Raw genomic sequence first — 60,948 nt, 5'->3', positions numbered from 1 at the left:
ACTGTATGCTGCGCTCCACGTTGCCTGGACAGAAGCCTTTTACAAAGAACGAAAAGCATAGATGAAAATTAGATATTTTTTTTTAACCTACATAATAAATAAACAAATCTCTGAGTAATAAAAAGCAAGGACTCGGCAGGAAGATACAAAATATGCTAGCAATCTACTACAGTTGTACAACTACTCAGTTATTGTCAGGGCCCTAACTTTTAAACGCATGACACTATGCAACAGAACTGATTGGAAGTTTTGCGATACCTTATATGGAGTGACTTTCGCTAGAAAAATAGGTCAAAACAAGTCAGTAAGAATGATTTCCACAAGAGGGAGTCTAAGCGGAAAATGATCTGACTATTTTGATGCAGTTACAGTCTGGTTTACTGTCTTCAAAAAATACAGTTCCTGTAAGCACTTGGTATTTCCCCAAATACTACTCTGTTAACACAGACACTGTAACAGTTGCTTAACAGGTTTTAAAATTCAGAATTATTAAAACACCACACAGAAATCCATTGATTGTTTTTCTATCTATGGTTTAGTCCTAGTAGAGTTAGTCAAATGGTGTTAGCTTCCCTGTTTTTACAATATGGAATTCATGACGAGTAATCATCACTGTTGTCTGTGATGCCCTGGAGAGATCAACAGCCTGCAAAGGGTGTAAGGGTTGTGGGGTTTTTGGGGGGGGTGGTGTCCAAGTGTGTCTTCTTTTCCAGTGAAAATTCCAAGGAGTCCTGGCCCTTGCACTTGGCAGGCACACACATTGCAGCAGGCTTTCCTGTAGGGTTAGTAGCCCAGTCCCCCCGTTCCGAACTGCTTCCCAAATACAGAGGCAGAACACTGAACCTCTTCAGTGATGCTAACAGAACAGTGCTTTTCCCTGCCAGTGGCCACAGATACATCTTCAGGATTACTCAAAAGTTCTGAAAATCACTTTAATCTGAAGTCTGGGTTGTGGAGAACTTATTTCAGTTCTGAACAGAAATGAAAAGCAGTTTGGGAATATAATTACTGTTATTTATATACAAAGAAAATTAGAAGCCATTACCTGAGTAAGATTGGTCTTTTAAATCTGAAACTCCCAAATATGTTTTATGTAAAACATTCTTCATTTGTCAGATGAGGCAAAAGGCAATACAGATTTGCTTTAAAGGTTCTGGTTCTGAATTGGTTTGTATGCTTTTGTGAAATACTCCTATAAGGTTTAAAGTACAAAAAAGATGTGAGCAAGACAGAAGATTGAGTAAGGGCATCTGTAGTTCTTCTTTGATTCTTTTATTCTTGTGAGTGCTTGAAAGCCTGCAGCAGTTTTTTCAACAACAGTTATTGAGAAAAGGCTGACTTCAGCCTATTCATTCTGAACATCTGGACAGAACCTAACAACAGTAATTAAAACCCACTAAATTGGTAACAATACCAAATTGCTAGAGATGGGATACTGCCCATCGTCCCACCCTTCTTTGTGGATTCCTGCTAGGTCAATACAGCCTGCTCTTGAAAAGCCTTTTCTACGTGTCTCTTTCTGAAGTTTCTGTCAAGAAAGAACTGCATCCAAATTTTCTGGTCACATGAGCATTGCTCTTGGATTTATTTTTTTACCACAAACCCCAGGAAAAGTAAAGACTCAGAGTTAATACAGTTGATAGAAGGTTTGAAGATTCTGTTCTTTTCAAATAAATTACATACAATGATCTATAATATCTGCTTCCTTGTTTTAGAATGCATCCTTGTAAAATACTGTTTAAATAATGATTAAATGACACATCAGCATTCATGAAGAATGTGCAATTGAACGGTATGGAAAGTTACAGTCATTTTTTTATCCAAAACACTTTCTTTTTACTGAGGACAGCAATAAAGAGGCTTGCTTTAACCACTCAACTTGGACAGAGACACCTCCAGGCTGGGAAGTTTTGGTCCTCCCTCAGTCTCTCAGCCAAGGTCTGCTGTCAGTGGCCTCGCTACAATCCTGCTACCCCCAAAGTCACTGGGGGCAAAATACAGCTCTCTGGATTCCTGGCCCGGGAAATGCAGAGCAGAGGCGTATCACACAGCTTGCTTAGCAGACATATTTCTGAGACTGGAGGAAAAGAGTCGCCATACGTTTCTTGAGGATTCTAACACTCCTTTTTAACATAGTTCAGCCCAAGGACCAACAGACAATAACAAATTAAGGAAGCAGGTTGTAAGCCTTCAGAGCAGAAGGGGACTAATAACTGCTCTCCTAGGAGAAACACTCAGTGACTACTTTGCAACAAGCTGCTTTAAAATAAACAACCAATTTCTTTCTGCAAGACTCTCACATTTCGTATCCTTACTGGTAAAGACTTTCAACACTATTATCTTAATCCTACAACAGGTTCCTTTCCTAGTATTGTCCCCGACATTCTCTGAAAACATAATATTACTACTTATATTTTCAAAATTCTCTCTCTGATAAAATAAAATGTATTGGATCTACCTAATACACTACACTTAACAGTTTTACCAGTAATAGGTTTTATTATTACATAACTCTAAGTAAGTGCTTTCAACACAAAACATAATCCTCACAACATTCCTGCAAAGGGAGGTCTAATCCCCATGCTACAAATACAAAAACTGGAGAACAGTGTGGTTGAGGGCCCTGTCCTAGGGCACAAACACACCAAAAAGAAACAAGACCAGGCTTTCTGACTTGTAAATCCCAGCTCAAATCATGGCTAAGGCATGCTTTGGTGGGACTGTTGCTGTAAACAAATCATTGCATCTCAGTCAATTTTTAGTTTCCTTATTCAAGTAGATTTTCACAAAGAAAATGGCAAAAAAAATCAGGAAAAATCTCACAAATATCTATAACGTTGTTTGCACAAGAAGCTTGAGAAACTCCATGATAAATATCTTTTAATGCCTGATGAAGTGGTTAATTTACTCAGTTACTTCATGGATATAGGGACCCACAATTCTTTCACAGCTCAAAGTGCACACACACACAGAACAGCAGGGCTCTGTCAAACTAGTAAACATTGTCTTTCCATTGGAACCCTGACATTTTCACACACTCATCAGCATCTGAAAACACTAAGAGGTGACAACAACACAGAAGAGCCGAAAACAAGTGTAGAAAAATCCATTTGGAATCACAGAGGAAGTAGGCCTTCTGCTGTTCTGTATGCATGGAAAAAAACTAGGGAACATGGTGCACAGCAAAGCTCAGCAACTTAAAGGAAATGTTAGACAGTTGGTCACTAGCTCCTTATTTGCAGTCTTAACAGCTGCTGTGAAATCATAACAGGTAATACCGCTATCACTAACACAAGTTTGTGTGTTCTACGGAAATACTGCTTCATCAAGTGCAGGAGAAACCTTATTATAACAGAAATGATCCATGAAGTGCGGCTACAGAAAACAACCACTTACAGTGCAACATGGAAGCAGTAATTAGCAACACTCAGGAAAATCTGTTACCCAGCAGCAACCATGACCAGCTCATCAGAATTTAAACTGTCACATGACAAACAGTCAATAAAAAGGTAGCTAAAGTAAGGAATGCCTGTTCAGACTTGGTTTGTTTGTCCTTCTTCTTCCCCTGAACCCAGCTTCTTTTTCTGGCTTTGTTCAAGTTTATGTAAGCAAACACAGAAGGAAGCTGCATGGGATTTTTCAGGAATTATTTTGAAATATACTTCTGTGGGAGCTGATCACCCACCATTGGATTGGTCTGAAATGACTAACTGGTTTTAACTTGTATTTTAATTCGAAGCTGCTAGGTTCTTCTTTTATATCTTACCACTTCAGTTCTGTGGTGTCTGTAGAAATATCCCTGTGGTCATTTTTTTGTTTTTAATTCCTTCTTTATGTTTTTTCAGTTCCTTCATCTCTTGTAAAATTGGTAGCCCCAAAACATGTCTGCATTGGCACTTACACAATCTCAAGCTTCAAATGGAACTTCTTAATATTGTAAGAAAATTTGGGCCAACAGTAATTCTGGTGTAAGTAGATGCAGATTAGCTGGATTCTCTTTGTTAATGTTGTCATTGAAGGCACGGAATGGAAGTAAAAAAGGAAGTATACCTTTGCCTGCCTGCCTTTGAACAGGCGTGTTGTTCAATCATGGCTCTCGAGTACATATAGCAATGACTCCAGTTGACAGAGTAAGTGCTCAGCATGACTCCTTTTATCCAGACTAAAGATTAAGCTGAGCTTCATTGGCTTTATTTGAGTTATTTTGGAGATCACATTACAACTCTGATGGCTGGTTAACTTCTCCTCTAGCTTAATCCTCAATGCTGTATGCAAGCTTGGATGTGTCATTTAGCAAGTAGCTTATATCTTAGTGGTTGGCCATCTGTCCCGTTGTGTGTCGTGTCGTCACCCCCCAAGACTGTTACAGCAGTAGAACTGTCTGTGAAATACCAGCATCAGCCTTTCAAAGACATGCAAGTTGTGTGGTTTTCCTGGTTAATATGACAACATAACCATAGACCAAACCTTAAAAGTGGTGAAAGAACGTCTGAGTCAATTGTCTTGCACAAGTCAAGATTAGACCCATGCAGAGCTTCTCACGAACAGAAAGCAATGATTAAATTTTTAGATATTTGTGCACAATTTCAAGGTATTTTCTCACTGAAGGACAACTATGTAGCAGTACTTTGCAAGTGTAGAATGTAAGGCTGGCACAACACAAGTTTGCCTCAGAATGTTTCTGCCCTTCTTATTCGCAGTGACTCCTGAGGCTCTTCCTGACATCAATACACTATCTTGAGTCTACTATAGATACAGATTTAATTCCATATCCCACTCTCTCTGCAGTGAGAGAGGTTTCTTCCTGAAAATCAACTCTCTCATGTCTTTCAGCGTGCCAAGCTCACTTTTTTTATATGGTCAACACCACAGCGGTGGCTGCATTTCCAGTTTAATAAGTTAGTTGTGGAAACTGGGACCTAAAATTTCCATGGGAACATTACAATTTCATCAATATTTTAAAAATAAATAAATAAATTGAACACTGTATTTTTAAAAGGTTGAATCATTTTAGATTAATCATATTTGACAGGTAAAAGAATTTTTGGTTTAGCTGTGTAATGATTATGTTAAATGCAATTCATATTATGCATTATGCCTCTATTTTTAATTAAGAACATAATTAAACTTTTGCATTTGGAATGGAACAACAACTTGAAAAAGCAGAATTTCCCATAGTTATTAGCTCTAATTAGGAGCCTGGCCCTTTGTAACTCTAAACAGTACCTTTACTTGATATGAACATGATGCACAACATCAAGTAGATAAGTTACGAAACCAAAATTCATGTGACTGTGTTACACTGTTAGTACCTCTTTGTAATGTATGTTCCTCATTTAATGAAAGGCTTACTATTCCCCTGGTTCTGCACAGCTCCCCCAGACAGTAGAGTCAAAATGGCAGACAGTTTTTAGCCCCTCTAAAATAGTCTGGAAAATAATGTTGTCATAAACCAAAAGGATAACAGCAGTCTTCTTCAGTTACAGCGATGACAGGGGAGAAATAGTGACCATTGCCTTTTATCATTAACCATGTCATTGTTACATTTCTATGCAATTCCAGCAGCAACTGGAGGCATTGTTGATGGCATAGAAACATTTTTGTAAAAAACCATACCGGGGTGGCACTGTCTTGGTACAATGCTTCTCTTGAGAACACAAAACAGTTCTCTGATTACATGATGTAGAGAGAAAGAAAAACAACAGCCGTCTGTGGCCTGCCTGCCTGTCTGATTCACCACAACTTGCTTGTAGTATCTAGGAAAAACTACATTAAAAAAATGCAAGAAGTTAGAAATTTCAGTTGTTTCTGAGTAATGTTGAAAATATATTACTAGCTCTCAGATATATTGCCCCATACAGTGTTTCACAAAAAATGGGTAATGGTAAATCGATTTTAAGGATCATGTTCCTTTCTAGAGCTTCAAATGTAACCACAGGAGGAATTAATCTGCTCAGTGTGATATATATACTGAATACATGAGCCATGAAGTCCATGTCTTCGTGTGTGTACTGTTATAACTCATCTGCTGCTGATAGACTTTGGAAATTAAAAGTTATGTTGAATTTCTTAGGAGCTTAAATGGGTTATTTAATCAATAATTATAACTTCTGTTACCCATGTCACCACAATTTGTTTACCAGGCTCATGTACGTATTATTGCCCGGGGGGCACTGACTTTTGCAAAGAAGATGTTCTGAGGAACGTTGCAGCTAACAAGCATCAAAAACTATCTACACATGGCTCAGGGCCAAAAAGCCACCTCTGTGCACACAGACATACCTGTGCACGCATACGCGCTCCATCGTAAGTAAGAGAGCGGGGCTGGAGGGACCGGGTTTCCACGAATAGGTGGCAGGAAGGCAGCGGCTGCTGGCTCTCCAGGCAATCGCAGTGCTGGCCCCAGCAGCCCTGCTCACCCCTCTCGCCGCGGCAGACAGCAGGAGCATGTCCCAGACCGCACCACTGGTTTATTATGATGTTCTACACTGTGTTGTAGAATGATGTTTAATTAGTGACTATAATCTATAAGGAGACTGTACTACAGGCTTCTTGGGCATATGCTTGTGTATGGACATACCAATACTTGCATGGAAGCGTATGAAATCAAACAAGAAAACTCACAGAAGAATTTAAATCCTTAATATCTGGGATTTTAGGAAGATGTGACAGAAGCAAATTTGTTCATAACAGCTGAGAGTTTGAGGGAAATATTTGCCAGTCAGTGCAAAGTTTTCCACACCACAAGGAAAACCCCAGCTAAACGGCAAAAGCAATCGATCCGAGCTGGGTGTCTTTCCCAAGAGAGGGATAAAGCCAGGAAAAAGCCCGTAACATCCAGAGCGGAGAGCAAACCCCTGCGTATCTTAACGTGCTGGAGTCACAGGTGTGCAGCAGCCGCGGCGCGGGATGAGGCGGGAGGTGCCGGCGGGAGCGAACCCGCGCTGAGCCCTGCCGCCCCCCGCCCGGGCACCGCAGCCAGGCTCGGGGTGGCCCCGCGGAGTCCCCCGCCTGCTATGCCTCGTCTCCTGCAGTGCCGCCCGGTTTCGCGACGCGAAGCCTTACGGCGCCGCTGGGGCGCCCGGGCCGCCCGCGTACAGCCACGGGGGGCGGCTGCCTTCGCTCGGGCGTTCCGTGGGGAGCGGAGGAAGCGCAGGGCGGCCGGCCGGCCCGCGGGGGGAGCAGGGGGCTCGGGGGCACCCAGCTCTGCCGGTGGGGTGCTGAGCCTTCCCCCAGCCGGGCCGGCCCGCCTTGGCGCCCAGCCTGCCCGCGCCGCGCCGCCGGGCTGCCCGCGGCCTGTGGGAAACGAAGGGCCGCTGCCCCGCGGGGGCTCCGCGGCGGCGGGGGAGGCCGGGCCGCGCGCGGGCTGAGGGAACACGCGCCACAAAATGGTGGCCGAGGGGCCCGGGCAGGCCGAGGCACGCACCGGCGCCGGGGAGGCCACCGGCGGCGCCCCCATCCTTTCGGGCTTCGCCGCTACGGGTGGCCCCGTGCCCAGGGGCGGGCCAGGCCGCCCCGCCGGCCGTTACCGGCCGCTACCGACCGCTACCGGCGGCCGCGCCCTGTGGTGGCGGGGCGGGGGCGCGGCGCGTCCCGCCCCCGGGGCTGCCCTGCCCCGCCCGGCCCGGCCCGGCCCCGCTCCCGGCAGCTGCTCCTGCCCCGCGAACACCGGCACCAGGTAGGGCCGGGCCGCGGCGCTGAGGGGGAGCCGCCGCCCCGGGACCCCCGGCAGCCGCCCGCCCGGGCCGAGGGAACGCCGCCAGGTGCCGGGCGAGGGGCGGGGGGCACGGCGGGGGCGGGGGGGGTCGGCGGGGCGTTGGTGTGAGGGCGGCCGGGCTGCGGGGCCCGCGCCTGGCAGCAGCGCGGCGCCTCGGGCGGGGCCGCTGGTGTCCCCGGGCGGGCCGAGGGGCCGCGGAGCCGCCGGGCCGGGCCCCGGGAGCCCCAGGGGGACTGGCGGTCGGGGCCCCCCGCTCCCCCCGGCCCGGCAGCGTAAAACTGCTCCTGGCAAAACTCGTGCCAGCCCCGCCCGCGATGGGGACAGCGGGGGTTTTGTTGGCTTTGTTCTTTGCCTGGGGGAAGAATGTTTGCAAGCTCTGTTTGAAGAGAAATTCAAAAACTGTGGACACTTAAAACGTATTTAAAATGTTTCCTAGGAAGAGTGTTTTAAAAAAAAAAAAGTTATGGGGATGACTTGTTTCAAGGAGGCCTCATTAGTAAGTAGATCCTCTTTGAATAAAACTGCTTTGAATGTTATTTGCTTTTGGATGTAAAAAATCCGCCTTTGCTAACAAGGACGGTACTAGCATTGTTTCCCCTTAAGTCTCTTATTTTTCTTACTGATTGTTACAATTTCTGTTTTCCACTACCAACTTTCTGCATGATGCAAGTTTATCAGCAAAAAAATTTCCTCTGCTGGGGTATGGCATGGCTCAGCTCAGGGCACCCACTCGGCAGTCAGATGGGGAGGGCATTCCTTTAACATCTCTCGTCCTTTAGGTTTCTCAAACTGTTTTACAGAATACTGTCTAACATCCGTCTGGGCAAGCGAAGCGAAACCCAGGTACCAGGGAATAGGTCTGGTGCAGCCTTGGCTATTGCAACTGGTTTCTCTTATCTTGTCCGTGAGCCAGTTTATTCCGTAGTTGCTACTACAGAGGTGAGAGATGGAGGTTTAACCCACACCACTAGCAGAGCGCAGCAGGAGTTGGCCCTGTTTAACCTCTGCGCCATGGGATGGCTGCTGCCGCGTCTTAGCCCCCTGCCCACCCCACTGTGTGCCCGGTGTCTGGCTCTGGGTTGAACTTGGCTGCTCCCCTCCCAAGCAGGTAATGAGAACGCTGGCCTCTGTGCTTATGCACCAGCCCTGGGTGTCAGCATTATTTTATCTATATCATCGACGGGCCCCATCGCAGGACTGACTTGCTGGAGTGGTGAGAAGTCCAGTTCCATGGATTTCACCAGAATTCAGCCTGAAGACAGGGCAGGAATTGTAGTTACACCTCATCAGTGACATAGGTGGATGGTGAACTTGAATGTTAAGTGTTTAAATACAGGGAAGGATTTTCCAGAGGTTGCCTGAGTGTTTAGATAACTGTTTTAGTGAGAGCAGAGTACCAGCAGTATCCTCAGGAGAATGTCTCCTGCTCTCAGAAGAGCGGAGGCTTTCTCCATCTGGATGAAATTCCAGTGCTATAGGGAAAACACTGGGGAAATTGAACAGCGATCAGTCTTTGGCTGCTTCTGAATGTCTAAAGGGTGACAAGGCAAAAATGCTACTGCTAGTTTCAGCTTTGATTTTACAGGCACAAATCCAGCATGTTTGTGAATTTGTACCTTTCATCACCAAAGCAGGGATGTGAGATAGTGTTCCACAGTCAAGCTTCATGGTTCTGATAACGTTGCCAATTGCTGCCAGCTCTAGGAAGTCTGGCTGCCTGACATGTTCCGTTACAAGGCTGTTAGTGTACTTTTGTGAGTGCTTCAACCACTTATAGAATGCAGAGTGTGGTCAGCAGTGTCACTGAGTGCCTCTTCTGTGGAAGAGGTAAGACCCTTCCCACAGGACAAGAAGCAGCAGCTAGCAGTTTTTAAAGACCCATACTGAGCCAGCGCTTCTCCCCACCCCAAGTTTGGTTAAAATAACTTTTTGTTGTAGGCTGGGTGTTTTACTGAGTCCTGGTGGGAACTAAACCATTCTTAAAATAGCACGGTGGCGTATTTTATTACTCAGGATTTGTATCTGTTTTCAACTCACTTCGCAAATACAAGCTTTCCATTTTAATTCCAGCCTCCGACATCAGTGTTGCTACTGCCTAGCCTGTATGCTACAGAGGGTGTTGGACAGGAATAGGCAGCTTCACAAACAGTTTCCCCGTTTTGCTTTGGAATCCTGACATCAAAAGAAACAGGTTTTTTTCTTTTTTTTTTTTTTTTTTTAAATGAGCTGAAGTGATCAAGTTGCAGATTGGTTGTTGTAAAGCGGAACGTGGTTAAAGACAGATATAAAGTCGCTTGAGTACAGTAACTACTCTCTGGGAAGAAGCAGTTGCTCTTGTTCTTTGTTCGCTTTCACAGCACTTAGGAATTGCCACGTGAATAAGTTGGTTCTGAATAAGTCTCTGCCTGATTGTTATCAAATGCTTTTCATGAGAACGCAGAAGATTCAGAAGATTCTGACACGGGCAATTTGTCGGTAACAAGTTGTGTATTGTTTCTGTTGATTAGTGGTTGTCTGATTCTCCAAACCAGGTATTTGATATCCCTTCTAAAAAATTAAACTGAAAAGAAAATTGTATATATGGTTATTTTATATGTCCACTTGTAATCTCTTTTGAATCCTTTTAAACTCAAGACTCAAAAAGCGTCTTGTGCAGTGGCTTTCACAGGTCACTGCAGTTTTATGTTAACAAGAAAACCTCAAGTTATCTTCTTTTTGTGCAGCTTATCTCTTTGTGTACCTCTGTCAAGTCATTTGTTCTGCTTCTCACAGCATTAGTTCGAGTCCTTGTCTTTTCAGTCTTTTAATCACTTCAGACACTAAGATGACTAAGGGAATTGGAAAGAAATGTTCTGGATGATTATTTCTTTTCCCATAAAGGTGATAAACTTGCTGGAGTTTGCAGCTACGAGCCACGATGGAACTATTTTTCCCGTATCAGGCACAAGCTCCCTAGGTGGAGATAGTGCACAGCTATTGAGCCTAAAACTGTGTTGTGTCAGTTTGTGAAGTATTTTTCTGTGGGAGGCTCCACAAAACAGTAGTAGTGTGCAAAGGCGATGCAGGCAGATACAGTCCACTGGGCACAAGAGCAGAGAAGCTGTCATGCTGGTTCATCAGTATCTTGTCTCTGACCGTAGCTCACAGCAGATGTTTAGACAGAGGAGGAGAATGGAAAAATACACGGTCAGTTTTCTCAGGTCTATCCTGGTGATTTCTGGCAGTCAAGAACTGTTGTGATTAGGGATTTCCTGAAGTGAAGGTTGCTTTCAGATGTTTTTAAAGGAAGGAGAATAAAAGTAAATTAACTGGTGATAAGGAGTGTCTGAACAGACTTTATATGCACCAGGCCTGGACTTTAGAGATACATTTATGCTTCTGCCTCATCTTGGCTTCCCAAGAAGTCACAGATGTTGGCAAATTTCCAATATTTACATTACGTCCTACAGTCTTCAGCTTCCTGATAGTAAAAGTACACTGATTGCCAGAGCAGATTCATCAGGCCTCTTATTAGCTGTTTGGCACGCTGCTAGGTGACTTTTTCTGTACACGTACCATTATGTTCATACCCTCCAGACACAGCCACGCTGCTGGTACGTGCTGCTGGTAACAGTGAACGCTGCTTTTGCTGTAGCACAAGTCCTGTGATGTCCATCACTGGACAGAGGTGCTCAGAGTATCGTCTGCTGATCCAGGTGTGTGTCCAGGGCACTGGAAGAGAGCTGCCTGATAATATGTCAGCATCAAATCCCACCATAGAGGAAATCAGATCAGACAGTGTTCATAAGATGTCAACTTCTAGTATTTCACGCTTGTTCGGTGAAGGAAAGCATGGTCAGAAAAGTTAGGAAAGGAGGCCTTTCACAGTAAGCCTCTGACTCTGCAGGATTGCCAGGTGTTTATCTCTGATTATCCACTGATGATGCATTGGCAAGGTTAAGGAGAGCTCTGACATTAATGGAGTTAAATAGAGCTGTAGCAGCTTTTTCCTGGGGTGCTTTGCCTGCTTGGCAAACTGAAAATGCCAGATCGCTGACAGCTGAGGGAGCGTGGTGGTGCCGCTGACGTTGGAGTGGTTGATTTGGTTGGTATTCTGGAGACTCCTGCCTGTTCACACTTCCCTCTGGAGAATGACCTGTATTTTAGTTTGTCTGCTTTTCCCCACTTTGGGATGGACTGGAACTTAGCGAGTAACTGCATCCTTAGTCAGGATATTCAAAGCAGGTTGTCCGTTTTTTTTTTAATCAAAATTTGGGATGTGATGATGACTGGGTGGAAGGGTTGGATGGTGTGGAAGGTTATGGTTTTTTACCCCTTTTACCTGTTTCACAGTGTTCTTTTCTGACTACAGGCTGTGTTTATGGTCTTTCCCTTCCTTTTCTCATCTTTTGTACCTCATTCACCTCCCACAGAGAACCTGAAGAGCTGGAACTGATCTCAGCTGATGTCCCGGTACAACTGGGAGAGGGAGAAACAACTGTCTGTATCAGGAGCTAGTCAGTCAGTGGGATGCCATCCAAAAACAAAGTTTAAACATATGTTATTTACTGAATGTTTCCACACACAGTAAAAATACAACTACAATTCAAAAAAGTGTCTTTAAGGAGGAGATGAATCATCCTGGGATCCTTTGGGGCAGAGAGAGGCTGCTTCGGTGAGAGGTAGCACCGTTAGGACTTCCCCTCCTTTCAGGCTGTCTTGCTTTGAGAATGCTTGGCGTTCCTCAACACTGAAGCCTGAATCCTACTAAAAAGAAAAGACCCCCCCTCTGTTAATGGCTTTGCTATGAGGAAGAAGGGTGTGAATTTGGCATGTGTTTATGGCATTGCCCTCGTGGCTGTGTGCCCTGTGGGTGCAAGCCGGGTGCTCCTGCCAGGGCTGTGGGGTTCTGGAGCTGAAAACAGCCTTCCTGCAAAGTTGTGTCCCTTCAAGCCAGAGCCGTTAACACGGTGGCCACCCCTGCGTATGTGAGGAGAACTGACAGCAAGGTGGGCAGGGGAGCTCTAGTAAGTCTGCATGTCTCCACATTGATGTGTTTGGAAGCAGGTGTTTGTGAAGAAAACCACTTCGTGTGAAATGGGGGAGTCCTGTCTCCTCCTAGTGCTGCTGAGGAGGAGGATGGTGGAGACGTGCAGAAGCTGCCCGCACTTGTGCGTGCCGGCTGCGCGGCTGGAGGGAGCTTTTGATCGTAGCAGCAGGTCTGTCTGTTTTGCTTGTCAGCAGGTAGGCGCAGGTACCGAAAACCTACAGCGGCTGTAACTCTCAGCCATGCCTCGTGTTCTGATCGTTGTCCCTGATCTGGAAGCAGCACTTTGCTTTTGAATGTGTATTAAGTGAACTAATTTCTGTTAATTCTGAGTTGTCCCATGTGGAGGTTTTTGAGACAGAAAGGTAACTTCTCTGTGGAATTGGTCTGGAGGGCAGGGGCTCCCTGGGGTGGTTTCGGTGCAGTGACCCTGGGCTCCTGCTGCCACAGCAGCGGAGCGAGCCCCGGGCGGCAGTGGGCTTGCTGGAGGACTTGACCATGCTGTGCTGCATCAGTGCGGTGTACCGCCACATTTCATCTACGTGCTTTCATATCTTTTATGCTCAACCCTAATATTTGCATGTACTTGCATCGGACATGTAGCAGTGGCTTATTGTAAGTCCTTTCACCCAGTCTCCCATGTCTGATGCTATGCTTACAGTGCAAGACCATGTTTCACGCTTCCCTTTTAGATTTGTTTTAGGCCATCTCTTCTGGTTTCCGCCTCTTCTCTGGTAATAGTGTATTACTCTGTTCTTCTTTGGGTTATGGATAAAGGATTGAACAGGCTTCTGTACTAGGGAGGGCTGTGTTGGCTAATTCTCAGAGGATTGCTCTGAGGGTTTGCATAAAGTTGCAGATGATTTCCCCTGCACACAGTCAGGACCTGGTGACTGGAGGAAGAACATCTGTGTCATTTCCCCGCAGCTGACCACAGGCATGTCTCCGCTGTGTCCATCAATGTGCTTTGGCTGTCACCACCAGATCTCTCTGTGGGACATAATGGGGGGTGGTAGTCCTATTTTAACGTACTGGATTATGTTTTATGGGTTATATAAGCACTCCCTTAAGATGTCTTTTCAGGACAGAACAATGATTTGCATTTGAGTATAATTCAGGATTCACTTTTGCTCACAACTGAATGTAAGTAGTCGCTGGTTTCCACTGATCCGTACTTATCTATGCTGTGTGTATTTAAGTGCATGATTCAGCTCTCATGTATGCTCTTAGGGTAGGGCTTTTAAACAGCTGATTGTATCAGCAGATTTTCTCTGGGTGTGTTTCAGATGGGAGACCTATGTAGTCTCCGAAAGTTTCTCCCATGTAAGTAATAATCTTCCTAATTTACATCATTGCAACTGAGAAGAAACTCAGGCTTTTGTGTTAAGTTTTCAGCCTCGGTGCATTGGGCTGAACCCTCTCTGTTTACCTCGTGGATCATATTCAAAAGATAGAGAGGCCAGAATAGAGCTGGCATGACTCATAGTGCAAATAAACAGCTGGAAAAAGTGAACAATACTCAAATCATCTGGGTGTTCTAATTTGCCAAAGTGGTTTAGTAGGAATTTTAACTTATGAATGCAAAAGCCTACTTGCCGGTTGTACAGATAATGCTGTACTTTGTGTCCACGGCTGTTGATCCGAGTTCTTTTTGGAATCAGATGCGTATTTAAATGAAGGGGGAAGCTGCTGGAGGGACAATGCCAGTCTGAGTTTTTCAGATTTGTGGCTGGCTGCATCTGTTAAGATGTAGCTGCTAGGAATACTATTAACTGTGCTGCTTCTCTTACAGAGAACTGAAATAGTTGATGGAGTCACCATGGCTAGGGTGGGAGGAGGCAGTTCTGTGCTAATTTTTTCTTGTCCCAAACAAGCTTTGTTTACTAGCTGCTTCCAAGGATGGAAGGAAAGGTGTTGTTTTTAGTTTTATGTGTATATGAATTTAGGGCTGTCTGGAGACTGGAAACAGATCTAATCTATCGTTCTAGGTATTTTTCAATGCATATCACCTTGGCAACAAAGCTGAAGTCCCACCAAATTTATTTTCAGTGGTTTACGGAAGAGTTAGTCATAATGTATACTGTTTTGGCAAGGACGGTATAAGGAAGAGACAAGTATTTCTGTTTTTGATATGCACTGTCATCCGCTGTTAATAGTGTGCTGAGCTGTCTTCCTTTCTCTGTGTTATCGTGTCTTGAGTTTTTTATTGTCAGTACTTGAATCATTCTGTGGCGTTCACTGTCGCAATCTTTGTAAATTCATCAGAGTTTTTATGAGTTGGCAAAGTATCAGAGAAAAGAGAAATGGCTACGTGGGCAGTCAGAAGGTATAGATTCTCTTCAAAGTGTAGAATCAGCTAAAACTGAAGCAAGCAACAACCTTTATTTGTGGTACATTTTATCTCTTCAGTGTCATTATTTCAGACAGTGATCTGGAGAATGCAGCTCTTACTCTGGGAATGTTACTCTCTCAAGTACAACCTGTTGATTTCGTTGGGATTGGTCACGCTGGTAGGACTGTACCATTTTGCCACCTGCAGAACACAGTGACTTACAGATTTCCCGTTGTTGCAGCAGAAGTACAGTGGTGATGTACATTTAATAGAGGTGGAGGCATGCTGTGAGACAAGGGAGTCTTTTCTTTTCCTGAGGAGATATTATTTCTTTGGAGCTGTCCATATTCTCCAGGCAATTTTTGGCAAATAAATAGAGGAAAGGAGAGAATTAGCTGGGTGGAAATGCAACTGTTTGCCCCCAAGGTACAATAAGGATTGGTGCACAAGAAGCATTTTTCTAGCATGAATCTTGTGTGGATACAGACTCTACTAAGATTTACTGTTCTCCCCATATTTTAAAAATGCAGTCTGTATTTGCAACTTATTTTGCTGCTCAGTATTATCCATTAAAATAATAAACACAGCCTTTGCCATCTAGAAATACAGAAACTGTTCCAGAAGTAAGCAGCAGGTGGTTTAGGTACTCCGTGGTGTAACATTATGTTGGCTGCAGACCTTCCTGCGTGGGTTTTGTTTATGCAGCAAGTTTAGACAAATTATCTGAGCCTACCACGAGCCAGACACTGGAGCTGCAAATGAGAACAACCACATGGCGGTCTGGCCGACCACCACTTATTTCACAGTCTCATTTCAGCCAAGGTTGCCTCAGCAGCCCTGTGTAGGTAAGTCCTTGCTGTATTTCTGGGTATATATGGGTGTGAACTGCCACAAATTAACTGTAGCTCTAAAAAAATATTATGCTCATTTTTCTCTTGTAAGTGCCCAGTTACTGAATAAAAGCTGCAAGGAGAGTAAAGTGTTGTACAGTGGCTTCTTGAATGTGAGGAGATAGAGTTAGCTCTCTGATGCATTGTGAGACAAAAGAAAATAAGGCCCCTCACCCCACAAGCACTGTTTCTTTTAAACCAGGGTTCTGTTAATGTAGTCATCAGAGCTCTGGGTTTCTCTGTTTCGTGTAAATACTCGTTTAAAATTGTTCTTTCCTTTGCAAGACATAGACCCCTTTACAGCAGAGTCTATTTAAATGAACCGCTGCACTTATTTTCTTTTTCACCCACTATTTCTACCAACAATTTTCCACCTCTTCTTTTCTGATTGCCCCTCTTCAGTAAGTATCTAGGAAAAAAAAACCCCACCCAGAAGCATCATTACTTCGCCTAAAATATATACGTGCTTTTCATGCTCTTAGAAGCATCGGCGTACAAAGTGTTGTGAGGAAAGCCCCGTAAGCTAATATTTGCTGTGTCATACAGAGGAACCTGCTACTAAATATTTACACCCATTCCATTGGGTTTAATCTTGCTTTACTAATTAATTAACTTACAACCGGTTAAAATATTACCATTACTGTCTTGTGTACTTTGTGTTGTGGAATACTCTGGCAATACCAGAAGTCGGAGGATGTTTTTGTTGAGCATGTGCATTCCTTCAGCTTTGGTAAAGCTGCTCTGAATGTTTGAGGTTGAGTCGGGATCAGACTGGAGCTTAACAGAGTAAAGATTTTTCTCTCTTTCCCCATTCCTCCCCCTCCCAGCACTGGATGATATTGTCTTGTAGAAAGATAACTTTGGATAGTATTACATGCTTTAGGTGGTGGTAGGTGTGAAGGTGGGATACTATATTTGATGTGGAGGAACTAGGTACTAATTATTCCCTTAATGGACTTTGCAGTGCGGTGAGGTTCGGTGAGAGTCTGGGCTCTGTGCATACTGGTTTTTCTTGAAGGGAACAGGACATTCCTTTCAGGATAGCTGTGCTGGGCCACATCCGAGCAGTGCAGAGCTGGGCACCTTCTTGTTAAAAAAATTTCAGAGTAAAGACAAGTGGTGGAAGTGCTGATGGCATTGGTTTGTGAGGGTGTAGAGTGAGTCCGTGACAGAGGAGTGGGAGGCACAGCCAGAGGGATGACTGTAAAGAGCATAAATGGGAGCACTTAGGGGAGGAGGCAAATAACTGTTTATTACAAATCACAGGGTGGAAATAGGAAAAGTGTTTTGGGTTGGATACCAGGAGAGAAAACTGCTGATCGGAGGTGGTGGAGGCATCAGCTGTCAGGGCTTCCAACAGCACCCTAGTGGAGAGGGTGCACAGCAGGGTGAGAACGTCGGGTTTGCAGAGCAGGGAGGCTGCGTGGTCTCTCTGACTTTTCTGGCCTTTCCTCTGAAAGAAGCACCTTCCAGCCTCAGGAAAATCATTCAACCCTTCCCTGAAGAAACAACCTCTAAATTTTGCCGTTGGCCTGTGAGCCAGCCGCAGACCCCTGCAGTGTCAGCATCCCTCATGTACCAAGTCTCACGTTTTGTGTTTGGTCGGTAGGGACTATATCCCTGGAATTATTCCTATAGGCGGCTCTCCATTCTGCAGTGTTCTCAGCTAGGCCTGTCGCAGTTGTGTTAACTGCACATCTGGATACCATAATAGTTGTTGTCTTCCACTGTTTGCTCAAGCCATTGGACTTCTTTTCTTAAGTTCTTGTTTTCATAATTATGCAACCAAGTGTTATTTAGATGATCCATCTGCACTGAAATCCTGTATTCCAAGCCTTTTCCTTGTTTTCCTTAAATAACTTCCCTTTGCATAAGATGTTGGCTCTCCATCACACCCTTTCTGTGGCTATGCTGGACAGTTTTTATTAACATCAGCTTGAAATATGCCTTTTCCCCATGTCTCCAATAGGACACCCTTTTGGATAGGGTCCTGGCAATCTCATCTGGCATACGCCCGCGATAAAACGGCCAGAGCACATCTTTCGGCGCCCTGATTTAACAACGCAACATTTGCTGACGGCAGTAATAAACCATACCAGCTGTTGGAGTACATCGCGCTTACTCCCTTCAGACACACTTCAGATTAGTTTTTACCAAGGAGGTCTATAACACACAATTTATTCATTGTAGCCCTCTTTCCCTCTTTTGCTTCTATTTACATTCTGCAGCTAGTTGGCAATGCGAGCTTGGACTGAGGGCAAAGTTTATAAAATGCCAAGTTAATTAGAAGATCCTATAAAGTGTTTTTCCACAGTATCGTGTGTGCTTGTGAGGATATATCTGCAGATTCCTGTATATCCTAAAATGGGATGCTGACAGAGAAGACTACCCTAGGTCTTTTCCCCGTCAGTCTGTGAAGTTTGCCCAAATGCGGCACTATGTGCGTATTTTTATTAGTAAAAAGTCCAAAGTATTTTTCCATTTGGAAGGGACCCATCTCTTTCTAATGTTATGCAATTTAGTCATCCTGATTTGGGTGTGCTGCAGCTGCAGAAGCCTTTCCCAGCTGGTTTCCTCAGAGTCAGAGTTCTAACAATCTTTTCACCGGGTCTTAGACCTCTGACACTCTGAACTTCCTTCACAGAGATCAGAAATACCATCAAGACTAAGACATCGTTTTTATTATCTATTTCAGTTTGAGAATTTTCAGTGACATTTTCAAAGGTATATTAACTATATCAGTTTGCCAGGGTGATATTTCAAAACAAAATGCATGTTTGGATGACAGAGAAGCAGTGTGTTGTAATGAGAGAGAGAGAGAACAAATGGTCTCGTGGAGAAAGCACAGACGAAGTGAGGTCTGCTAGATCCTTCATGGAAGTTTTGTGGTGGAATTCAGTGAGTGGAGGATCTGGCCCCTTAGTTAAGCGTCTTTTGAGAGATTCTGAAAGTGGGAACTTCAGAGTGTCAGTAATTTATCCCTGGGAGCATTAAGAGCAAAAGAGCAGCAGCACAACCCCATGTAGGCATTAGGTAGGTTCCTCCTAGCATTCTTGTTTGACCCTCCAGTACGACCGCGTACCAGGGAGCCTGACTGAGGCAGGTCTCCGCGCCTCCCTTGGGCAGTGTTTGGCAGATGCTATCTCACAGGCCCTGCTGGTTGTACCTGCAGGAGCCATTCCACCGCTGGTGGGGGCACAGGGCTGCTCTGTTCCTGGGGTGCCACAGTGGTAGGTTTACTGCTCAGTTTACTTACTGCAAACACGTGGAAGATGTGATAGGTTGGCTTGCTGAAGCGTGAGACGGTTGGAAGAATAAGCTCTTTACTGGTGGCAGATCATTGATACGCTACGATCAGCCACGCTGTGTTGTAATTCCATGGAGCAGAATAGGTTTGACGGCTGTTACATTCCTGTCACAGGGTCTTGCTACACCTTCGGAAATAGTTGGTTGTGAAATTATTGAATAAGTTCTTATTCTGTCACAGACTGCTAATGCCCTTTTGCTAATGTGCGCTGAAATACATTGGTCCATCTCAAACCCCTCCAGACTGTATTACTCTGGTAGTAGCCTGTGTGGAGGGTGCATTTGGGCGCAAGACACACAAAGCACGTGCTGAATTTTACATCTTGCTCGGACAAGTTCAGAGAGATGAGGCCGCATTCCCTCCATCCTCAGGTTACTCAGTTGTATCTCAGTGCTCCTCTGTTCTTCTCATGTCCAAAATCCCTTCCCTGCAGCCTGTGCCATCTGGAACAGCCTCCCTGTTCCTCTGTGTCTCATCAACTTTCCAGTTCTCAGCTGACAAAATATTGTCTCTGTTGCTGATGTCTCTTAATTTCTTCCTCTCTCGTTGGCCTTGTGACGAGCTGTTTGGCTCGTTGGAACATAATTGCGCTGTTGGCTGTAATGGATAGCATATTGTCTTGACTTACTGCCTGCTGGGATTAAGTGTCTGTAAATGGCTGAAGGAGTCTCTAGACTTCCAAGAGGACTGTTTGCACAAACACGTTACGCCCCTCTATTGCGGAGGGGGTGGATGTGTTTGTCCCTGATAAAAGATTGGCTTCTGTGGTTCATCTCCACTAGCCAGGAGGAGGAGGAGGGAGCTGGGACTCCCTGCAGCCGCTGCAGAAGGGAGAAGCCCAGTTGCTGTTAGAAATGGGCAAACGGGACTTGAGTTATATTTTTCTCACCATCTTTTGTGTGGTGGCTCTGAAGCTGAACTCTGTTAGCTCCATGTCTGTTGCAGGGCTCGGATATGTTGTTACAGCAGCTGTTGTGCTTTCAGCTGTGGTAAGTGATTAACATCACAATTAAAGATTGAAAAACTTCTGTTTTTCAATGACTTTTACAAGAGAGTTTGACTCTTCTCTTTGTAAAGGGTTTGTCCAATTTTATAGTGGGAATTTGGGAGAAACGAAGCCAGGCTGACTGGAATCATGACGATAAAGTTCTTTATTTTCCACCTTTGATACCTGATTTCAGCTTAGGAATCACTTTGGTAGCTAACTTGCTATTTTGCTTTCTAGTTTGTAACATTCTTTATTTCTGCCTTGAAAGCTGAGCATATTGTACTTTTGTCCATCAGCTACTGTGAACTACCTTCTTTGTCAAAATACTGGATGCTTCTAATATAACTTTTAATTTTTTCTTCCTTATTACCTGATACCACTCAAAGGCATGCTGTAATATACAGACAACCTTCCTTTCTCAATATGACAGAAACGTGTTTTTTTTCTTGCAGCATTACCAAAGTTAATTCTTTTATATTATAGCTATAGAAAAGTGTTCAATATGTTTGTTAGAAGAATGGATTGCCTATTGTTAATACATTCCACAAGTATGATAAAACACATATTAAACCAAAATGGCCATGTCCTTAGGACAGGGTGTTGTGTATATTGGTGTATTTCCTGTAAGGGGGCAGTTACACAGAAATACTGAAGTAACATGTCAGAACAGAAGAGATATAAGAAACCTGTTATTTTTTTTATCTAACTCTCTGTTGATATTCACAACATTTTCCAGAAAGAGCTGGCTAAGATCAGACAGGGTTTAGAAAAACTAAATAACGTTGGTGCAAGATGTGCAACGTGTATTGTTAAAAGGTTTATTTCCTACAGTCTTGAACATCATGCATCATTTATAGACAAGAACAGTCAGCAAGGGAATTAGTCTTTCACTTCTGTGTTGTGTTGAAAAGCTATAAGTTAGTAAAGAAAATACATAGAGTAAAATCCAGAGAGGCAGAAAAAAGAGAAATGTAGGAAAGAGTAAGTCAGGACTGAGCCAGGAAGAAGAGTTGATTGGAAGTAAAAATTAACAGTGATCAATTGAGAGGGATTTTGCACACACCCACACCCCCTACCCCTTTTTTTTTTTTTTTTTCCTTCAAAATTCAGTGCAAGAGCAAAAAGGAAACTTGCCACTTGTTGCCTGGAACAGTAGTGAAGAGATCAGGAGCAGTGTAATGTAAACACGTGCTTCCCTGCTCGATGCACATTGAACAATGCTCTCTGTCTCGCCCCTAGCCTGTCAGCATGGTGGAACACGCTGAGTTTTCGAAGGCTGGGAAGGAACCTGGCCTTCAGATCTGGAGGATCGAGAAATTTGATTTGGTACCAGTGCCAAAAAATCTGTATGGAGACTTCTTCACAGGAGATTCCTATCTGGTGCTGAACACCATCAAACAGCGGAGTGGGAACCTCCAGTACGACCTGCATTTCTGGTTAGGTAAGCCTGCTGGGAGTGCCCCTGCTGAACTGGGAGCCCCGGGTGAACCCCGTTCCTTTCACTACACCAGCTGTTACCCAAGGAAATAAAACCCTTGGTGTTTATTGGAATGGGTGGTACAGTGAGAATGCAATTTTGGGTGCATATAGTGCTGCTCCCCTTAATTATTTGAAATGGTTTCTGCAATAGTGAGTACAGCCATCTCTGTACCTAGAAATAGCTTTTCCTGATCAAGATGACAGAATAAATCCCTGTTCTCCGGAGGCTCACAGGGAAGACAAGATCTCACATGAAAGGGGCGGCCAACATCTTTCTGTCTGAAAGGATAAAGGTTGGTTGTTGTCCTTCTGACTCTCTTGAGTGTGATTTCCACCCCCACGCCCCACCTCCCCTGAAGTTCAGACCTCCTAACTGGCCTTCTGCCGCAGATCTCACCGGGTAACATGGCGAGGCTTTCTCCGCAGCCTGCAAAACTGAAACTCTGACAATATTGTAGTTTAAGCTGTGTGAGATACTTGCATGGTGGCTTGTCATCTCTGCCATCTGTCAATAGGTTTTCCACACCAAAGACCTCCAGAGAGCCTGGCAAACTGCTGTGGAACTGGTGCCCCACGAGTATCTACACCCTTCATAAAGCCTGATAATGTCTTCCCACAGATTTATCTCTCCATTGTTTGCTCCACAGCAAGTTTCCTTCCAAGACAGGGTGAAAAGCAAAAGAAAAGTGAATGATAGGTATCAGAGATGGCTGTGAAGCAGTGGGGCTGCAGCAGTTGTGATGGTACTGTAAGCCTGCCAGAAACACAGAGTTTATGTTGCTGTTTGAGGTTGTTATTAGAAAAGTTTGGAAGTAGCAGTTCTTGCAGACCTTCCTGGAAACTAAACTTCCCAGGAATCTGCTTTCTCCCTGGTGTTTTCACACAGTTTAATGTAGGGGCAGGAACCCTGCATTCCCTCCAAGTTGTCACCTTTTAATTTCGTAGGAGATGAAAGCTCACAAGATGAGCGTGGGGCAGCTGCCATATTCACTGTCCAGATGGATGACTACCTTCAAGGGAAGGCTGTTCAGCACCGTGAAGTACAAGGACACGAGTCCTCAACTTTCCTGGGGTACTTCAAATCTGGCATCAAGTACAAGGTAGGTGATGACTGGGTCTTTATACTACTGGTCTGAATCAAATTTGCAAGAAATGGCATCCTGCCCACTGCCCAGTTCTCAGAAGAATGGGGATTGCCCTTTTTCCAGTTGCTTAAAAACCATTCTCAGGCAGATGTTTTCAATGAGTTGGAACTGACAGGGTGGAGAACAGCAGATCCCAGTGGGAGAGCTTTGGCTGAATTAGTAATACACAAGCAAAGCCCTGGGAAATTTTAGGAATCGAGGCTTTGTTTTTTTTCGAGAAGCAGAGGAAAGAACAGTCCCAAGACGTCTGGAATGAATTTAAGAAACAGTGATCTGAGTTAATGGGAAACGCCTACCTAGTAGATTTAATTTATCCCCGCTTTCATAACAGAGTTTGACCTTCCTACTCTCTTTTTCTGTGCTTAGCCCACCTCCTCAGCATGTGTAATGTTTTGGTAAAGAGGAATAATAGTAGTGGGAGTTACTCTTCCATGCCATTGCAGTAAAGTGGAATAGAAACATACAGTCAAGAACAGTTCTGTTTGTTAGAAATCCAGAAGCACAAGGAAAGTGATATCAGGTCAAATGCTTGCAAGGTGCTTACATTTCCTCATGTCTCAGACTTTCCTAGTCTTTCTGTTTTGCTTATTTCCCGCTTTGTTGTTATTTTCATACATTTGAATTTGGTTGCCTTTTTTTTGAGGGTAACTGACATGAGTCCTGTTGCCTACATTGGTAAGTAATTCCAAGTGTCTATCAGCAGAGAGGGTGAATCTTGAAGCTGGGATAATTTCTGGTAGGCAGGATGTATAATACACATGGAAATACACTCTTCACCCTACCAGTCCTATTAAATCCTATTAATAAGTCAGCTTATTGTGATCTTTCTCAAATGTTGAGAACTCCAGCTGTGTTGTATCAGTGTCCCCTAGGCACGATGGGAATGGGTAGCCAGGATGTATTGATATATGCTACAAAAGCCCAGCCTGGGCAAACTAGCCGTCTCTCAAAGCTGCTGCTGCCCCTCTTTCCTGTGAGAGGCAAAAACTGCTCACTGATAGCAAATCAATAGGATTTTAATTTTTTGTGAAGCAACAGCACAAGTGTGAATTGTTCCTTTGTTTTCCTGTAGGCTGGTGGTGTGGCTTCTGGCTTCAGACACGTGGTTCCCAATGAAGTGACTGTGCAGAGGCTTCTGCAGGTCAAAGGCAGGCGAACTGTCCGAGCGACGGAGGTCCCTGTGACCTGGGAGAGCTTTAACACAGGGGACTGCTTCATCCTTGATCTCGGCAGTGTAAGTACCATTGAAAGACAGGTTTAGCAGACTTTCAGGGGCAGGAGACAGCTGATTAGTTCACATAAGGATTTTTTCCCCCACTGTGTTGAGCATTCTGAAACCCTGTTTAGCCAGTCTGACATCTTTCAGTCCCAGCTGTGCTGCCATCGTGTCTGGAGAGCGGGTTGGTATGCTCTGACAGCTGCATGGTCTTTCTCTTTTCCCTCCAGAACATCTTCCAGTGGTGTGGCTCCAACAGCAACCGCCAGGAACGGCTGAAGGCCACTGTCCTGGCCAAGGGGATTCGGGACAATGAGCGGAATGGTCGTGCCAAGGTCTATGTTTCGGAGGAAGGATCAGAGCGGGAGGAAATGCTTCAGGTTATTTGCTTTGTCCCTTTGTCTGTGCTGGAGGGGGAAGGGCAGTGTGTGGAGGCGTGGGTGGGATGGGTAGATGGGCTCAGGAGTGTGTGTCTTTACATACCAAGTGTTAGCGGATAAACACTCAATTCAATGCAGACTTGGTCCTCTGCACCACTAGGACATCAGAGTGTATTTTCACTGTTGTTGATCTAGAAGTTTCTTCTAGTTGTTCTTGTGGCTGGAGGGTCTGGGGAACAGAGATCCTTTTGGACTGACTGGTAACGTTTTTTCGCTCTCTCCCAGGTCCTGGGACCAAAGCCTGCTTTGCCACCAGGAGTTTCTGATGAGACCAAAGTTGATACAGCCAACAGAAAGCTGGCTAAGCTCTACAAGGTAACAAGAAACCCTGACAAATAACCTCATGGAGAATGGAGTGATCTTTGCGCAATTGGATGCAGTTGTTTCTACCTCACTCTGCAGTTAGCTTTTAATGAAGTTTTATGTGTGAACCTTGGTTGCTTACCCTGCGTACCCATATGCTTTCTATTGTCTTTATCACCACTTCTGATTGTAGTGAGACAGCTGGGACTTCCCAGGAATTTTTGAGGGAAAGGTGGAGTGTGAAACAAATGGGGAAAAGGGGGAGTTCTTTGTGTTACCGGGCTCATGTTAGGAAGATGACAGGAAAGAACTAGAAATAGTGAGCCTGAGAACTAGGATCTACCCCTTTCTACATCCAGTGAGCATCACAAAGGATGATTTGAAGGTAACATTTGACATTAGCTAGTCTAAGTGTAGAAGAAATTCCTCCCAAAAAGTCTTGGACGCTTCTCTACAGCAGTCTCTGGTAACGATGTGGTGAGCATCTGCCCAGATGGTTTGTAGTGTCGGCCTTTACCCCTTAGTGAGTGCAGGAGCTCAGAGTATTAAACCCACGTGCTGCAGGGAGGCGTATTCAGTTACCAAGACTGTCCCCTCCAGTTCTTGAATGCAGTTGGTTTGCATTAGAAGATATTTCTTGGCTGCTTGTGCACCAAGGATATTTACCACTTTGGATCTATCTTTCTTTGGTCCCAGCAAGTGTCTGCTTTGCTAAAAGTACTTGAAATCTTCAGAGTAAGTCTTACGTTTTTGTCACGCTGTTGCTGTGTCAAAGATATCCTGTTCGAAAAACAATAGTGCCTGAAGCAGCCAATGCATTCAAATTTATTTCCCTTCTACTCCCTGAGTTTTGGATTATGGCCCTGAAGCTGGAGTGGAACACAGGGTGCCGTATCTGATCTCCGTGCTGGGTTATTGCAGGTCTCCAATGGGGCTGGGAACATGGCAGTCTCCCTGGTGGCAGACGAGAACCCCTTCTCCCAGGCAGCCCTGGGTACAGATGACTGCTTCATTCTGGACCATGGCACAGATGGAAAGATCTTCGTTTGGAAAGGTACCGTAGGGATGCAGGTGAAGCTGCACATGTAGGAGCTTTATCCAGTTACCAGTCCCTGCTTCCTTTGAGGGGGGTTGGGAAGTGAACACGTGGTGGTGGTGGTGGTGGTGGTGGTTGTCAGGGCAAGTGTGGGTAGCGCTAACAACCTCAGAGAAGCACTCTCATCTGAAATGTCAGGTGCTGAGGTACAGGGTCTGCAGGGCAGAGAATTAAAGGGAGGGTCCTGGGAACCAGGAAAAAAATTAATACAAGTAGAAAGGCAATTGTGCTCTCCCAGCCGTCACAAAAGGCATAAAAGAGCTTGTACAATTGTCATTTGCGATTTGGCATCATGTAGCTGGAAGGCTGGGCCCTCCTACTGTGGCAAAAAGGAACTGCACCTGGGACTGTTTCTTCTCTGGGTATGCAGAACTTCTCAAAAGTTGATTTCTTTTCTCTCTTGATTTTTAAAGGCAAGAGTGCCAACTCTGAGGAGAAGAAGGCAGCACTGAAAACAGCTTCTGAGTTCATTGATAAGATGGGTTATCCAAAACATACCCAGGTAAGGGTGTGCGGCCCACCTTACAGCCACCCCCAGACACCGCTGGCGTTACTTCTCTGCCACGCAGGTCACTGACTCCAGAGCACGGCTCATGTGAGGTGGCACTAGTGCTCTTCCAAGCAGCTCCTGCTTTGGGTGACCTGCTCTTCTGCAGGGAGAGATCGCAGTTTGCTCCTGGGTTAACGCTGTCCTTATGATAGCATTTACCCCAGCACAACTAGTTTTTAACATGCCTTCCTCTTGGATACTGTGTTACCTGTTCCGTGACCTCTTTCCAGAGAGCGGAGGAGAGCAGGTGTAGATAAACCTGCCCTTCTTGTTCTTAGAGAGATGATTCTAAAGGCTTAACATCCCTTCAGCCTTCCTTAGAACTTGCCTGAGACAGACTCTGCATCCCTTGTCGTACTGAGACCCACGTTGTTGGTTGTGATATGTGGACCTTCCAGAGGCTTAAAGATAGCGTAACATTGGCTTGAAAGAAACAGCTGCCTTCAAACTAGTGGTCACAAGCAGTGAACAGATAGTTCAGGTGTCATTTCTCTCGGCAAAGCTCTGCCCAGTATGATAATAGCTGGAGGTACTATTGATTGTGGTGTCCGTGAGACCTGACGCTGCTCTTAATGCCCCGTCTTGGCAGCGAGCGTTTCACTGCTGGCATCTCCAAAGGGCTGTGTGGCGCGTGAAGGTACAGACTCAGGTTGTGGTGCAACCAGAGACACTTTATTGTACAGAGAAGCTCATATTTGTATCTCTGAGCCCGGTTACAAATCCCGGCTGTGTGTGCCACCAGGCTCGGGGCAGAAACCATTCATGCAGTTACATAGCTATGTATCACTACCAGCAGGCAGACACCTATTTGCTACTAGATAACCATGTTTATCTTTCTTACTTTCCTTCACAATATCCAGCTGTGCTCTCACCTGTGCCAGGTCAGACATTCTCCAGTCTCCTCTCATACATCTCTCTTCAGACCTTCCCTGTCCTCCTCTCCCGGGGCTGTGCCAGGCGATTCTCTGGCAGCCTGAAACCGCCGCTCACACGAAGCAAGGAGTAGCCAGAGCTGGGACTGTGTGGGGTGGGGGCAGGGCTGCTCCTGATGGGCTGGCTCATTTGTTTCAGGTCCAAGTCCTCCCTGAGAGTGGTGAGACCCCGTTGTTTAAGCAATTCTTCAAGAACTGGCGGGACAAAGACCAGACAGAAGGACTGGGGCAGGCTTATGTTTCTGGTCACGTTGCCAAGATCGAGAAAGTACCTTTTGATGCTGCCACCCTGCACACCTCCAAGGCCATGGCTGCCCAGCACGGAATGGAGGATGACGGCTCTGGCAGGAAACAGGTGAGCAGTGTCAGAATCCCTTTGGGAAGGTTTCCAGAATTGTCTTTGCTACTTGATGGCATCCCTGCAAGAGCAGCGAGACAAGTGGAGCCCTGAGACCCATCAACACAGCAGTTTCCTAAGTGCTGGGGGAATTTTTAACATCAGAAATACCAGCAGGGTCTTGAGAGTCCTGCAGCTCAGTGGCGTAGGTGAGCTGTTAATTTTGATGCCAGAATTTCCCTGGGGGCAATGCTTCACCCAGCAGTGTGGACCCAGATGTCTTCCTCATTCCTCCTCCTCCTCCTTGTTATTTTGGCTATTGCCATCACACGTGTGATGGGCGATAGTCTCAGCACCTGCCTCACGAGCCGGGATGCATGCATTCGCACACAGAAGCAGCGGTGGAGGTGGGCTTGGAAGGGCCGAGTGCTGTCCTGTTGGAGGACCCACGGAGGTCCTAGCCAACCGTATGCTTGGGAAAAGTCCCAGGTGAAGCCTAAAAGCTCTATTCCCGACTGTCTGACTGAGAGAAATAGTACCTGACCGTGTCAGGGGGCATCGGTGCTGGCAGCGCCGGTCTGCCTCGATCTTCCGCCGCGGTTCTGGTTAAATCCGCCCGCGGGCTGGGAGCTCGCAGCAGGATGAGCTGAGCCACCCGTGCCCTCCGCCAGGCCTGGCACAGGATGGGGAATGCCGGGCGCTGGGCAGCGGGTCCCCGGCAGGTGGGGCCACACGACTGCGAGTTCTGGGAGCTGAATTTGGGAAGAAAAGGGAACAGCAGCTCTGTCAGGGAAGTGCTTATTCTGCTGTCACGCTGCACTCAGAATATTTCTGCTTCTCTCCTTTTCTAGATTTGGAGAATAGAAGGCTCAGAGAAAGTGCCGGTGAATCCTGCGACGTACGGGCAGTTCTACGGAGGGGACAGCTACATTATCTTGTACAATTACCAGCACGCTGGGAAGCAGGGACAGATCATTTACACTTGGTAAGAAAGATTTCCTGACGCAAGTCAGGAAACACCGGGGCTATGTGGGGCTGAGAGTCGCTTCTTTGAAAACAGATCCCTGCTGGTTCCCACTTACAGGGGATCCTTGGGGGACAGAATTTCACCCTGGATAATATTCCTTTGCAAAGAAAACACTACTAGGGTCAGGAATGTTTTGTTTGAAGTGGGCCAAGATGGGGTATTACTGTGCTAGCATTGTTTTCTCTCCTCCTCGCCTTCCCCTCCCCCAGTAGTAGTTACTCCCTTCTTTGGCTCAAGCTCTGTTTCTTCTTGCAGAGTTCCTACACCTTTTGAGACCATTGTAATGAAGTTTTGACACTCTGCCACCTCGGCTGGTGGATTGTGACTGTTACATTCCCCCGACTGTGCCCTGAAAGAGGAGTTTCCCGGCAGGCAGCCTCACGGTGGTCAGCAAGTGGAGAGGGCATGGGCAAGCTGAGACCAGAAGGGATGCAGTCTCTAGAGGGGCTGCCCGTGTAGTTCCTGATAACGTGCCACTGGGCACGGTTTTAACTAGCTGCTAGAAAGATAAAGGGAGATAAGCACAGATTCTTCGTGCCTATTATCTAGAAAACATTCTTATCTTCCTCTGTAATCACTGTGTTACAATATAGGATAATGAATTTCTCCTTCATGTTGAATTAAGTGCTGCTGAGGTTTGGTAGCAAGGGTTTTCCTTACCTCCTCTTGATCTCTGTAAGGGGTGCGCATGTTGGGGGGAAGGGCTGAAAATAAAACACAATTTTTGCCATGTCTTTCAGGCAGGGCGCCGATTCCACTCAAGATGAAATTGCAACCTCTGCATTCCTCACAGTACAGCTGGATGAGGAGCTGGGAGGCAGCCCAGTGCAGGTAAAAAACCCAAACCCCCAAGTCCCTGCGGGAATAGATAAGGTTACGTGTACCGTTACAGGACACCAGTCTGCAGTGGAGGGGTGCAGGCAGGCAGGGGGACCCTCCAGCAGTGGTGTGGGTGGTATGAAGAGGCTGTGTCCCTAACCTAACCAGCTATTACACGAGAAAGTTTTACAAGTGGCCTGTATGAAACAGGAGGGTTTTTACATGTTTTTTCTTACCTCTGTGCCAGTGGATCACCCACCAATTCAAACGAAATGGCGATTGTGAGAGCTGGGTTTAAACGCTGCTGGTTTCGGGGGGGGGTGTTAGTACCAAGCGCCTGTGACAGCGAGGTGCTACATGGATGTTCCAGCTGGAGAGACGGTTGTAAAGGCCATTTCTAGTATATCTTTCGCTGCTCTTCAACAGCAGCTTAAAGCTGACAGCAAGTTTCTTTTTCTCTAGAAACGAGTGGTGCAAGGAAAAGAGCCTCCTCATCTGATGAGCATGTTTGGTGGAAAGCCCTTGATTGTTTACAAGGGTGGAACCTCGAGGGAAGGAGGTCAGACAGCACCTGCAGAGACGCGGCTGTTCCAGGTCCGATCCAGCACCTCGGGAGCTACCAGAGCCGTAGAGGTATGTGGAAAACCAGCCGGCTTGCATGGTGTGTGCGCACGTAGGCTGTGGTGGGATTGTGATCCCTTGGGACAGAACAAGGGCCAAATTGTTTGGGTTTCCATCAGAAAGCTCACACTTTGAAAACTTTACAAACTATTAAAAGACTCCTCTTTTCCCATGGATAAGTGGTGATAACAATTATTTTCCAATTCGTTTATAAATGTCCCCTTGAATACATTTAAGCCATTTTCTCTTAAGACCCCCCAAGATGCTGCAGCCTGCACCCTTTGACACTTTTCAAACACTGTTGAAAACCATGAGGACATGGCTATCGGACTTGTTCCCAGCCTGAGTGACAACGGTGCTGAAGGCAGAAAGTGCTCAGTGTCCTGTACGCAAATAGAACCTGTGCCAGGACATCTGTTTGGAAGAAAATGCACACAAATTTTGAAAGAAAACCCCCGCCCCGTGCAGCAGCAGAAGGGAGACAATCCTAGTAGACAGCTGCAGGTGAGGCAAGAGCTGGTTTACATCTGCAGCAACTTACTCAGTTGCTAGCTTCAAGGTGGCGAATCCTTGTTGACAAAGAGGAAATACATTAACGAGCAGCCTCAGCAGTGGGGATACTGCTCTGCAACGATCTCCCCAGCAAGTTCTTGAATCTCCTGTCATAACCATAGACTGGCAAAATGACACATCCAAGCATTCTTACCATAGGTAGTTGTAGATTACACACATACATTTATTCTTCTCACGTGATTAAGTCTAACTCATCACTCGGATACAGGCGAATGTACAGCACATCTTACAGCCTCCCGTGCCTGTATGGAGTCTCTTGCCTGCAGTTTATTCAACAATTGGTACCGATTTTTTATTTTGAAATAATGGGCTCTGTGTAGAGGACAATTACATCTGACACACGCAACGTTCTTTCTTTTCAGCTGGATCCTGCTGCCAGTCAGCTGAACTCCAATGATGCCTTTGTCCTGAAAACTCCCTCTGCTGCTTACCTTTGGGTTGGCCAAGGAGCCAGCGACACTGAGAAATCAGGAGCCCAAGAGCTGCTGAAGATACTGGGAGCTCGCCCAGTACAGGTTTCTGAGGGCAGAGAGCCAGGTGAGGGAGGCACAGTGGAGTCTGAGATCATTTCTGTGTAGCTGCGTGTTCTCAGTAATTATTTCGTGGATATTTTTGTCTCCCAGAACAAGGAAATGTGGACATAGGCACAGAGGGGCGTCTCCTAAGTATCTTTTAACGGCACGCTCATGTTTGTAGGCCTTTGGGACTTTCTGACACAGAAAAGTGCCTCAAGTCCTACCCAAACCGTACTGCTACTGTGGCTTCCATGAACAGTTGAAGCATCGGTCTCTCTTTCTCTTTTTCAGATAATTTCTGGGCAGCTTTGGGTGGAAAAGCTCCTTACCGTACCTCTCCCCGGCTGAAGGACAAGAAGATGGATGCTCACCCCCCTCGTCTTTTTGCATGCTCCAACAAGAGTGGGCGCTTCACCGTGAGTATCTAGAAAGACCGTCAATTAATTCAACGTCTACCTGACAAAGCTGGGAGAAGCTCAGCCCCCGCCTGCCCCGAGCCAGCTAGCAGGCTGCTGTCAGTGGTCCGCCTTTGCAGCGCTGCCTGCAGAAGGAAAGCAGCAGCACTGGTTTTCTGCAGAGACACCAGTGAGTCCTACTCTGCCGTTGTATCAGTGCAGCGACTTTCTGAAGCATCAAACTGGCCCTCCCCTGTTTGACAACCAGCAGTCAGGCTCCTCGAATTTTAACTCGTGAATCTTTCAAGTATAAAGAGGCACGAGTGCAAGCCAGTTTCTCTGTGTAGACAGACTGGTTTTGTGTTCTGTGGTCCAAGGGTGCTTCTGTAACACGGCCCGAGTTGCATGGTCAGACACCCCCCACGGCTAGCTTGGTGCAGCTCACCAACAGTGAAACTAGAGCCTCTGCGAACTGGCTTTCTTCTCTAAAGGTAAAATGGTGCCTGAAGCGTGTACTCATCTCAACCCGGTGTTTTCCAGATTGAAGAAGTTCCTGGAGATCTGACTCAGGACGACCTTGCCACAGACGACGTTATGCTCCTTGACACGTGGGATCAGGTATGTCGCATTTATTACCTAGTGAAGAGAGGAGCAAGGAATATGCTCAAATTGGCTCTAGACTGAGACCCAAATTACAGGAGCTGGGAGAGTTGTATTACTGAGCCCTTTCGTCTTCAGAACCCAGAACAGATCACCTCACTAGTGACACTGAAGAAAACTTACACCTGGAACTTGAGAAAAGTTGGTGTCCTGCTGCTGCTTGGGCGGGCTGAAGGAACAGGCTGTTGGGTATCGCGTGTACTCGCCCGGCCTGTACACTTCTCAAGGGCTGTATCCTCGTCGCAGCTGGAAGGGACTGGGAACCATCGTTAAAATTCAGCAGTTTAAGATACCGACGCGTTTTTTGTTATTTTTCAGTAACAGACTGCATAAATTGGCCACAAGGCAACCTAAGAGATGAACTTCGTATGTTTTATGTAAGAACTTTCAAACATCCGCTACTTTCTCCTGATGTTAAGCTAGTGTGTAATTTGTTCATCTATCTACAATTTATGTAGATAAAATGCAGTCACAAAACTTGTTATCTATGCTTGAGTCACACAGGTCAACAGTCCAGCCACACCAGCACGAGGATGTTCTTATTCTGTGCCGTGCTCTGTTCACTGAAGCTTTATCTAAATTACTCTTTCTTTCATAAAGAGATCGACTGTTGCTGAAATAAGCTGTTGGTTTTTTGGTTTTTGTTGGTTTTTTTTAAATATTTAGGTCTTTGTATGGATCGGGAAAGATGCCCACGAAGAAGAAAAGACTGAGGCACTGAAATCTGGTAATGTCACATTTTCCCTAACTGTTTCTTATTTCCCCACTATCTGATCAAAGGGAAGGCAATTTAATGTACTGAGAAACATACCTTAATCACAACATAAAAGTCAGTGTTGTGATCAAACAGATCCCATCTCTCCAGAAAGGAGGATCCCAAGGGTCAGAGTAGAGGTGCAGTACTCAGACACACTGTGCTCAACCCCCAGCTCTGAACACCTGTCCTCCTTGTGGGGGTAGGCGGGTGCAGGCTGCCACGGTATTACAGCATTTTATAATCCTGATGTCAGTTTTCTACAGACAAGTGCCAGTCTTCTACAGTTTATCAACACCTGTTAGAGTGAAAACTGTGCGTTTTCTTTTGTTTAAATAAACAATCTAAAATTGTAGCTCTAGCAGCCGCGTAGCCCCCAGTAAGCTGTTTCAGCTGCTGCTCCGTAAGCCTTGTACTCTAAGAGATTTCCTTCCCCTTGTGTGTTTTCAGCTAAAAGGTACATTGAAACTGACCCTGCCAGCCGCGACAAGAGAACGCCGGTGACCGTGGTGAAGCAAGGCTTCGAGCCACCGACCTTTTCCGGCTGGTTCCTGGGCTGGGACGACGACTACTGGGCTGTTGATCCTCTAGAGAGAGCAATGGCAGATGTGGACGTCTAAGGAACAAGTTTTTTCTTTTTTTTTTAATGGAGCAAGTTTAGTGCCTTCAGTGCCTTCAAGAGCTACTTCCTCCTGCAGGATGCATGTTAACGAGGCAATGATGTTAATAGCCAATTAGCTGTGCAATAATTACCGAAAACCAATCATGACCAGTCATTGACCCACCTCCTTGCTTTGGTTATATTTAATACAATAAAGCGCCTATGAAGTATGTGAAGAGTAGAAATGGTGGGGTTTGTTACAAAGGAGAAAACATTAAACAGAACCTGTAGATCTCACATCTGAACTTGCTTGAAACAATTGCACCTGAGGAAACGAAACCTCCTTTGTGCCATCTTTTGCACATGTGCTTTTTACTAAATGGTTACAGGAATTATTTTGGGGGTTTGGGGATTGTTTTGCTCTTCACTTACAAGAGTTATTAGCATTTAAGACCCTGATAAATTAACAGTATTTACTTTTTCAGAAAGTCACTCAGTCAGCAGCGTGGGGTTTTTTTATTCAGGATGAGAGCAAAAAGCCTGCTCCTGGTGTCAACAAGAATTCACAGGGGTGACCACCTACAGCAGCACCAGTGGGAGTTACAGATTCACTGGTCTTCCCCAGGGATTAACCTCAAGCTGTGCAGTTACTCTGTTTCCCACTTCAAGCCTGAGAGCACAGTAATGCTAATTACTACAGCTTTGTTAACAGTACCTCTCCCAGCAAAAAGTCAAGCTCTGCTTACACTACCTGAAGTACTGAAAACACACAGACAGGTTAGAGGAAGAAATGTTCACAGCAGAGGCAGAAAAGAAACTGTGCCAATTAGCTCAAGCCCTTCCAAGCCCTAACAGTGACAAAGGCACAGGTGAGCAGACCTTGTCCTCATCAAGATACCTGTTAAATACACAGCTGACTGTAGCAGAAAGTTGGTAAAATGAGTTAGGAACTTCATGCCAGCAGTGTGAGAAGGGCACTTAAATCATTGATCTTGGCTTTTTGTTTTCATTGCCACCTCCCAATAACTGAAGATGGTGATAGCCTAAAACACCTCCCCCCCATGCAGGCTCTCATGCTTCTCATTTTAATCTACTAAACAGGTACAAAATATGAGCACAGTTTAACAGGTTTCCAGCTTAAGGCTACGTAAACTGAAGATTACATGCTTTTGGTATAAGCCCTCAGTTTGACAACAAATGGTACACATCTTCAGAAACAGCATCAAACAAGTTAAATCACTGATTTGTTAGAACAGATACATACACAGCACAGCATCTTCCATTAAATGTCACCATGCCCTGCTCGTTACAGAGATGTTACGTCCTAGAGGAAATAAGGTTTTAAATCTGGATAAAATGCAGGGGTCAATACTCTGGCTTTTTAAAATCATTTTTAAGAGAGAAAGGGAAGAGGCAGACCCAACAACGTTTTAGTGCTTTAAAGCAACATTGAATCCATACAGGCACGCCACCCTAACAACAGAACAGCCTATCGGGACTGCAAGCATGTTGTATCCATAACTACGGCATGTTTATGCCATTTCTGTGCAGCAGAACAGAGATGGAAAGTTCCACCAACAACTGTTTCTCATGAACAGGGGACTATTTTAGGGTATGAGCCTGATTTTCAGAAATACCCAGCATAGTCTCAACTCCTCTATTAACTTCCATTACTTTTCCTTGCGTAAGCGAGAGAATCAGTCCACACGACAGTGATCTGCTGACTTTAACCCACAGAGCCACACTCCAAGAGAACAGTTAAGGCTGTTCCACTTCCCTTGCAGGGCAACAGACCCATTTATTTATTAAAAGGAATACTTCTCTTTCCAGCTGTTGGAGCATGTCATCCTCAGCACAGCTCGTTTTATACACTATTTGAAAACAGAAGGGTATAGATTAAAGGTGTCCCATCCGGGACAGTATGGATACATGCTTGTTTAAGACCACCATCTGCTTGTACTCATTTCGAGAGGTTTTCCATTTCAAATATTTGGATTGTCTATAGTTGTTGCAGAATGGCTGTGTGATCATGGCCATGACTCCCTTAAAGATCTTTGTGAAACAAAGTTAGCGAAAGTTAGCTGAAGCAGGCCTTGCAGCTATGCTGAGGCATGCTGATAAGGAAGCTGAGAAAAACACTGACCTTGTGCCTAATGTTCTAAGTAACTTTGAGGAATTCGCGTAGACAAGAGAGGAAAAAAAAATATGTAGCTAGCTATCCGCAGAAACCGCAAGTAGGAGGACGTATGAAAATGTAACCCTTTAGAGCTTAGCCAATCAGCAGATGACTAGTAGGCATAATTAACTGGAACTGTATATAAGACATAATCGCGCCGTAATAAATCGAAGCTTGCTTTATGACTCATATTGAGTCGGCTGCTTGCTTCCCCTCGCTCGTCATATAGTCACAAACATTACATTTTAGTTTTAAAACACACTTAGTATAATAACATAGGTTCCTAGGCAAATCTGCTTTGTTAACACCACAAGCTGTAACACACAGGGAATTCACTGTTGCAAGCATTCACTGTACCAAAACCCCCCAGACCCTACCCCAAACCTTCTCCTCTCTCCCCCTAGTGATTTGCATCCATGATGCCCTGCAGCATATTTATGGGCAATGGGAAGACGATGGTGGAGTTCTTTTCCGCAGCAATAGTAGTCAAAGTCTGCAAATATCGGAGCTGAAGAGCAGCAGGGGACTCCGTGATAACCATGGACGCCTCTTTCAGGGCCCTGGAAGCATTCATTTCACCCTCAGCTGCAATTACCTGGGGAAGAAACATGGATAAAACCGAGTTAATTCCGGTGCAGTAATTAGAGATCTGTAGGATGACTTCATCCGTATGTCATATACCAAAGCCACTGCTCTCACTTTGATCATGTGACCTTCCCTCACCACATTCTTTCACCAGTTCTGCCTTTTCTCTCGCTCAGACATAGGCTACTCCTGAGCACTTTCAAGGCCCTGTGTCTTCCTCCCTTTCAGTATCAGGATGCCAGATGACAAAAGCTGGCACCATGTCTTGAAAATGCAACACGTGCACTTGTTTTCAAAAACTGCTTTTGTGCTTCTTTCAGCACTGCCTCTCAAAACTCCCCATATACTTAAATCTGTATTTTTCTGTATCTACAAGGGCCTGACAGAGGAATGGCTTGTTTCTTACTGGGGAAATACCTGTTTATTCCCTCTTTCTTTTTAAGTATAAGCTCATTAGGAACAGATTTCTGTACAGGAAAGGCCCTTCTGCATGGGGACAACAGAAAAGTTTTCCAAATATTTGTAAAGGATGGCTGGACTGGAGGGTGGCACTGTTACAACAGGTAAGTTACTGGTGAAGCAATTTACATATGTGTCAGCACACGCAAGTGCCTATTTCCCTACAGAGTTCTACTTGCAAGGGCACAATATTCTGTGAAACAACAGAATAAATAATAATAGTAAAAAATAATCACAAAGTAATTAAGCTTAAAAAAATAAAGGCAGAAGTCAATACTTGAAGCACTAATGTAGACTCAAAGATCTTTTCCTGGGTGTACTACCAGCTTCACATTCAATAATGGACAGCTGAAAAGTCTAATGAAATTCAGTTTAGCATTTATTTCCCATGAAAATAAACCCCAAATTTTATAACCTAAACACAGGTTAAAGTTAATGAAACTCCTAATTAATGGTGGACATGAAAATCTGTCATATTATGTGCATAAAAATCATTCCTGTGTGAGACAAACAACATAAGATTAGATGTAATTTTCATGCCATTAGATGAACTCTGGTAAACTTCCCTCTGCCAAGACAGACTTTTAGTATTTCGAATGCAAGTTCCATTTTTCTACAGGCAGGCAGCTCAACAAACCACTAACACCTATCAGAAACCCCCATCTATCAGTTTAGTCTACCAAAAAGGGGGTTTTGTTTGTTTATTTTTTAAAAAGGGAATCTACAGTTGCATCTATGGAGGTAAAATTTAAGTTTTCAAGACAGGATTAACAAATCACCAGAGGAGAAAACCACAGGGCACAGAACACTAAGGGAGACAGCTAACTTGCTTACTCCTAGAAAAGCACAGCTCTAACTGTCCCTGAGGATTTTTATTCCAAACTTCAATATTTAGTATCACCTCCCACCTCAGAAGGGAAAAAGATCTCATGACCAACTGATCACTGGTCAGCTTAAGGGTGACAAAAGTATTAACAAGCTGGTTAATTTCTCATATGCAGTAACAAACAGAAAACAAAGCACTTGCCTAAAATCAGGGCTAGTCAGGCAAAATCTGGAAGTAAGTTTGGCTTCTAATTCACTGCAGGCTCCAGCTAATAGCCTTGACATTGTTCTGTTTATGACTTGTTCTTGGAGCGTCGAAAAAAACTGAGATTCTGTGTTTTTGAAGGAAACTGCACCCACATGAACCACAATGAAATAGAACAAGCACCGAGACAAATCCACAAAAACCTCGCCCTGCACTCCTATTTGCTACAACACAATCTGGCTGAGAATATTCATCTTCTACATCACCACGTTTAATTATTCATGAAGGAAAAAAAACCCCAACAAACCCACATGTTGATGTTATTACCTTAGCTCTCGCCTCCCGGGCAGCTTCTGCTTCTGCAGCCATTGCTCTCTGCAGCTGGACAGGCAATTTCACATCCTTGATCTCCACACGTTCCACCTTAATGCCCCAATCATCTGTTGCCTCATCAAGTGTGGCCTATATAAGGCAAGACAATTAAGTTAAGCCATCTACCTGGCTGCAAAATAACATCCCAATTTGAAGGACGACCAATCAGCCAAATGTATTATCTTAGAATTTTTGGACTTTAAAGGCTTCAGTGTTTACATTGTCATTTGATAATTATAAAAGTGTAACTTTTAAACTAACAAAAAAACTTAGAGCTTGATTAATATATTGAAGAAATTCCGTGGCATAATTTCCCTCAACAGCACAATGATCCAGGGAAGCCCTCCTCTCCTGTAGCCCTCATTCCCACCTGCGAGCTCCACTGGTCCGTCATTACTTTAGTCACTCATTTTTATTCTGCAGAATGCCATCCCAATAGCTCGTGATAGCATTTTGCCGAAAGCTTCAAATCACAACTTGGTTTATCACTTGGAAGGTAAAATAAATCCTGGCCTGCAAGTTATCCATGGGGTTGCTGCTTAACTGATTGTTTGATGGACTGCTTAGGTAAAGCTGCTCATACCTGCATGCTGTGCGCAATTTCTTCACGATCAGAGAGAATCTGAGAAAGGTTTTTGGTCCCCAGAACATTCCTCAAAGTAGTCTGTGCTAAAAGACGGGTGGCCGAGTCAGCATTTGTGATATTTGCTACAGCAAGGGTGGCATTTTGAACTCTGTAATAAACCACTCCATCTACATTAACTGTCACAGAGTCCTTGGTCAGGATCTAAAAAACAACAAGGAAAGCATATTAAAATTTGGTAAGTATATGGTTAATTATAATAAGAATTATGTATTTGTTTTATCTGACAAAATCCCTAGTTTTTCCATGGTAAAACAGATGTTTTCAAACTGTCTTGAAAACAAAAGTTCTTACAGGCACATGCTGCATGTGAATATGTCTATGTACAGCTGCACAAACCTTCCAGTACAGCTCTGCAAAGCAAACTATGGGATTAGAACACTTCTCATGGAAAAATATATTCCATTAGCTTTGCCATAATGTTATTTCTAACTCCTTCAAATTCACAGAGGGATCTGCAATTTGTACAAGTGACAGGAAAAAAAAAAATCAGAAATAATTTACACCAAAATACATATGCTCTTTCACCTGGGAAACTTTAACCTCTTATTCTGAAACTAGCAATGCATCACAACCAGGTAGGTACCCCCGCTATATTTCAGTGAGGCTCATCATTACAGATGGGTAAGAGGCAGACTGACTGTACAGGAACGCAAAAGGCATGCAGTGAAGGACTGAGGTAACAGAAAAAGGCTCCAAGAACATGAGCACTCAAAGTTATTTTGTTTAAATGCAGCGATGGGGATATGTGACCACTACATTCAAAATGGGTTAAAGCACTCTAGGAGCACGTACTGGAAACATTGATGAGAGAGGGTCATTTGTTGGTTCTGTACAGAGAAAAGGCTAATAACGAGTATCATTGGAAATACAGGACGCATTAGATTTTTACCTGTATTTAACTTCAGTCACAAGACTATTGATTTAGCAAGACTTAACTCTGCAGGTGCGTTGGTTTATAAAACAAATGCAAAAGCAGGCAAGACAAGAGGGAGTGTATTTCAGCTGCACTTTCAAAGAACCAACACAAAAGACACTCTGCCATACCACAGGTGTGACTGTAGCTGAAGGCAGTTCCCAATTACTGCTTATTCCATAGCGTAGGAATGGCCAACACTAGAGACTCTAGCACAGCACAGCTGTGTAAGTTAACTCTGAAGAACTGCAGAAGCTTTGTGAAAAAATATGTTAATGTATAATGAAGCTTAGAGACAGAGAGCCATGCCCATGAGATATTTTAGAAAAGACTGGAAGGTTTCACTGAAGTACATCTAGCTACTTAAAAAAATTGGTTTTTCCTGTCCCAAGGGCCTGATGTATTTCCACTGCATGGATGTCAGCCTTACTTCAACGTTTAATTAGAAATATCGCTGTTACTATCCAGAAGTTCACTGTCCTCCTTGGAGGTACCTGTGATTGCCACCTTGTGCTACTAAATGAATATGTGGTGATTTCTAGACAAGTTGCAGAGGAAATCCAATTTGTGAACATCCTCAGAGCTTGATTCAAGCGATATACTGAATTTAACACTTGTATCTTAAGCAAAGGATGTACTTGCAAAGATAAAGACAGATATTCTTGAAGGCTTAGAGGCAGGTACACCAGAAAGAAGCATTAATATTAATTATATTTTAAAGTTAAGTTAAAAAGAGATTGAAGTATGCCATATGACCATAAGAAGAGGTGTCCTAATTCCATGCTAGACAATTACTATTACGTTATTTGAAGACAGAGAGATGCGAGTTACTTAAACTTCAAGACTTACCTGCTCTGTCCTTCCCCAAACTACCTATTTTAGCAGGCTTTTCATAACAGCTTAAGATAAATGAAGAATGAGTAACATGCACAGAAATGAAGTTGTGCAAATAAAAATATATTTCTGCTTTTACCTACAGAACACAAACAAACCTAAATCCATAAGCTTAATTTAATCAAGTCAAAAAAACCCTGTAGAACTGATGTTTTCACTAATGGCACATCAGCAGCTGCAAGCACATTTTGCCTGCCAGTGATTAGGTTTCTACCAATTACGTTTTAGAGTGTACCATGACAGTTGCCATTTGTCTAAATCTACAACTAATGATGAGCAATAAACCGACTAGCAAATATGACAGGAAACAGATGCACCAGACAGGCTGCGTCAAGCATCTTTGTCTTCCAAAATACACTAGATACATGAGGGTGACAGTTATAATCATCATCATACAATTGTTCACTAACTTATTTTTACAGGGCTAGTTGTTTTTTATTATCCTCTTATCCATTGAGCTGGCATCACTGAGTTTAGCTAGCTTAATACTGTGGAGAGTTTCTGCTAAAAAATTAAGATGTCAAAGGAAAACCAGACTAGAAATAGAAGGGGTTTTTTTGTTCTTTAGGACCTCCAAACTGAAGGACATCAGAAGACATTAGGTGTGGTACATCTTCCTCCTGCTCCTGGACACGGCAGGACATAGAAGCAACATGCACACAAAACTCACAGAAGGGAGCAGACCATTACTCTGAGTTGCTATTAATAACATTTGATGTATATAATAATTTCATCCCATTATTTTAGCTAGTGCATATATCTAGATAAATTGGCACAGGATCACTGCTGCTTCTGGAAATCTTCCAGATTTCACAGAAACAATTACAGAATGTTGCATGCAGTCCAGCAGCCTTCATTCCAAACCCCTCCCATTCTAGCTCTTAGACAGTATTAAGTTATCTTATCTAGTCCTTAGAGGACAGCGTCATTTGTTTTCCTCCAGTGATCTTCTCTTACAGAATGGTATTACCAAAGGATGTATGTATTCTCAGAATACACAGAACCTGCACAAGAAATCTACAGTAAAACTAAATGCCACACAATACCAAGAGGGAAAAAGGAGAAAGTGCAAAAAAAAAATATCAAAAAACACTTTAGCAGATACAAAGGCAAATGCAAACTCACCTCTTGGGGAGGAATATCAAAAGAGATGGTCCTCATATCAACTTTGATGAAGCTGTCTGTGCAGGGCAGGACAAAAAACAAACCTGGACAAAAAAAATCATTCAAGAAGATGTGAAAATAGGTCATTAAAACAGATGAAACTTGCTACTGAAATAAGCTTACATCCAACCACTGTAGCTGTATAGCACTCTCTGTAATGAGCTCAGCAGCATGTTCATTAGTGGCTTTTAAACCAGAGTAAGATTTTCAAAAAAGTATGCTAAGAAACCTCAATTTATTCAGGACTAAATTATTTAGAGATCTTTAACATTTGGAAAAAAGAAACCCAGAACTGTTAACAGTTACTTTGGAAAATTTGTTCCCCACAGTTACTTGTGGGGCCTAATTCCGGCAACCAGAAACTGTCAACCTCTTTCTTCTGGTGGATCACTGTAATTCTTGCAACTTTACAGCAATGCAGAAGTATTGCAAAATCTGGATGAAAATGAAGAAAGAAGTTATTGCCCTTCCCGTCACTTTGAGCAGCAGGAGCAACAGCTGAAAATAACATTCTTTCAGATCTCATCAGAATTTCTAATGTACATAGGAAACTTTTCAAAACTATCACATAATTTAATTGCTTCTATATCTTTGAAGAATACTGAGGCTTTCAGACCATTTGGGTTTTAGCTGACATACTAAACTTCTTTTTGAAAATAGCTCATTTGATACCATTATTCCTGTCTTTATATTCTGTGCTTTTGATTCTATCCGAAGACCACGCATTAACTAAGGAGATCTGGGTAAGGCTCACAGATAATTCATTTACCACCTTCTCCATATAAAGTAACATATCCTCTTACTGGAAGTTACAAAACTCTTGAGAAATCCATTTGCCAGTCTAATGCAATGTCTCTAGACAGTTATTAATTTGCCGATGACTTAATTAGAACAAATATTAAGGATGCTCTCCAAGACATACCTGGTCCCTTTGCTCCCCCTTTTAAGATGCGTCCAAGTCGGAATATGATGGCTCGCTCGTATTCCTTTATAATCTGTAATAAACGTTGGATGTCACACAAGAGTTTCCAGAAGCTGTATGATGGATTCCAAACTACACATACATTAGTCTAAAACAGTCTTGAGTCTCTAATGTAAATACCTTTCTATCCTGGCTGCTTTTGAGAATCTTAGCCTAACGTTCACTGTCAAAAACCCAAGCAGCAAAAGGAACAAGCTGGACAACAGTCCGCAATAAATACTAGTCAGACTGTGGCACCATCTATCAAAAGCAGAAGCTACAGCAGAAGCAAGGCACATCATCTGCGCAGGACCAAGCACTAGAAGCAGCCGTCAGGAATATCCTGGCAACAACAAAGCCAAGTGCAGTGTATGTGACCCAGCAGGGGGTTTTCCAGCTCTTAATTCTGGTATGTTAGCCAAAACAAAGCAGGAGCTACTTCCTCCAGTCTAGAAACTGAGAACATCAAGCTCAGAGTGACCACAGATAACACAATCTCTACAAATCTGTCACATACAGCCACATACATGTACACACATATATTTATATTTACATCATATTTATACACATACATATATAGGGAGAGATCTCTTAAAAAAAAAAAAAAAATCAGTCCTCCTAGAGTAATTATGCATTCTTGCAATTACTCTGATCTTCCAAACAATCTTACATACTAATGACAACTGGGTAGACTTAATAAAGACATCAACACAAAAATAATTTTGACTAAACAGTATAATAGCACTTTTTTCTTTGCTTTGAAGATCAATGCATTGAAATATTGGGGTTTGCTATAACTGTCTGTTACACTTCAAGAAAGGCAGAATGAGATTAATTTGTGTTTAAAACAAACAAATAAAATAAAGAACAATAATAAACACTAGGAAGCTTCTGCATTGCTTAAAGTCTTAATCCAACCCAGGAGTGAACAACTTTACCTTTATGCACATCCAGATTGATACAGGAAACGTAATAATAGTGAAAAAAAGTGAAGTGATCACCAGAATCCATCCGCACAAACCAAGGCCAGTATCAGCATCATCTGCAAGAAAAGAGCAGAACTTTTCACATTTTTAAAAGCAAGAGTGCCTGTTAAAGAAAGCGCCTACAACTGGATATTTATGTTGACTATTCCTGAAGTAAACCACTGTTAGCACTACTCCTCCAGCCAAACTCATTAGGTTTAGATCAGAAACCAAATTAAAAGCCAAATTCTGCTTTCATTTTCACTAGTCTCTAGAAGTTGCAAATGTGGCAGTTTGTCCCCAGCTGCATGCCAGGTCCCCATCAAATGCGCTCGATCACTCCCCTCCTCACTAAACGGGGAGAGAAAACACAACAAAAGGCTTGTGGGTAGATAAGGACAGGGAGATCACTCAGGAATTGCTGTCACGTTAAAAAAAAAAAAACAACAAACAGATGCGACTTGGGGAAAATTATTACCATTTAAAACAGAAAATACACCTTCTCCCACCCCTCTCTTGTTCCTGGGCTTAACTTAATTCCCGATTTCTCTACCTCCTCCTCCCAAGCAGCACAGGGGAACAGGGGAACAGGGAACGGGAGCTGTGGTCAGTTTAGCACACGTTGTTTCTGCCACTCCTTCCTCTGCTTCAGCATGGGGTCTCTCCTATGGGAGACAGTTCCCCATGAACTTCTCCAACACAAGTCCTTCCTGTGGTCTTCAGTTCTTCACACACTGCTCCAGCGTGGGTCCCTTCCATGGGGTGCAGTCCTTCAGGAACAGGCTGCTTCAGCGTGGTTTCCCGGCAAAGTCACAAGTCCTGCCAGCAAACCTGCTCCAGCCTGGGCAACTCTTTCCATGGGTCCACAAGTCCTGCCAGCAAACGTGCTTCAGCATGGGCTGTGCACAGGGTCACAGCCTCCTTTGGGCATCCTGCTGCTCCAGTGTGCAGTCCACCATGGGCTACAGGTGGATATCTGCTCCACTGTTAACCTCCAGGGGCTGTAGCAGAACAGCCTGACTCACTGTGGTCTTCACCATGGGCTGCAAGGGGGAATCTCTGCTCTGGTGCCTGGAGTACCTCCTCACCCTCCTTCTTTGCCAACCTTGGTGTCTGCAGAGTTGTTGCTCTCATATATTCTCACTCGTCTCTACTGCTGCAATTTTTTGCGCAGATTTCCACCCCCTCTCCCCCTTCTTAAGTATATTATCACAGAACCGCTACCACTGTTGCTGATTAGCTTGGCCTTGGCCAGTGGCGGGTCCATCCCAGAACCGGCTGGCATTGGCTGCTGGATGTGAGGGAAGCTTCTGGCATCTTCCCACAGAAGCCACCCCTGTAGTCCTCCCACTACCAAAACCCTGCCATGCAAACCCACTGCAGCAAGATAGCTGAGGGCAGAATGTGGTCCAAGTAACATTTACGCAGAATTAAGTATGCTAACATTTAAGTATAGGGTCTCAAATGACTTCTTCCCCAGTTTTCTCTAGCAGAATGACCAGTCAGCCCCAGTAGAAATCCTGTTCTTTTATTGTCTAAGTCAGTCAGAGGAACACTTGCTTAATGAGTTAGAAGCAAATACCCCATAGTCTACCAACTCCAGTGACAGGACATTTAGAATTTGCTTTATGTTCCAGCTGTCATAGGTGCAGATCTAAGAAAATCACAATTCTCAGAACTGTTGTATCTAGGAAGTAGGATAAGATACGGTGCAAGATTTGCCGGACATGAAATAAAGTCTCTATAAAGCACTTCTTGGCCAAAGACTCCTTATGCTTAGAAAACAAATGTGATAGTTCTCCGTTGTGAAATGACACCAACTGAAGGTATTTCCAGACCCAGCAAATAACAAGAGCTAGCGGTTTCAAATACTACACAGCTAAAAAAAGAAATGCATAGCAACAAACTGCGGACGTGCTGGGAAGCATTCATAAAGCTATAGGAAGTTTCTTATCCTGCCAGCTAAGACTCCTAACAGGCTGCCAGGAGCCCACTGCCAAGTGGGGACATCCCAGGGTGAAACCGAGCACTCACAAGCGTCGCAGTCCTACTGGGGAGATACTGGCATTCATCTTTCTCATTCCATCCTTTAAAAAACCAAAAGTATGAAGTGTCAAGTAGCACCCACAAAGCTCAGAAAAACACAGTTCTCACATTTAGATGAAAGAATGTTGCTTCAGGAGCACACTCCCTGATTTTGCTGAACTGTACATACTCCCTTACAGTGCTGCAAATATGCAAATGTTATCCTGACTTGATCAATCCCACAGATAGTTGAAGGACTGGACTCCTGTTATTTAATGGACTGCATTTACCAGCTTGTTTAGAAAGAAACTGCATTAAAGAATCTAGAAGTTTTACTTTAGTTCCACCTGGAATTACATAATGACTTGTTTTCTGTATTCACCAAACACACCTACAATTCAAACTACAAAACAAAACTGGCCAGTTATAAAATACAAGTCTCAGTCTCCACCCTAACCAGTTATTTTAAGTAGAACCCACTTCATTATAAAGCAAAGTGTTGATTTTGAAAAAATATCCATTGATTTTAATAACCAGGACACAACTAAGCATTTTATTGTGCGCACAAGTGAACTCAGCATTAGCAGTGGTACACATTGGATAGAGAATGGAGACAGATCACTCCTTAGACATCGCTAACCTTGAAAGTGAGCAATAGCAAATAACAATATATATTTTGCAAATTTAGATCCACAATATTTGACTGAAGTCAAGTCATAGAAGTCAGCAAAATAACTGGGAACCAACACTGCAGTTTCCAGTTCTATTTTTCACTGATGGTGGGTCTTAGAGCTACTCTTAGCTTTCAAGTAAGATTGACTATAGAGGTGGTGGAGGATAATCAGTTTTTGTCTCATACAGTATCTTGAACTTTGTAACATTACTCAAAGCTTCTGAAGCTGGTTGGCTATCTTATCTATAATTTATATCCATGTCACACACCAGTATAATAACCCTCAGGGCCACATCATATCATGTGTCATTTTAAAGTTCCTCTATGGAAAGTTACCTAAATATATTGCCCCACAGGTTTATTATTAAATAACAGAAATATCAGATTAAAGAAGTAATTTCCAGGACTTATGAAAGTCAAGGAAAGGCATTACCTAATATAGCGGTACTGAGCAGCTGTAAGCATTAAGCAACACCTATAAACTCATTACCAAAGGGAGCATTACCTTTCATTTAGCCAACATTACCTTTCATTTAGCAACCAAGTATTAGTCAGCCTAAAACCATAAAAAGTATTCACAATCTACATTGATAAGGAGGAAAAGCCTCCTTCTCTCTTTTAGTTAACAACTTTTATAACCTAAAGGAGCCGAGGAGGATCCTGCTTCAGTTCTACTCTACAGTTTAACATCATCTTCACCATCACCCATCTACCTGCTCTACAGAACTACAGCATGGAAAAAAAATAAATATCCATTTGCTTCCCTGTTGAACATGAAGCTAGAAGTCACAACTCACAATGTATAATTTCAAAACTGAGTAAGTGCACACTTTCTTTAGCAACAATGATTGTCCCGCAATGTGGTGTATTTCACAATACAAAAAGCGAGAGAGATGCTGTCTTGTGAAAAACTGTATGAAATACAAGAAACATGCTTGGCATCTGTGGAATGAGCTTTCTTATTGCAATTTTTGAAGATCTCATTCACAGGACTCTGATAACTTCATCAACAGGCCATCCTTGCCAGATTTCTCAGTCACGCTTATTGACAGCGGATGCTAAATAGCAGCTAGTTCAACAGCACTGAAATGAGACTGGCAGAGAGGGAGGGTGCTGGTATAAAGTGCAGCCTCAGATGTGCCTCTTGCAGATGATGTGTATCTCTGCTCACCCAATGTGCTGAAAAAAAGAGGTTTTACACCTCACTAAGTGCTGCTTACAGTATACTGCTTCCCAGCCCTCTGTCACCCATCACATATGTGAACCCTTTAATAGAGATAAATATCTTTCTTTGTGGCAGGCAGTGTCAAAGAACATTTCAAAGATAAATCTTTTCACTAAGTCCCCACAAAACAACTACAGAATTACTGAAAACAGACTTCCAGCATATTTTCTGATGCAGAGGCAAAGCACAAATAAAAAGTTTGTCTTTTGTTTCTTAGCTACATCTGTAGCATTCAAGATTAGCCAAAGAGAACTGGAGTAAGAAATAAGGAAAAATGGTTTTGTAGTGAGATTTCTGCCTGGGAACTAGAGAACTGGGTTTTGCTTCTCCCTAAGCCAGACCCCCCATGTGATGCTTCTGATACCATTATACAATCAAACTCAAAAACGAAAAATGCAATTTACTCCTCTGAAAGAAAAAAATCCCAGCAAACCAAAACCATCAACAAAACCAAAATGTTTCTCATACAACAAATGCATGATTATTAACAATAATTGCTGGGGATATATATTTAAATATTAATATACTGTAATGTACGCAGCTGCTGAAAAAGCAATGAGAAAAACAATGTAATGGCTTAAAAAAAGACACCACCTAAAACTTAAGATCATGTTAAAAATGTAGAGTACACAGCATTTTCTCCATCACTATTGGTGTTGAGAGCTGTCCCTCACTTTAAAGGTGTTACGACTTATGGAGACAAGGCCTAGAAAATATAATCAGATAAGAAAATGCCAAATTGATGACTGTATTGCATCTGTTACTATTAACTGCAGAACTAGTTTTAATGATAGGAATAATTTATATTAAGAAATAGTGATGAAGACATGGAGTCCATTTCAACTACTCTGTTGGTCGTGAAAAGATGCTCAAAGTCCCACCTATGCCAGAACGAGCCCAACTCCACCATCTCTAACCACTCCACTGAAATTTTCTTGGAAGTTAAAAAGCAGACAAGACCACAACTTGAATTGATAGCAGGCTGTTGGCAAGCAAATCAAGGCAAACAATTAAAAAAAAAGCAAAAATTCTTGAGCAACTGTGCAACTTGAAGGCATCTGCACCGTAGCACATTGCTGCTTTTAACAGTCCTGCTCAACTTTTCATGTGACTTGTAATATTTCAAAATACATCACTAATATCTCCTAGTTTATTTCCTTTCCTTGTAGGAAGACAGTATTTGTTTCATTACAAGATGAACCTCCACCCAATCTTGTTACTCCATCAATCTACAGTCATCCTCTATGGCACTATCATATGCATGTGCAGCCACGTCAGGTACATCATAACTTTGGATCATTTCACATTAACAAAGAGGATCCCTTCAGGCCTGGAGATCCAGCATGATAACGAAGAATGGGGAAAATACACCCTGGTACTCAATTAATTAAAAGTCAAACTACTTTCAAAATAAGGGTGTTGCAGGCTCACCCAGTGCTATCACTAACATTCAAATTCCATGTTCCAGATATTATGTGCTCTTTTAGATATATATTTTTTTTTTTTAATTTTCCTGAAGAGGTTTTAAAGGTTCAAGTTTATTTCAATTAGAGTAGGGAATTGCAAAATATGGCATCATTCGAAGGGACTGAACACACAGACACCAGCTACTGCCTAGGCCTCTGATTAAAGGCAAAACCTGATTCTAATCTCAAGCAATTCACAACCATCGTCTTTTCTCTTAGAGACAGAGTTGTGCTTAGCATTTTTTGAGCAGAGAGATATATGCAATTAGCTGTTGCAATAACATGCTAAAGGCAGCACATGTGGAACAAAGCCAATTTTTTTTCCCCTAACAATGAGGGATTTCAAATTTGCAAAGAAATTACCAATTTCAGTCTGGAAAAAGCACAATTAAACATAGGAATATGAACTATAAAAAACCAGAAAGCCTGGAAGTAAATCACAGCAACTTGAAAATAAGTAGTATTAGTATTTTAATATTTTATTAAATACAAATGTTTAATAACCTCTCTTTCCAACTTCAGCTATCGCAAATAGCTATGATTTAAAACCAGCTACTGACATAGAAGAGTTGCAAGGCTTAATTATAATTTAGCCATGAACTAGTTCTCCATGCTACAGATGCTGATGAGGCACCAACAGCTGGAAGTCCATTTTTAACATGCGGTAACTCTAGCAACTCAGCTTCAGTTCCCTCTTGCTTGATTTTCTAAAGGGCCAAACACTCTGTTTACAGCTTCATTTCAAATACTTGTGACATTCTTGCTTTTTAGTATCAAGATATTAAAAATTCACACCTGGAACTTAATCAAAGAAGTCTTACTCGTGGACAGTCTGCAACAGATTACATACCTCTTTAGGAAATAAACCACAAGGAGAAAGAATAATTAAAAAAAAATTAACTGAATCACCCTTCAATCCCTTTAAAGCTGACCAGAACAGTTACCGTTACTTTAGCCGTTACAAAATAGAATAGTCTATTCTTCAGATAGAATAAATTATCACTTGGATCATCAAACTGTATTAACAATTTATAATAAACACTTAGTGCTGGAGGCTGAGATAGAAGGGGGAAGTTCTCGTTACTGCTTGAGGTGTGGCATACACTGCATTTGCAATTAATTTTCTTCCACTATGCAATCCGAACAAGCCCATCACTGTCAAAGAGCAAAAATGTGCCAGACCCCCAGGTCCCTTACGGGAGGAAGGGACCTTCTCCCACAAGTGTGCAAACAACCTACCAGATTTAAACCAAAACACGCATGAAGGATCAACTGGACTGAAAACAAGGCAAGCAACACTAGATAAAGATCTCCACTGTTGTGCTGCTCGGTCCACTGTCCAAGAATGACTGAAGGTGTTTTTCCAAGACAGTTATTCAACTGCTAATTAGCAAACAATCAGGAATAATAAGGAATACTACTTTCAATGAGAACTAAATGTCTTTTCAGATGCTTCTCAAAGCATTTCACATGGGAAATAGCCAAAATTATTACATGTAATAACCAGAATACAGAAACTTATGACAAAAAAAATTGGTAGCCAGCTTTAGCCTCCAAAACAACACCTCACACAGTAACTACAGAACAACCTCAGTAGCACATGAACTGAAAAGTTTGCAGAGTCCCAGACAAGGTCAGCATCAGAGTGACCACTGTTAGGTATTAATAACTAACATACTCACAGAATGAAACGCAGATCCTCTCCACGGATACAAGAACTAGCATGTGCCATTAGGCACAGGGCCCAGATAGATCTGTGGTTATTTATACAACAACTCAGATTACCTAGCCAAAGCCTTCATATTTAAAATGATCTTATAAATATATTTCCATCTCCAATGGCAGATAACAATAACGTAAAATAAACCGTGACTGTTCTGTAGTCTGTTTCTGAACGATGCAAGTAACAGGAAAACCCTTCAGCTTGTGGTGACAGACACTTGTATTTTTTCAGTGCATCATCTCTAAAACTTCCTGACCCGGATTACACCCAACACCTACCAACTGAAAGGTCAAAACCCGCTAGAATAACGATACTAGATAGATAGGAAGTGAAAATTAACTATAGCTTCATGCCCCACTTGAGGAAATATATTTTATTTTTTTCTTCAGTCACACTTATCTACCGTTCCGCTCAAGTGAAAAGCACTGATGGTGTAATCAATCAGTCCCCAAATTCTTTCTGTTCTCATTTACTGGTGCAGTGCCCCAGGGATTACTTCTGTTGACTCTGCTCTTAATCATTTGTTTCGCTTTCCCCTTAGTGATCCGAGTTACCGTACAGGAAACAAACCAACAGAAATCCCGTAAGTTAACGCAGCTGGGGCCAGCTCTTAGCCGTGCTCCTCAGTCCTCCGTGCGCCGTCTCCGAGGGGATGCGAGGCGGGAACGGCGGCACCGTCGGCCAGCGCCCCCCGCCGCGCCCCGCAGCCCGGGAAGCCGCTGAGGGGCTCGGCCTGCGCGGGGCCCCCCGGGGCGCTGGGGGCCGCTCCGGGGGAGGCGGCGGCCTCCTCGACGGGGCCCGCGGAGCTGCTGGGGGCCGAGGCATGCGGAGCGCTGCCCGGGAGGCGAGGCAGCACTGCTCCTCGCTCTTTCCGCGGGGTTAACTTTGGTGAAGGATCTGCAAACTTTCCTCAGCGACTCAATAAAATAAAACGGAAAAACGGGGAGAGACAGGAAGGCGCGCCCGGGCTCGGAGCGACCCCTGGGGAGAGCCCCCGTCCCCACTCCCCCCTACCATGATTACCTTGCGCCCGCCGGGACTTAGGCGGGACTGCCGCTTCGTGGTCTGTCATAGCCGCTGCCAACGTCCCTTCAGAGCTGCCGACAACGACAACGTCCCCTCAGAGATGCTGCTGCCGCCGCCGTCCCCTCAGAGGTACCGCCGCCCCGCTCGCGCCCCGCCCCGCCTTGCCCCGCGGGGCCAGGGTGGGGCTGCGGAGGTTGCGCGCCCCCCAGCGTCGCCTACCGCCGCCTGAGGGGACGAGGCGGCCTGAGGGGACGAGGCGGCCTGAGGGGACGAGGCGGCCTGAGGGGACGAGGCGGCCTGAGGGGACGAGGCGGCCTGAGGGGACGAGGCGGCCTGAGGGGACGAGGCGGCCTGAGGGGACGAGGCGCGGGGGACCGCCGCCACGGCCGCCCCGCGCCTCAGCGGCAGGGCCCGAGTGGCGAGGGCCGGGCAGGACCTGGAAGAGGGCCGTTGGAATGCAGGCAGGGAAGGGGCGTTAGCGGAGGCAGGGGTGCTGGGTCGCTGCAGCCGTGCCTGGCGCGGGGCAGGAGCGGGAACGGGCGCGTGAGGGAGGCTGGCGGGACCGGCGGGCGGCGGCACGGCTGAGGGAACCTGCCGGCGGGCAGCCCCAGGCATGGGGGGCGGCGGGGAATGTGGGGCTGCGCCCTGCCCTCATGCAGAGTTTAATGTACAGATACAAGTTGGTGGTTTTTCATGGGTTGAGGTATGGTCTCACATGAAAGAATGAATAAGGAGCAGCGTTCAGACTCTTAAGCTATAACTTTCAACCCCTCCATTTGGGGAGTAATACCCTAACGCATGGCATCTTTCGTTCCGTGATCATGCTGAAGTATGTGTCAAAAACGGGAATTAAAACAATCCTGAGGAAAAAAACTGCTTTTGAAAAATTTACCTCAAGTTTCAAGTCTTACTGCGTTTCTTCCTGACCTATTGCAGGACACCAGTGGAGAGTTTGGAGCTTTCACCCCTTTTTGAAGATGCCAAAGTTGTGATTGCTGCTGCTTTTCTGCAGGGTTCATCCAACAGAAACAAGGTGTGTGTGGCAACACATCATTGCACATACAGACATTGCATACTAGGTGTCGTAAAGATTGTCGCATTTGAAAAAAAGTTCCAAGGTCGAGTTCTATATTAGGCTGAATTAGGAGGACTGTAAGTGATTAAACTTTATTCATGTATGGGATGTTGGTAATTAATGAGGGGGGGGGCATGTGCAAATTCATATTTATATTGCATTGCTGTATGGATAGTAATTGCTAGCTTCTTTGTAAAAGGCATTGCAACCTACAAACAAAAAATGGTATTAGACTGCTAGAATACACAGAGATTTATTTTAAGTGTTGATATTACTCTGTGGTTAGGTTCCTCCTTGGAGGCAGCCTGGATTTTGCTTTCCATTATGTACCAGAGGAGCAAAAGTTTTTGGTTAGGCATCATGGTTAATTGAGAAGAACGTACGCATGAGTGGTGCTCTGAATGCTGAAATGTAGTCCTGTTGCTTGAAGTCTTCAGGTGATATGAACAGCATCAGTGAGAGACCAACACTTTCTTCCAGTGAGAGTAATGAATAGTCTTTCTGTTGCTGGCATGAACTACTACTACCACACTTTTGCTAGTTGATTCCAGACTGATCCTGATTAGCTGTATGTGAGACTACAGAGTAAATCTGTCTCAAGATCCCTGAGTGCTTATGACCTTTTAAAGTTCCCTTCTGTCCTTTATGTTTACTTACATGCTTGTGGACAGTTGCTATTAATGCATTTATGAGTGCTAACACCTGCTGTTCTGGTATTAGCAATTCCTTAATATTTTTGCTTTGTTCTCTTGTCTACAATTTTGTGGGAGTTTACTTATACTCCTGCAAAATTAATCTAAACAACTTTGTACGCTATGTCTTTCTTTATCCATTGAGTAGGTACAGTGGATAAAACACTTAAGGGTGAAAGTGGTTCACAACCATCCATAAGAAAGGTGGAAAAAAATGCTAAAATGTTCAGAATTGCTCTGTATGTTTAACATGTAGGGCTTTTTGAAATATTGGAAAAGAAGAGAGAACCTTTGAGCTGCCCAAATGAGAACTAATTAGGAATTGTTCTTATGTAGGCTCAATTTGTCATCTCCATACAGCTCTCAGATACCATGAAGCAGCTTGCAATGTGATATGATATTTGACCGTGAGTAGTGAATATCATGATGTTATAATTAAATTAGAATTAATGGGATTCCATAAGCTGGTGTCTCATGTGAAAACAGTTCAGTCCTCATCCAAAGAGACCAAATCCAAGGACAGCAATATCACCCTCGTCTTTGCCTTCTAACTTAGAATATTAATTACTAAGTGCCTTGTGGGATATGGTCTTTTCATTGTTAGTATCTAAGGAAACATTCACAGTATTTCTTTTATATAAACAATTGAAAAGTCATCAACTCAAAAGTTCTGGTGACTATCAGTCTGGAGTTTTTGGATCCTGTTCCTCATACTGTAGAGGTGTCATGTAAAAATGTGCTTGAAGTCTGTAATTAAAAAAATCTCATAAAATAGTATGCAAGATGGCATGGCATGTACATTAACAGCAGAGCTGAGACACATTTTGTTCTTCTTTTTAAAACAAAAGCAATGCATTTTGAGTAAGCATCTGAGAAGTAGGAGGAAAAGAGTCCATCACCTAGTTACCATAAACATAACAGAGGTATGTATGTATTCCCATCTTTCAGTGGAAGAGGTCAAAGGACAGAGATGATTATATATGAAAGCAGCATTAAATCAAACTGTCCATGAGAGGATCTTGTAGGGACAACAACATATGAACTAATTGGATGCATAATCTTGTTCAAGCAGGGGGTGCCATGAGGAAGAATCATAGAATCATTTAGATTGGAAAAGAGATCATCTTTGAGATCATGGAGTCCAACCGTTAACCTAGGACTGCCAAGTCCATCACTAAACCATGTCCCTAAGCACCACATTTATGTGTTTTTTAAACACCTCCAGGGATGGTGATTCCACTACCTCCCTGGACAGCCTGTTCTAATGGTTGGCCACCCTTTCAGTGAAGAAGTTTTTCCTAACATCCAACCTAAACTTCCCCTGGTGCAATGTGAGGCTGTTTCCTATTGTCCTGACGCTAGTTATCTGGGAGAAGAGACTGACCCCACCTGCCTACAACCTACTTTCAGGTAGTTGTAGAGAGCAGTAAGATCCCCCTGAATCTCCTCCAGACTAAACAACCCCAGTTCCCTCAGCCTCTCCTTCTAAGATTTGTTGTCTAGACTCTTCCCCAGCTTCATTGCTCATCTCTTGACACACTCCAGGACCTCGATGTCCCTCTTGAAGTTGGGGACCCAAAACTGAACACAGTATTTGAGGTGCGGCTTCACCAGTGCCGAGTTCAGGGGGACAATCACTTCCTTTGTCGTGCTGGCCATACTGTTTCAGATACAAGCCATGATGCTATTGGCCTTCTTGGCCACTTGGGCACACTGCTGGCTCACGTTCAGCTGGCTGTCCCCAGGTCCTTTTCTGCCAGAGAGGTGACAGGTCAGAGCACACATTGCACAATTTTGATCAGAACACATTTACAGTAGAATGGGACATGTCACAGTAGAATACATGGTATTGAAGCATGGTATTATAAGGAAGTTGAGAGTCTGCAGTTTTATCTTTCTTTTTTGATGACCTTAGGGTCTTCTGGCAAATAGACGGCTTACGGTGTCTCAGCATTGATAAGGAAGGAAGGAAGGATGTACTTGAAATGGGAGGAGCAGGTTCTGTGGAAACAGTAGATAAGCTATGATGAACCCCCGTCACCCACAGTGAATTTGGCACTAGAAAAATGTAAGCTGGTGCTAATAATAAGTGCTTTAAAATTAATATGAGTTGAGCATTGAAAACTGTACCACATCAGTTTACCTAATTTCAACAAAGAAGAGGAAGCACCTATTTATTTGCCCTGTCATTAAAGTAAAAAATAAGCAATTAAGACCTGTATCCTTCAGGAAGCTGGTAACCTTACTTCATCTAAAGCTGTGATATCTCAGCAACACATTATGTACTTATGTACAAATTTACGTTGATGTTTTGCTCAAGGAAGAGAAAGCCTTCTAGATAATTTTAGATGGGCCTTCATTCCATTTATTTTCCTGTCTTTGGGTGTTTGCCAGTGAAGTTTGAAAAAACCCAGGGCAGCGGTGGGCAGTAATACTTCCCTCCCATAGGTTATTGCTGCCATTTCCTGTTCTCTGCTGTGCACTTTGCACAGGTTGTCTGGAAAGTTAACTAGCATGGGAAATCTCCGTTGCTTTGCTTTCAAAAGTGATGTTATCATGTTGCTTAATACAGTTTTAATTTTTCCTTAAATACTGAAGTTAAGAAAAGCATCGGGATTAATAACAAGGAGCCGTAGTAACTCACAAGTCCTTTACCACACACCAGTGAGATGCCTCATTGAGTTGAAGAGTTGTATCAGATGCATTCTGCAGACTGAGGGCTTGTGAAATACTATTAAGTATGAAAAGAAAAAAAATGAAAAATGTAACCTTTACTAAATAACAATATCTGAATGTCTTCTCATTCTAATTTTTGGTTCCATAAATAAAGGAATTAAAGAATTTTATTTTTGTCTGGCTAGAAGACAACAGTGGACTTGAAAATTGATTTATTAATCTCTAGGTCTTACGAAGAAAAAATAGAATTGGATTTTGCTTTCATCATTTACATAAGTCAGTTTGAGTTCAAATATGGAAGTTCCTGTCAACAATAAATCCTCAGTATTGCTCTTTAGTAAAGTCTGTGTATATTTAATCTTTCCTTGAATTCTAATGTGTCAGGTAGGCAGTTAATTAAAAAAGAGCATTTGTGTGAGGTGTATCAGCATCCGTTCTATTTCTTCTGTGGGAAGTAGCTTCAGCTTTCTGTTATCTTTCAAAAGGGAAATAGTCTACAATCAGTATATTTATTTACTGTATGTTGTGTATCAATATGTGATTTTTTTCCTCAAGTAGAAAAAACTGGCCGCAGTATAGGAAGCTACCATTAGATGTCAGCATGATATTAACCACAACTACTACCAGTGATGCTATTAATTCTTGTTTGATGTATATATGAAGTATATTGATTTTTGTCACCTCAGTCTTTGTTTTAAAACCCTTTCTTATAGTCAAGTAAGTTGTAGTCCATAATGACTATGGAACAATATCAAGGCTATTCCTGAAACTGACTTTGATTCTCACCTTAAAAAGTTGCCGGATGTTGAACATTCAGCTTCTGAATCCTGTTTGGAGCTGCTCATACTATACTAAAACTTCAGTTATACACGTGCTCTTCTAATCTTATAAAGTGTTATGTGTTGTCAGCTTCCACAGGGATTATATATGACAATTTGGTAATGAGGTGTGTTACTGTGCTTTGGTTTATAGTGCTTTTCCCAGTTTACAATGAATTTTAAGGGACTGTCACAAATACTGTTTTCTATTATTGTTTACCATTCAGAGTTTTTAAGGGTGAACTTAACTAAGTATGTTAGGACATCTACTATATTCTTGCTATATATATGTAAATATTTTGTTGAATTTTAAATTGGTGTTGGGTCTCTGGAGAACTGTTAACTTTATACATTTGCAGTAGGTCTGTCTACATGTATTTTGTTTTCTGAAGAACACTGCTTTGAATCAGTTTCTCCTAAAACATCTAAAAGTAATCAAAACCAGAATGCTAATTCAACAAACATTTCCCATGTTATAAAAGCCTGCATTTCATTTAGTTGCCTATTTTTATATCATGGAATTATTTGTTTTCAGTGGAAATAGAATACGTGTTTGTTGGAATCAATAATCCCAAAATAGGAATGTTTTAAAATCGAGTTTCTTTAAACAGAATAATTTCTCCCACATTAAAAAATACATTGTTTAAAATATCTTTAAGTCTGGGAGGTTCATTATTATGTTTTTTACAGTTACAGAATGCATGTAAAAGACCATTCAGAGTAAAGCTTGTCCTGGGGGAAGCCTGAGTCCTTGTGACTGGTGTACGTGTATTTTAACAGGAAAGAACAGGCATCTAGAGCAGTCTCTCTCCAGTCGGTTGCTGCTGCTGGGGTCATTTAAGCTTTGAATCAAATTAGTATGTAAAATAATTTGCATATTTTTTTTTTCTGACCTAGCATGCTTCATTATTAAAAATATAAGGTCAAATTTTCAGCCCATTATCTTACTGTCAAACTATCTGTGAGCGTTATATGCATTTTAGAAATCTGGCAAATTCTAAAAAGCTAACTCCTTTAAATTCTCCCATACATCCTGTTAGGGGATATTTGTGCCCACAAATACAAATCAAAGTCAGATTGAACTGTCTTTGCTGATGATATTTGCTTACAGAAAATATACTGGAAATAATAATTTTTTTCTGAAGTATTTCTTATCATTCAGAGAGGTAAAGGACCGAGTTTTTGTGACTTGTTAGCAGTCTCAGATCTGTCAGCTCTGGTTAGGGCATTCTGTTGCTTCTCACACCACAATCCTCTCATCATTTGGCTGTCTGCTGTGGGGAGAGGGATGTAGGAATCAGCTTTGTTGGCAGTGTTGAACTTTCCCTTCAGAAGGAAATGTCAGAAAAAAGGGGGGAAGAAAAAAAAAAAAGGGGGGGGGGGGGAAGGGATGTAATAGTTGCAAATTTCCCAGTGCTCTCAGACAAGTTTCTTGTGAAACTGTTTTTCTATTCCCTTTGCCATTTCATATGCTAGTCATGTGCATGAAGGTTTTACTTGTCATTTCTAGTCTTACCCAGAATTCAGCCAGCCAGCCAGTGCTCTTTTTTGATTTTTCAATATAATGATTTCTTTGCTTCTGTAGGTTTGGCAAAAGAGAAAATTTGTGTTTAACAAAACAGAAAAAGCTTTAGGTAATTAAAAAAAAAAAAAAAGCAAACCTACTAGAACAAGTCAAAGTCATCAAGGTGCCTTAAAGCAGCAATGGAATGTCACTTTACTATTTGAGAAATCCAGTCTCAGAAGAAATCCTCCTGTAGTATGTCACTGAAATTACAACTTTGTCTCACGCTTAGATAGCCTGGAGGTTTTAGCACTTGTAACTACTACATCCCTAGAATTTAGGAGCAGAACTGCATTCCAGGACACTGGTGTGCTTGAAAGTGTTCACTGTAGAGTAAGAGATGATATTACTGAAAAAAACCAGATATTACAGTGCTGCACATTTCACTCTGTGTATTTAATTGTTCTATTTTTAAAATAGAATAACTGTGTAAGTTATTCTGAAAGCATTTTAGGACAAACAGTATAATCTAAATCTGATGATAAATGTAACAAAGCCTCTGAGGAGGTTTTCCTCAGAGTATTGCAAATACATTCCTGGCAGCAGTGTTTTAGCTATACTGGACTCATAAAAGAACTAAAGGAAACTTTAAGAAAATAAAGACAAACTTTTATATTACTTCACTTGTTATTCACAACAAAATTGACTCTGAGCCAGGGGTCAGTGGCAATAGTCTCTGGCGAGTAGCATTAGTCACGTTAATAGGCTGCAAAACAGTGCACATAGCGGTATTTATTTTCCATACCCACACAAGCCTCACAACTTACACATGGGAAAGCAGCAGGTCAGTTGCAGTGAACTTAAACATTGTCGTGGACACTGCTATTCCTAAGCCAGTTGCCTGTATGGATATGCAAAATAGGAGAAATGTGAGCCAAATGAAGGATTTCATAATATGTGTGCTCTTGTAGAAGAAAACACCTGTGGCAACAGTATGCAAAATGGTGTTTTTGAAAGGTTAGGTAATGCTTTATTTATAGGTAAAGGTTTAAAGTACAGATTGTTTTTTTACCTTTTGTAAACACAGCATCATTCTTTGTTTATATATATATTATAAATGTAGTTTATACAGAATATGTTTGTGTCAGAATGTTCATGAAATGTCTCAGACCTGTCTTTATCATTTGCTGGCCCTGTTTTTTCCATAATTAGGGTTTGTATGAGACACAAATACCTACAACAACCTGTGACAGGAGATTTTAAGTGCAAATGGGACCTAGCTGACATTCAGAGATTTTACTAGATTACTAAAAAATACAATTTTCCCTGTTGTGACAGGCTATGTGTGGGTGAATGAAGTTACTGCCCCTTACTCCTCCTCTTTACTACTTCTCCACTTCAGAAATACACCGTAAGGAAAAGTTGGAAGCAAAACAGTCCATGTAATGGTGGCATGGTTCAAAGGTGTCTAGCTGTACTTCCTTTATTTAATGTAAGCACAAAAGACTGGAAGAGCCCTAAATAATGAAAGAGCTAATTGGTATTTTTGAAAACCTAGCAGTAAGTAGAGCTGAAAGTTTATGAACAGGTTTGATAGAGAAACTGAGAGACCCATGATGTGTTTCTATGGAAACTACAGTTTAAGGTTCTATCTGATGAGATTCTAAAAAGAGCACAATCTGCCTCTTTTTTTTTCTCATTTGGGTAGACAGAGGATAAATACAGCAGAATCAGTATTGCAAAGTGATCTTTGGAAAGATAGTTAATGAAGTGCTCCAGGATAAAAACTGCTGTAAAAATGTAAGGTGACATTTCTCTCTTAATCATTGCCTTTAATGATGAGATTTTTTTTAGGACAGATTGCTGGTAAGAAGCTGCAGCTCAACATATTGGTATATGTTTCCATTCAGCCGCTGTTGTTGTTGAAATATTTAATTACTTGTACTTAGGCTGAGTATCAGAGGATTAACAACTTGCTTAGAATTGGTCATAGGTTGTGGAAATCCCCTGTGCACATCTGGCTATTTCCAGTCCTGTCTCATCATGTTGCTACTTTGCTCATTCTGCCCAATCACCTCTGCTGGTAAATGACTGCCTTGACCTCCAGAGCCACATTACCCCAGTCGCAGATTCCCTCACAGCCCTGCCAGTGGCCTC

General features: G+C 43.4%; 2 protein-coding genes across 7 annotated transcripts; one reads left to right on the top strand and one right to left on the bottom strand.

Annotated features, from left to right (window-relative positions):
- The first annotated feature begins 7,553 nt into the window (after positions 1 to 7,553).
- On the top strand, positions 7,554 to 33,891 carry GSN (gelsolin). Of its 5 annotated transcripts, XM_055719980.1 has the most exons (18): positions 7,620 to 7,678; positions 8,154 to 8,213; positions 21,500 to 21,701; positions 22,685 to 22,839; positions 23,957 to 24,118; positions 24,331 to 24,480; positions 24,766 to 24,855; positions 25,765 to 25,897; positions 26,353 to 26,441; positions 27,561 to 27,776; positions 28,610 to 28,743; positions 29,526 to 29,616; positions 30,067 to 30,237; positions 31,161 to 31,335; positions 31,605 to 31,729; positions 32,249 to 32,326; positions 33,035 to 33,095; positions 33,573 to 33,891. In XM_055719980.1, exons 2-18 carry the CDS (start codon positions 8,181 to 8,183, stop codon positions 33,740 to 33,742), a joined length of 2,235 nt encoding a protein of 744 aa, XP_055575955.1. In that variant the 5' UTR covers positions 7,620 to 7,678; positions 8,154 to 8,180; the 3' UTR covers positions 33,743 to 33,891. The 5 variants fall into 5 exon arrangements, with proteins under 5 accessions (XP_055575956.1, XP_055575955.1, XP_055575957.1 ...); XM_055719981.1 differs by lacking the exon at positions 8,154 to 8,213 and having other exon boundaries at positions 7,554 to 7,678; XM_055719982.1 differs by lacking the exon at positions 8,154 to 8,213 and having other exon boundaries at positions 7,625 to 7,763.
- A 14-nt stretch (positions 33,892 to 33,905) lies between these two features.
- STOM (stomatin) lies at positions 33,906 to 52,184 on the bottom strand. Of its 2 annotated transcripts, none has more exons than XM_055719984.1 (7): positions 52,024 to 52,184; positions 43,862 to 43,965; positions 42,885 to 42,957; positions 41,924 to 42,006; positions 38,929 to 39,132; positions 38,301 to 38,435; positions 33,906 to 36,494 (listed from the first exon to the last, which is right to left on the bottom strand). In XM_055719984.1, the coding sequence occupies exons 1-7, from the start codon at positions 52,070 to 52,072 to the stop codon at positions 36,300 to 36,302; spliced, it is 843 nt and encodes a 280-aa protein (XP_055575959.1). In that variant the 5' UTR covers positions 52,073 to 52,184; the 3' UTR covers positions 33,906 to 36,299. The 2 variants fall into 2 exon arrangements, with proteins under 2 accessions (XP_055575959.1, XP_055575958.1); XM_055719983.1 differs by having other exon boundaries at positions 52,015 to 52,170.
- Between the last annotated feature and the right edge of the window lie 8,764 nt (positions 52,185 to 60,948).

This window comes from Falco cherrug, chromosome 9, assembly GCF_023634085.1.
Source record: "Falco cherrug isolate bFalChe1 chromosome 9, bFalChe1.pri, whole genome shotgun sequence".
NCBI classification, from domain to species: domain Eukaryota; kingdom Metazoa; phylum Chordata; class Aves; order Falconiformes; family Falconidae; genus Falco; species Falco cherrug.
This window is presented reverse-complemented; position numbering and strand designations above follow the sequence as displayed.

Excerpts from the sequence above, each read along its gene's own strand:
- GSN (XM_027809414.2), top strand. The coding sequence starts at position 20,127 with ATGGGCAAACGGGACTTGAGTTATATTTTTCTCACCATCTTTTGTGTG. Across the intron at positions 26,442-27,560 it reads GTTATCCAAAACATACCCAG|GTCCAAGTCCTCCCTGAGAG; the intron begins GTAAGGGTGTGC and ends CATTTGTTTCAG. Across the intron at positions 30,238-31,160 it reads GAGCTACCAGAGCCGTAGAG|CTGGATCCTGCTGCCAGTCA; the intron begins GTATGTGGAAAA and ends CTTTCTTTTCAG.
- STOM (XM_055719983.1), bottom strand. The coding sequence starts at position 52,072 with ATGACAGACCACGAAGCGGCAGTCCCGCCTAAGTCCCGGCGGGCGCAA. Across the intron at positions 43,966-52,014 it reads GCGGGCGCAAGGTAATCATG|ATGATGCTGATACTGGCCTT; the intron begins GTAGGGGGGAGT and ends CTTTTCTTGCAG. Across the intron at positions 42,958-43,861 it reads CAATCTGGATGTGCATAAAG|ATTATAAAGGAATACGAGCG; the intron begins GTAAAGTTGTTC and ends CGTTTATTACAG.